We start from the raw sequence: 72,089 nt of genomic DNA, 5'->3' as shown, positions 1-72,089 counted from the left end.
GAGGGATGTACATAGGTTGGCTAGATTGGGGGTGAGATTAGATATTCTTCGAATGGTGGGTTCAGGGTCCATGATAACTCTGAGTCATCATTGGTGGTTGAGGTGAAGTCCAAGCAACACCTGGAAAAATCATTGATAGAGTTCAAGGAAATGGTCCTTGGAGAGCTTAATGAGGAATTTTCCCGGGGGGATGATATTTTAAGGTACCAATGGAGATTATGTGTTCCCAAGGTTGATGGGTTGAGGGACAGGATCCTAGAAAAAGCCCATGGGCCCCGCTACTCAATTTATCCAGGTTCGACAAAAATATACCATGACCTTAGGGAAATTTATTGGTGGGAAGATATAAAAAATGACATAGCGGAGTTTGTCAAATTGCCAACAAGTAAAAGCCGAACATCAAAAGCTGGGTGGCTTATTACAAGAGATCCAAATTCCTACTTGGAAGTGGGAAGACATCAATATGGACTTTGTAGTGGGTTTACCTTAGACTTAAAGGTCATATGATTCCATATGGGTGGTTGTGGATAGGTTGACTAAGTACGCTCATTTTATTCCCGTCAAGTCCACTTATTCGGCGGAAGATTATGTTAGGATGTCCATAGATGAGATTGTAGTCGCCATGGTATTCCGTTATCCATCATATCGGATCGGGGTGCACAATTCACATCTAGGTTTTGAAGATCATTCCAAAAAGGGTTGGGTACTAAGGTGAAGTTGAGTACCGCTTTTCATCCCCAAACGGATGGTCAAGCGGAACACACTATTCAAACCCTTAAGGATATTCTTAAGGCTTGCATTATTGATTTTAAAGGGAATTGGGATTAACATTTGCCTTTGTTGGAGTTTTCTTATAATAATAACTTTCATTCATCCATTTCCATGGCTCCATATGAAGCCTTTTATGGTAGTAGGTGTAGGTCTCCTATAGGGTGGTTTGAAGTGGGTGAGCCTTCGCTTCTTGGCCCCGATTTGATTTATAAGACCTTAGAGAAGTTTCATATCATAAGGAACTGGTTGGAAACGGCCTATAGTCGGCAAAAGTCTTATGCCGATCATAGGAGAATGTATTTGGTGTTTGAAAAGGGTGATACGGTGTTTGAAAATTTCACCAATGAAAGGGGTGGTTAGATTTGGCAAGAAGGGGAAATCGATGATCCCGAGTCCATTCTTCCGATTGAGGGTCTTGGTGTCAAGGATAACCTCTCTTATGAGGAAGTTCCGATTCAAATTCTTGATAGGCAAGTCAAGAAGTTAAGGAATAAAGATATGGCTTCCGTAAAGGTGTTATGGAAGATCATCGAGTTGAGGGTGCAACATGGGAGGCAGAGGCTGGCATGAAGTCCCGTTAACCTCATCTTTTTGAAAATAGAGGTTAGTCATTCTTTTTAATAATATAAATATGACTAATAATTGAAGTTTCTTGATTTTTGGGTGATGTTTTGTAAAGTATGCATTTTGAATACTTCACAGTGAAGTTACAATGAATAATACCTCTGGACTTCAAATTTTGCTTTTGCTTGTTTTGAGTTATGTTGTGCATTTTGATATGGTGAGTCTTTATGAAGTTATATGTAGCATGTTTATAAGTTGAACTTGTGCTAATTGACTCATGTAATGTATGTTGAGCTCGTGTGTGTTGTGAGAAGAAATACCTCATGATGAAGTGTTTTGAGCCTTATGTATGGTAATTGGAGTTTTAGAATTGCCTTGTTGAAATGATATGATTTATGTTTATTTGATATTGTTGATTGATTGAGCTTCTAGTAGAGAGTCTATTCCTCCCTTCAAAATAATTTAAGTGTCATTCGGGGACGAATGTTTCTAACGGGGGAAAATGTAACACTTTGAAAATCCAAGACGAGTCTTAGAGCCTAAAATAGGTGATATAGGGTCTAAACACTTTTTTAAGGCCTATGTTAATGTATATAGGTCATTTAGGAAGTTTAAGAACCAAAACATCCAAGAACGTTCATGATGACCGAAAGTTGATTCAAAGGGGTATTAGTGTGCCTTAGCCTATTTGGCTAGCTTTTAGGAGTCAGAAATTTATGAAAAGTGGTAAAAGGGTAGCTAATAGGTGCTTTAGTTGTTTCATGGTTGAAATGTCCAATTACGACTCCCCAAGGACCAACCAAGGTCCCTTCAGGAGGACCCCTACAAGTTAAGACAACACTGCCTAGGCAGTGTGAATCGACGGGACATACTAAGGTTCGTGTGTGGATTGACGGGGCATCGATGATAGAGTCATCCCACACTTAGACAATTTGAGGGAGCCCTCGCCTACATAAGTCTGTGAACTTACCTACGTAGTGCAGGACGGAGGGGCCGAGGGGTCAGCCCGTCGACTCACAGACGGCCCGTCGACGGGGTTCCTTTTATAAGGGTCTTGACTTTCCTACACGTTTAATGTTCACTTAATTATTTAAGTGGTTTAGTGGTTATTTAGTGATTAAGGGGAGACTAATAAACTAATTTAACTCCTATATAAAGGCCCCAACCCCAATTAATCTAATTACAACTCTCAATACAAACTCTCTTCCTACTCTCTCTACGTGAACTCACCGTTGAAGACTAGCAAGGAAAGGGGTTTGGAGGCTGGAAAGGACGAATTCACCATGAATTATTCATCAAACGTTAAGGTATGGGATCTAATTCACCTTTGAGACTCTTTCCTCAAAGGGTTCCTTTAAAATGGATTTCAAAAGTTGAGTTTTCATGTAAGTTTCATCTAATTACGAAATTGATGTTGAGAATTGAGTTGTTTATGGTTTCTTTAGGATATAATGGATAGATTAACATGTAATTGAACTAGATTATGATTAATTGTAATCTTTTGATTCAAATTGAAGAATGTGATCTTTAACTCGTAACCCTAAGTTTGATCTTGATTTAAATTGGGTTGTGATTGATTCAGTCGTGTTGCATATGGGTTATATCACTATTAAATGATGTAGTTACAACAATCCTTAACAATTGGAGTGAATTATAGTCTTTCATACTTAGTACATGTGGAGTAGTAACCCTATTTTCTTCCCTTTTCCCAAACATTTTAAGTTTCGATTATTGAAGACTCATTCTGGATGACTTGGAGAAGGCTTGGATATTCTCTATCATCCAAGTGGGTAGATCTTCACCTTCCGAGGGAAACACAAATATCTTGCCTATGAAGTTCCTTTGTCTTTCTAAGACTTTAATGTTCATTCCACTTTCATTGTGTACGACTTGTATAAGCCTATATGTGGCTTCTTTACATTTGATGTAAGGCTATGACCATATTGTGATGACCGTTTAGATAGTATGAGATGAGACAATCTTTGAGACTATGTTTCTATCTTATATATATGTATGTGCAATAAAAGTAGAAGGCTATATAACCTTCCTATACCAAGGGTCTATGTATACTCGATACGACTATATATATTATGTGTATGTAGAGGTATATGTAATGAAAATTTTTAATTTTTCCGCATTTTCAACCTATGAATGTAATGATATGAGACTAAGGGGCTAGTCTTAGTTCTCAAAGAGGACGATGACAGAGGTTACGTCTAGGGAGTAAACCCGGATGTGACATTACATAAGTTCACATTAGTGTTTAGTAGACACTCATGTCAACATCCTATTATAATAGCTCATATGTGTTCATAAGTGAGAATGATCTTTCACTTTAGAAACACTAGCAAGTGAGTACATTTTTCACTTTATCATTACATTATAATCATGAGAACTACCTTTCAATTATATAACAATCTTACCATAGCATGCATCTATACTTCATACTTTATTCATGTGTATAGGGTTTAGGATGATAAACCCTTGTCATCAATATCACAACAACACCTTAGATATGGAATCATCATTATCTAACCGGTTCACCTTTCTTACATAAGTTCCATGGTGAACTAACCTTTATACCTTTTTGGCCTTCAAGGGACTTGATACTTAAACCAACCCAAAAATGCATAATCAACACATAAAATAGGGTAATTCATGAGGTAATAACATATTTACCATCAAAATAAACAATTAATATATTCATCATCTTCAACCAATCCACAATATCAAATCCAAGATTTAAGAAATTGGGGAAGAACATGGGTCTAAGGGAATATAAAATTAACAACAACAATTAATCATCATTATGCATATAATAAACCCTAAATAATCATAATATATCATAATTAATCCATAAAATTTGTTTAAGAAGGAAACCCATGTGTAAAAATAAAACCCTAGTTTTTTGGGGAATTTTTGATAGCTTAATTTGAGGGGACCTCTTGGGAAAAGGATTCTTAGAGTGAAAAGTAACCATTCCTTGTTAATCTTCAGAATTATGGGAGAAACTTTAGTTCTTGAATCCCTAGGGAAATCTTGCTCTTCCTCTTCAATGGAGTCTTGAGTTGAGAGAGTTTATGTTTTAATTTTTGTGTGTTGAGTTAGAATGAGTTGGGGTAATGGGGTTGGGGTATTATAGTTAGGTAATTAACCCACTAAACACCCCATTAAACCCTAATAAAACAACCAACTAAAAATAAGACCCTTGATTTAAAACTAAAAGTCAAACACCTGGCACCATTGACGGCTACCACCTATGGGCCGTAGGTGGTGTGGCACCCCGTCCTACATGACGTTGTTTGATTTATAGAGGTTATTGTGGAGTATATGGTGAGGATACTAAGTCTCAACTCACAAAGCCAACCCATGCCCCATCAATCCATTGATCGCCCATCAATGGGTCTCGTGAATGGCTGCTACAAATTGCAGCTTTTTGCTCCATATTTGGGTCCTCCTCAACAACCCCTAGGGTGTTCCTTGGGGGGACATACTTGGAATTTTGAACCTAAGCATAGTTTTTTTACCTATTTAAAGTATTTATACAATATTTAACTATCATACGACACTCCCCAAGCCTTCACAAGACCCTAGAACACCCATTAAATAAATTTCACTATTTTTCGAATGTTATGGTTGTTTCTTGACGTTAAGGTACTAACACTTTGAAACCAAGTTAATCACATTAGGTTAGGTATAGAAACATTGTTTTAACAATTTTTAAGTCATTATTCATAATATGATGATCTAGCTTAGGTTATTGGATTTCTGGGTTGTTTCAAACCCGAGTCAACCAAAAGATATATACTCTAGAGTCTATTACCTGTTAATTCACCACCACAACCACACACATTTCTGAACATGACCATACACTCACACAGTTATATTTATTCACAATACACGTACATATTTTTTTATAAATCACCCGTAGTTTATCTAGACCCTTACACCTAACCCAGACAAGCATATTGTGCACATAATCATATCATAACATTTATGAGTCCTCAGATTGGACTCATTGCGGGCCTTATTTGAATGAAAATACTTTTCTAAAATTCTCATCTTTGAAAGAGAGGGTCTGGGTAAGGCGTAGGCTGCTCTTGATTAAACGAATGGTTGTTCGAGAGGAACACATTTGATATGGGGTAAGCTGACCGAGAGGGAATTTACATTCACTAAAACTTAGCCTAGTCATTATTATCATGCAAATTTCTTAGCAAAAGCATGTACCTAACAGTTTACTTCAGTATATATTGCGGTCACACCACAAGAAATTTTTGCCATACTTGATTCCCCTTCATTTTTACTGTGTTTAATACTTGTGACAAACCCTTTTTATATTTGACACTTCGGTGCCACAAACTAAATTTACTTTGTTTTGATTCGATAATTTATTAAACTACTACTAATTAGAATGTAAATTCTAGTTTAGATACTATTTTCACTACTGCTTCCTTGGGCTTGGTTGGGTTCGTACACACTAAGATTGTAGGCTAGTGTCGTTGATCACGATATCATAACAAGCATCAAAATGGATCCACTGTCAGGTAGTGGTCACATGAAAATGTAGTTCACTAGAGTTTTTATTCTTATTAGTGGTAGTCTACTTACTTAATTTTCATTTAGTGTTTGTGTTGTGAGAAGGAACTATGAGTGTAAATGGCAGAAATGGTAGCCAGTGGGCCACCAAAATGACATTGGTAACCTTAACGATGTCCAAGAGACAAATGTCAATGACCCCTATCTCATGGGAGGTTTTGGAGCCATCCGCTTAGTCCTGCTAAGGGGAATGCAATGCAATGTTGCATATAATGAGCACGATGTTGCAACTCTTGCAACTAAAAGGAATCTTCAGTGGATTGGCTTATAAGGATCCCCGTGATCATATTATAAACTTTGTAGATGTTTATGGGTTGTTCTCCTTCAAAAACATCTGTCAAGAGTAAGTCAGACTGCAAATATCCCATTTTCTCTAATGGGAGAGGCTTGTAAGTGGTTAGGTTAATTACCACGAAATTCAATCACTTCATGGAAAGAGCTGGTTACTGCATTCAATGTGTGTTTTTCCCTCCGTCAAAGATGATTATTATTCGGGATATCATTCAAATCTTTAAGCGCCTGAATGGAGAACCTCTACACGAAACTTGTCTATAGTACAAAAATATGGTGCTACAGTGCCTAATCCATGGTTTTTGAGATAATGTCCTCATTCAGTACTTTAACCAAAGTTTGGATTCAGTAAACTAAGGTGCCGCTGACCAACTCTCACCCGGAAGCCTAATACAACAACCATACACACTAGCAGCTCAACTTCCCGATGGCATGATAACCATCAACAGGGCATGGTACACTTGCGAGGATTAGGCCTCTCTTGTCACATTTCAACTATTAAAGGAGCAGATTGAAATGGACAATGAGAGAGACCAAAATATGGCCAAGATTATGACACATCTTGATATTCTATCAAAGAATGTTGTGGGGGCCGGTGCTCGTAGTGTCAATGTTGTTGGGGTTGGGAGCACTAGTACTAAGGAAGTAAAGCTTAAAGCTTTGTATAATGAGGAGGTGAACTTTCTATTCAACAAAGGCGGTGTCTACTGGTCAAATTATCCTAGACAAGGTAGAAGTCAAGGTTGGGGTATATATGAAGGATGGAAAGATAGATATCATGAATGTAGAGGATGTAATCCGAATTGGAAAAATGAGGAGAAGGATCAATACGTGCCTCCTCATGAGCGTCAAAAGCCCAAGGATTCGGAAGGTTAAAGGTCTGAGGACATGCTCTTGTGTATCATCAACAAAGTTGAGGGTTCAGACAAGATGCTTAAGGGCATGAAAGAAGAGGTATCCACCCTTAGCCAGACTATCACCTCTCATTCAATTTCAATCAAGAAGTTAGAGACCTAAACATGTCATTTGACATCTCATCTCAACCCGAGACAACTGGGGGAGGGGGTTTGCCTAGTGATACTATGGCCAAACCCAAGAATGAGGTTTGAAGGTTGACTTACGTTGTGCCATGACGTTAAATAAGGCATTATTTGAGAGGCAACCCAAAACCATTTACTAGATCTTTGTTACCTTGATAAAATAAGTGTGTGTTGATTGTGCAGGTTCAGGAAGAAATGTGCTTGAAAAAATGCGAAGTGATGGGGAATATGCCTTTTTGGTGTAATGTCGACAGATTCAGCATAATCAATCATCCGTGGCATTTGAATCAATGCACCTCTAAGGTTAAGTCTATCAAACTTGGTGGAGTGAAATTTGTGTCAGCGAATCTCCACCCTAATGAGCGATTAGCGAGATAAATTAATACGCTGAATGAGCAGAAGTTAGATGGTCAGATGCACCAAGTTTAGAAGTCCTTTCTCATGCATATCATTTCTTGTTGTAACTTGTCACAAACTCACACTCACACCCTAGTTGTTATATTTTTGGATTTTAGAATATTGTAAATGTCTAAATGTACTTGAATTTGGATCGCATTGCCGCCTAGCATCTCTAGTACATCCTACTCAACACAAAAGGTTGGTTCCCACACCCTAAGTTCCTTTTATTGAATTCTGTCCTCAAATGTAATAACATCGTGTTATTGATGTGTTCTAGATCTCTTTGGTAGGATTAAAATTGTTGCTTACCTTATTTATCGTTCAATTATTTTGATTGTAGTGAGTAAACCTTTGGTTCTTAAAAATTGTGCCTTATAATAGATAAAAAGCATGGGATGTGCATAATTAATCATGGGTCTAGGCTTAATTTGAGTAATGCATGATTTAATTTTGATTTTTAGGGTTACGGGGTTGAATTTGGGAAATTGGGTTAGAAATTAGCATGTTGAGATGTTTGGCAAGCTCAGTCGAGCTCACTGAAAAACTCGGCGATTCGCCTTATATCCCCATCTCGGCTTTAGTTGCATGATAAAGGAATTAAAGACTTTGTAAATTTCGGTCAAAAATCTGAAGTCATCGAGTGCGTTCGGCGCTTTGCAAAAATTACTCATGTTCGTCCTTTGTTTACACCTTTGTACCCTCTTAGAATTACATTCAGCACTTTGCCTAAGTAGTTCCGTGACTCACGAACTGTTATGGCGAAGCAATTTCTGCATCTAAACCTCCATGCTTTTGTTTTAACTATTTTCAAAGTTATTGAAGATACTGCTAGATCCAAAGAAGCCTAGAAGAATTATGTCACCCCAAAAAATTAGAGCAAAGAGCTTCAGGAGAAGTGAAAAGGTGAAAAATCCTCCCAAAACAGATAACGAGGGCCAAAAGACGAGTTCCATTAAGAGGGCAAAGCCGGAGGATCCTTCAATTTCCTCATGGAGACGTGATTTTTTTTAAAGTAATAGACTCCTTCTTGGTACCTAGTGACAGGGATTATTCCAGCAATAGACTCGCTCTTGGTAGCTAATGGAAGGGATTATTCCAGCAAGGCATCTGTCTCTAACCTGCTGAAGTGGCTCCAGGAGCCATCATCCCATACAAGGCCAACACATCGGGCACTGAAGCCCAAACAGATGAATCTACTGATTATATATGACCCCTCTCTACCTTCTTCTCTGTTTTCTCTAATATCTACTTTTGGATATTTTTATTCATATTTGAGGACAAATATTTTCCATTTGTGGAGAGGTGAAGCCCACCTTGTTTTGTATTGTTTTCTTATTCTGTAGTTGTGCTATTGTAATATGTATATTCTGGTCAACTGTTTAAATTGTTTTAATTATCTTTTTAAACAACTTTTGCGATTGTTTCAGCTTATAGCTCTCTTTTGTTTTAATTGCAAAATAATTTTGACCCTTCTGAAAAAAATTTCATTTTTCAAAACTTTTCACCACCTGTTGCGTTGAAAGTGGTTGTTCTTGTACAAATTCAAATCCCGATTTCGATCTATACTAATAAATTACATAGTGCTCTCAACCAAACCAAAAATGAATGTACGGCTACAACAAGGACAAATGAAGTTGTATATGTGAACTCTTTGTATCTCGTTGTGATTAGCCATTTATTAAATTGATTCTTCTGAAATAACCATTGCATACTAGCAAACGTGTGTAGTCTTGTTTTGCTTAACTATCAATGTATTGTGTGATGAGCTTACTTTGAACCTTGCGTGAATAGACCAATAATTGGCCTAGTTAGTTTGATTGATTTTGAAAGGAATCCTTTTGAGATGATCTTACGCAATTTTATACACTGTAAGACAACTTTGACATATACCTCTTTTATGGCCGTGAGTGTGTGAAACTCTTTTAAACACCCTTTTTGTGTTACCCGTCTTTGGAAGAACCTTGATAAACCCAAAACCTTACCTGATCCACCACCTATAATACAATTGATTTGTGGTTTAAAGTGAATAGCCAAGTTAGGCCAAAATCCTAAGTTGGGGGTGTGGCGAAAAGGAGAAGGAGGAGTCAAGAAGTACAAAAAAGTCTTCCTTAACCCATGGTGGTGCGGGAAAATGGAAACCCTCCATATAAAAAAAACAGAAAGGAGAAAGGAAAGAAAGAAAAGAAAACAAAATAATGAAAAATAAAAAGTTATGGAATAAAAGCACAAAAAAATTGGTTTTCCACGCAATCCATAAAGGAGAATAAAAGATGAATTAGAAGCACTTGAAAAAAAATTGATAGAAGGAGGATAACAAAATGTCTTGAGAATACCACATCTTAGAGAAAAAGTCAATAATCCTAACTGACGATACCTTTGCACTCAGCCCCATTACAAAGCGTTAGAAAGACCTTCGTATCTTAATTGAGCTGGACCAAAGATCGATCTGAAAAGAAGGGGAAACCTGTGGGTAAAAACATGCATTGTGTTCCTATTTGTGAGTGTGAGTGTTGCATCTGATTCCTAATATTTAAATTGATTAAACCTTGTGTGTGAATATGGAATCATTCTTTGTGTGAGGGCATGTATACTTTTGTTGAGCTTGAACTTGCATGAGCAGTAAGTGTTGCAAGCACAAGAATCTTTGGTAATGGTGTTTCACAACTTGAATCTTTGAGTATACTATCGATCTTTGCATAAGTAATTTGAATCTTGTTGTGTATGTTCATGATTAAGTCTTGTGTAGCGCTACTTGGGACATCCTATTTGAACTGCTGAACTTGAGTTTTACTTGAGAACAAACAAAAATCTATGTTATGGGTGTTGATTAGTCCTCAGGTTTGACTCATTTCGAGCCTTATTTAATGAAAATAGTGTCCTCAAATGCTCACTCTATCTCAATATATAATAAAAACTCCTAAGATTCAGGTATTTGAAGTTTTTTGTATGAACATGGACACTTAGGAACAAAACGGGAACAAAAAGAATGAATTAAGCCGAAGTTGAAGCATGATCATCGCCAAGTATACTTGCATATCAACCAAAAGGATGCATTTCACCCTTTGTCCCAGCAAGCGAAGCCCTGAGGGAAGTGGATCAAAAAGGGGACGAAAGGAGCAGTCAGGCGCTCCGTCTAGTAGCTTCGCGAAGTAGAATTATTCCGCCCAATGATCTAGAACACATAGACCACGAATGCAGAGCACAAAAGGCGATGATCTAGAAAGAAGGGTAAATCAACGAATCACTCAGCGTTCGCGACTAGTCTCGCTTGACGAATTCGGCATCACAAATTCTGATGTCTATAAATACTAAACTCTTTATTATAATTAGAGAGAGGAGAAAATAGAGACATATTTTTTTGTAATTTTGAGACTTAGTTCTTAAGTTTAATAATTTTCTCTCATGTTTGGAGAGGGTTTTGTGGGACCTTGAATAAAGGAGCTCTTCCTCGTCAAATCGGAAGTGGGTCTTGTTCATTCTTCTTCCTTTGTTCATATTACGGTTTAATTTCTTATACCCATTTGAGTTACTTATCATTTTTGGTGTATTTGGTTATTGCTTAATATGTGTCTAAACACCCATTCTTAGGATCTAATGTAGCAAATATGTGTTGATATTATTGTAGGGTCATGTTTGCTGATAGGTTAGATGCATTTTAGTGATGATTTCACCTCGTGGCTGTGGTTTAAGTTAATGGGTTTGTAGTTGCAAATACAAAACCACGCATATGTTTTTGGCTTGGTCGAGAGAGATGTCGCAAAACCAAGACCGCTAGACTGTTGTTTTAAGGAGTGGGGCGACATGAGGTTCAACCCAAGAGGGTGAACCCTAGTCCCGTATCCTAGCACCCATCAATAAAAGAGCAGGTGTGGGTAAGACGTAGGCTGGTATTCATTAGACTAGTGGGTGTCCAAGAGGAACCCATTTGATATGGGATAAGTTTCCTAAGAGGGAATTTACTTTCACCTAAAGCTTAGCATAGTCATTATTATCTTGCAAATTTCCTATCAAAAGCATGTACCCAATGGTTTACTTCAGCATATATTTCGTTCATACCCCAAGGACTTCTCCTTATACTTGATTCCAGTTTGTTTTTACTGTTTTTATTACTTGTGACAAACCCTTTTGATATTTGACACTTCGATGCCACAAAATAAATTTACTTTGTATTGATGCGATAATTTCTTAAACTACTACTAACTAGAACGAAAAATCTAGTTTAGCTATTATTTTCACTACCGCTCCCTTGGACACGACCCCAACCCTTGGTTAGGTAACTATACTCATTTCGATTCGTAAACACTCAGATTGTAGTCTAGTGTCGTTGATCACAATATCAGAAGAACCATCAAGCATCCAAGTACATATATATTTCCCTCCAACAACTATTTCAGACAAAAATATGCATACATTCACAGTTTCAAGCTATAACTCATAGACTAGTCATAATTCATTAATTAATTTGCTCCATGGATGACCATTATTGATCATCCATGAAATTTTATATAACCTCAAAGGACAAATACCGATAATATCCTTCTCAGTTTAAATTTACCTTGATTGTGTCCCTTCATTCGTGACATCGACGTCTAATTCACTTTGTTAAGATACTAATTGGAATCAAGAGATACCAATTGGACTCAACTCATGCCACAAGCGATGAATCGAATGAAAGGAGAGAAGAAATGGAAAGACTTTCTAGAATGCTTCATAGCTTCCTGAAGATTATATGTGGACGTCAACACACCATTTACAGTTCATTCATTAATGAGATATAAAAAGTAACACTACATGATAAACACATATATACACATAGATTATGATCTTAGGGATAATTCTTAATTCCACGTTATCACAACAAGTAGATGTGGAAATTCAATGTTCCTTTCATAGAATCTACACCCACACTATTAGTGCCTCAGAAGGTGACAGCCGATCCAATGCATGTTAGTATGTCAGAATCATGATGCCCAATCCATTGCATGTATATATGTCGATACATGAAACACAATCCAATATATGTTAGTGTGTCGGAACGTGACACCCGATCCAATGCGTGTATACATGGTGGAATTGTAAAACCCGATCCAGTCAGTAAAATCAGAATACCCATAATGAACATACTCATAATCATACAATCAGATGCTGAATATGGCATACATTTGTTCATTCATACTCATTTCATTAAGTTTTATCAACAAGGCTTCATTCACATACAATCTTGCATTATAATAAAGAAATTACCAACATACATCACGCAAAACATGAAACCAAACCATCACCTACTCCTACATTGTAATCCTGATGGAACAACCAAAATTACATGTATGACTACCGCTTTATCGGTGCACTAAAGCTTAAACTAAATTCTACAATCAATTATCAATAAACTACAAAGTGAATATTTACAAATACGCAGTAACAAACCTAGCCTACCTAAATGCCAAGCAGCTTCACGAGATTATAGCTCCAATTATGGGTTTTGGATGACAAGAGCAAGTTATTATACTACAAAACTCTCTCTCTCCTTCCTTCCATATCCTAGAGAAGCCCTTTTTGAGGGGTTTTTGGGCAATCCTCACCACTTTCTGGTGTTTGGGGAAAGGGAGAAAATAAGGTTACGCGTCATATAATTTCTTTTTTTGACTATCCCCTTTTGGTGCGAACAATCCCACCGGAGCGTCGTTGCCCTAGCAACATCTGGCCCACTCTGGCAGGATGATTGGCCCAAATGTTTCCCAATGTTTTGTCTTTCCTAATAAACGACGATTAAGATCGTTATAAATATTGATTAATTAGTTACATTACTTGTGTTATAATTCAATTTGAGATCATGACCGATGTTAAATGGTGGGATAGTAAAACTAACAAAGATAAAAATGGCGTGTACATACATGACAAAGTGTAACAAGTTGCGGTGAAACCAATGATGTATTATTTCCTAGATTTCAACGTCTCTACAATTCTTGAAAGAGTTGCCAGCGAAGAATGTCAGTAAGATTTAATTCTAATTGATCAAATATAAACAAAAAGATCAATGATCCCAACTATTAAAAATTTCACGCTAATTTTCTCGGCTCTCATGAAAAATCTTTTTAACGAAAAACTATCATAACATCGATAAGGAATGAGTGGTTGAATGAGCTAAAAGAATAAAGTTAAAATTACCAAATATTATTTAAAGTATAAAAATAATCGAATAGAGAGATAATTTATAATTCAAACTTTCCTAAGAAGCCTACACAATAAAAGTAAGTTCTAACTATTCAATATTTAGCTAAATTAGAAACATTCGCTTCAAATATATCATTACAATTGTATTCGATAAATATTTTTCTTTTTAAGTGTTTTTATAATTGTGGTCTCCTTATAAATACTACGAAATACTTCTTTTACTACTTAATAATTTTACGAATATAATTCATCATTTAATCAATTTTGTAAACTTGTGATATCACATGGCAGTAAAGACAAGTAGATTGATGGAGGTGGACTTGCGTGCAACTACATAAGAATAGAACCAAATGAAAAAGAATTTAGAGAGTTGTAACAATATATATATATATATATATATATATATATATAATTTATATTATTTTCTAAAGAAAACTTTGTTTATAACTTTTTTATTACAAATTATTTTAAAACTTGGTTGTATATTTTTATACAATTTTAAAAGTATTTATTGAAAAACTCTTAAGTTAGACTCAAAAATAAATCACTCCCATCATTTCAATCTATTTATACTAATTTTCTTTTTATTTTTATTTTAAAAAAATATTTTCCCCTTATTGACAACTCTTTAACTTCAACTTGTCAAATGAAATGTTGAAGATCAAAAGAGTAAGAAACATTTTGAATATTTGATATATTTTTTATTTCAGACCATAAATTTTAAAAGTCCTGTTTTATTTTTAAAGCCTATGTTAAATTAAAATAGATTAAACAAATTAAAATAGAAAAATAGATAAATTTATATATATACATATATATATATATATATATATATATATATATATATATATATATATATAACCTCTTCATCTCCTTTCTTCCCCCAACCTGATCCTCATCTCCTTTATTATCCCCAACATGATCTTTACCTCCTTCTATTAAATGTGGGATACTTTTTTCTTTATCTTTGAAGGACATAATTTGATCCATTCAAGAAGTTTTCTACATATAATATAGATTTTCCTCAGATCTAATTCAAAGGTCTCGATCTTTGCAAGTTCACTCAAATACCATGTCGCTTTGATGTCTTCATCATCTTTGTAGCTCCGGTAAGTTTTTATAGGAGCAGTATCGCACTTCAGGGAGAGACAAAAAGGTCCAATGTGTTACTCTAAATAGATTCCTATGATTTTTTAAATGAGTTCTCTAGAGGTTTTATTAATTTTTTCGTATGGTTAACACAAGTTACAAGATCCTGAATTTTGAGTTTCAGCTGAAGAAGGTGCATATTAATCCAATTTGTAAGACATCAATTTTATGTTTTTTTATGTCTTCAGTATTATTTTTTTTTTATAAAATAATTGTTGTACATTTATGTCCTTTCTGTGCAATTTTATATTCTAAAAATAATATGATATTCATTCCCTTTTCTTTGTGAAATTTTATTTTTTAAATATCGGATAAAAGTAGATATAAATGTTTGAGCTAAAAGAAAATTGATCACCCACTTCTTCACTTCCTAAGTTTTAGGGTTCTCATGTGCTTCCTCCACTTCTTCATAATCGTCCTCTAGAAAGCAAAAAAAAAAACCTTCTTTCAGCGCTTTTTTAGTTTTTGTCTCCAAAATAACTTCAGGACATCCACTATATATGTGAGAAAACAAACAAAAAAGTTTTATCTTTACAAAGTGAAGAAGAATTTCTGAATCTGAAAAAGAAGAGGAGGTATTTATCAATCCCCCTATTTTATGTCTGCACAAAATTAAATAGATAATTATATGCTGCAGAAGATTTGTTCATTGATTATTTGTGTCACATACATTGATATTGTTTTGCTATTGTGTCCGACAATCAATCACAAGGTAAAAATAGCCAGTTATAAGTTTATGAATTAGAAGCACTCTATTCATATGTATATTACAATTTATATAGTCAATTATAAGTTTATGAATTAGAAGCACTCTAATTACTATGTGAATTACATTTTATGTGGTTTACTGTTGTGTGTGACACATACTATTGAAGCATAACAATTTTAAAGGCATATACTGAAACAACTTCTCTATTTTAATCATATATTGATGTATTCACCCAATTTTTTAGGAAAGAGATGATGAATTGTAGTGAAAACATGGTATGGAAGTCTATCAAGTGAAACTTGCTTCTTGAACTTGGAATACAAAATTAGGATAGGAAAATGAAACTTTAGATTTGAATGAACTAAGTCAAAATCATTTTATATGAATATTGTGTGGGACAATTATTTTTTTTACCGAAACTAATAGACAATTCTTCACGGGGGTTGGTATTTACCAGATCTACAACTTGTTCTTAACACTTTATTTTATTATAAAAGTTTTCAGAAAAATTTATTGTGCCTCTAAATGTGGACATTTCCTGCAATGTCTATATTATATCTTTTATATGTTATACTAGTTCTTTAATCTGCTAGTTTTTTGATAATTTTTTTTATTTATTACCAAAAGGAATTACAAAATTTGAAAAGGAAATAAATCTACAATAACTCTGGTTCATCAACAACAATATCTTACTTCAGCCTAACTAAAGAACTCTATTATGTGCGAATTCACAGGGTAACAGATCAGAGTTCATAACCTTCTTCCACACTTGCATTTAGAGTCCCTTTTTGACAAACCTCTTGTATGATGATTTTGATTGCCAGTATTTCGCCTCTAGATCATATTTGGAATACCCTCAAGTTTATTTCCTTCCAAATGTGGTATACACATCTAACCGTTACCATTATAAATATTACTTCATTTGAGCTCTTTCTTTTCTTTGTAGTCATCCAAGAAAGTTCTTGTTGCAAGTCTTCAGAATTAAGGATAATTTATTTCCAGGTTAACACCATCATAGCAACAAAGTTATTCAAAATACAAAAGGCTTATGCTCTCCAAACTAGTAGCACATAAAGGACATTCCAAAGTTATGTGAATCCCCATCTATCAAGTTTGTCCCTTGTAGCCAATCTTCCTAATGCTGCTACTCTAAATATAAAGAGCCATTTTGGTGCTCCCAAGTTATTGCATACTCGTCTTATTCATTGAACTCTAGGAAAAGGTCTTGATATTTCTCTATATAGCTTTTGAATGAAAAGTTTTGCATAGAAAGATAGTGATCATAGTTATAGACTGCAGATCCAAAGTACTTTTTTCATTTATAAGCCAATGATGCTTCAATATGCTTCAATAGTTCAATTAATATTATAAATAACAATTAAATATTATTAATAAATGATGTGAGTGATACGTTGCATATTGATGATTTATGATATTTTTATTTTTTTCTTTAGTTCTCAACTGTTCATTCTTTTATATACATGTTTTTATTAAATAATGGATTCTATGTCTTTTTGACATTCTAAAATTACTTATTGTGTTTTAATGGTGTTCTGCCAATAAATGGCACCAGGTGGACGTGTCTTTAAGCAAACTACACTTACATGGGAAACTATTCAAGATACTCAATTATTGGATAAATCAATATAAGGTAATACATTTTATTATATTGATTAGTAATAAATTATTAGTTATTGGCCAAGTTGAACTTTTTACTAATGGATAGATATTGTGATCTACACCTTCGGAACTCAACGCTATTTATATAGTATGTGAAGCTTATAATAGACAAAGATGACATGAATGATTAAAAAAAACAAAAAGATGTATTAGTACCTCTTGTATATTCTCTTTGTTTTGATAATGATTTTTTTGACTTAATTTTTTGTTTCTATACAAAAAAATAAAGCAAATATTTTAGTTGTTTCAGTCTTCATACTTTTCTTCCATACGTGCAATATGATTTAGATAATAGGTGGAACTTTGAACTGACTTTAATTTTTTTTTTCCTTGGATGCTTCTACAAGAATGAAGAATGGTTGTGGCAATAGAGGTAAAGGTCATGAGAAAATGAAGAAGGCTATGAGAAGCAAGATGAAAATAGAGATCCCAACTGGTAAAGGAAGACCAACTAAACCAAATCAATCAGCAAAATTATACAATGAGTTGGGGATAATTGCTCAAAATTTTATTTTGCTTTCAAACAAGTGGAAGAAACTCTCAAGAGAGGACAAAGATTGGACACTAATTAGATGTCATGTAAGAATTCTATACTCTTTTAAACATCATGTTTGTAATTCTATTGAGTTCTTTTTATAGGATAATCCTATTATTCATCTATCTAATTTTGTTTTGCAAACTGCTAGATAATATCTAGTAGTAAGTTTTCTTATTGTCTCTTTCGATTTTGTAACAACTCAACCCGTCGTGATTGACACCCACACTAAGCATCCGTTGGGAGAACCACTACTACAACCCAAACTATGCAACTAAATTAAAACTAGACATTTAAAGATATAAAAACAGTTTTAACCAACTAAATTATTTATTAAAGAACTAGAAAATGAACTAAAACTAATGCGGTAATGCAACCCCTAGAACCTGAAAGTCATTGTACCAGAACTCTACTAACTACAAGTCCAAGAACAAGGGGTACATACAAAACTAAACAACACCTTAACAAATAGTCTGAGTCCAAAAAGAGTGGACTTAAACCCAAGAGAACTCAAGATAGCCCGGAAGAACTAGCTCACCATTGAATTCAAAACAGTCACTGAGCTTCTGAATGGGGTCTTTCTGTATCCACCGAAAGATGCCCTGTACTTAACAAGAATAAGAGCAAGTGCAGTATAAGTATAGAACCACATAGTACTAGTAGGATCACACAGCTACCCCCAATAAGTGAAACACCTACAAGTAACCACAATATTATAAAACATGCATATACTTAACATATACAATATTATCATCCCTCACATCAATAAACAATTTCACAATTCTCAACATTAGACAATTAAATAATTTTAGAGCAACACATAGATCATCATTAGATAAGAACGTAATCATTACAAGTAGATATACAATACAATTGAATCATCCTTTCACAGAACCCAATTCACTGGTCCTCTCATGGAACCCACATCTATACTATTAACTTGCTGGAACATGGAAATCGATCCATAGTTGTGCTGAAACGTGATGACTCGATCTAATATTTTTGCCAGAACGTGGGAATTTGATCCAAGTTATCTTGTCGAAACATGGAAATTTGATCCCTATTCATACACAAAAACCACAATCACAATTACATCATGAAGCTCATACAACAAGAGGTGATTCATGTCATATAATTATTCAATTATCCTCATTTACGATTACGGTGATCAATAATGCAACATTCATATATATATATATATATATATATATATATACATGTATTAAACATATCACACTAACATGAAATCACAACCATCACCAACGTCAAATCCAAGCTCGAATCTCCTAAGAAACTTAAATATTCCCTTTTCGAATTCTTCCCGCTTCTTCTAGGTATACAACAATTAATATACACAAGGATGAACAATCCAAGGTCCAATTATTTGGATTATAAAAACCAGAATAACCATTGATCAATCATAGATCCAAATACCCAAATTAGGACTTTTTCCACCATAATTCTCAGATCAAAACCCTTCCCCATCTATAATAACTCAAGAGAATAGGTATGTGGATTGAAACGGATTAGGGGTGTTAAAATCTTATCATTAGCCTCAAGAATAGTGAAAAGTTGTCAAGAACTCGTCTGGGGTAGCCTCCTTAGCTCTAAAAATAAAAAAAGTGACAAATAAGGTCGTACAGGGGTTTATTATCGACTTTAAGTCACGTCTACCCCGCTACAGTGGACCCATCTCGCTACAGCAGCCCTAATCCCGCTACAGCGGCCTGCCAAAGACAAAATGTTATCGTTCACGCTAAGATCATTTTCGGGAGTTCTACTTACCCGAATTCAATTCCATAAAGTTGTACAGGTTCCTTATTATATTTGTTATTCATTCATATAATAAAATTCATAATTAGATCTATCATTCATTATCAGATTTGCCTACACCTTTATGACTCCAATTTCGTTTAAATCTGGACTATGTTAGAAATTCTAAGTAACTACCAAAAATTTTTCTAGCCCCAATGGTTTCTTCATTGACTTTTCCATAATGACGGAATCAGGTTCTTACAATAGATACCTATTCATCCATCACTTGTCCCCGAGTAATCAATTAGGAAAGACATGTCTAAGATAAAGGTAGAGTAGTACCTAAATCACTGAGCAACACGAGATACTTGTCTCTCATCTCGTTATCTTCCGAACATGGGGATAGGAATTTCAACCGATTCCTTCTCATACAGTAGGTCTTGTTTAACAAAAATAAGTCTCACCTTGTGATATGATCTTTGTCCCTAAACCAACCAAATGAATACCTACACATCCATCTGTATATTATCTCAACGAATTCATCACAATACTCTAGTGATATTATTGTTGTATGTCAAGTTAACTAACAACAAGGCTATCCCACATAACCACCAAAATTGATCATACTCATGTATGCGACATGTTATCGATGAATCCCACACAACATCAAGACAAATCCTTTCTCACATCATAACCAGGATAATATTCTAACTCCCTACTCCCTACAATTAGAGGTAAACTTGAACCAACCAACACACACTCATAGTACTCAAACAATCATATTCCTTATCAACATCTCCATATCATAACACAAATTTCCATAAGCTTACGTTATAAAAAATGATCTTTACACAACAATTACTCGTCGAGGGATATGTCCAAGCATACAAAGTCATCCAACAACACCATTGAAATGTTAGATTTAATAATGGTAGATTTCCTCTTAAGAATAGTAGAATTGGACCCAATGATCCCCACATTCAACCAAGAGAACAACGCATGTCCAGTACACATGATCCTCCACTAGGGATCCACCAACAAAAGTAAAAAGTTACGTAATCATCGCTAGTGTATGACACTCACAACCAAGTTCAAAAAGAAATAGATTGTCACATAAGAATTTATCAAAAAGCACGCAAGGATTTCCTTGGAAGAGTCTATACCAACCATTTTCATTCACTTAACTCTACATACTCTTCACATCCTTCTGTGAAGTCAACATATTTAATACTAACACCCATCATGACTACTCTAACCATTTACTTTACTTAAACCAACACTTTTATAAATGAAAAAATTTATTAGGTACTTTAATCAATCAATAATAATAAACTTTACAACTCAACCATGTGCTTTCAATGCTCAATACCTAATATAATTGACCATGCCTCACCATGAAAATTCATACTTTGACAAAATATATCAAGAGATTTGCAGGTTTTTCAATGAAAATCTTAATTGTAAATTCAATCGTCTAACACCATCCCCTTATGTATTAACATTAGCTTATACATTTACTAATGACCTTAAGTCACTTTTGGTACGCCACAACGGTGCACATCCCACCACAGCGGCAGCGCCAGTGCGACTAGAATGCCCGCTAAAGTGGAATTATCGAACTAGTGGGCTACTCGTCTTTCATATAAAATTTTAAGTCCTATAGTGCGTGTCAGATTGACCACCTTCCCGCTGCAGTGGCCCTGCTAGAGCGACAATTATCTCGCTAAAGCGATCCAGACGGAACCAGAGAGCTGTTCCAAAAATCTCTAGAATCCCATTTCACAACACTCCCCAAACTAATGACACTATGAAAATTTTCTTCGCGCTAAGGTCGATTCCTGGAAATCTACTTACCTAATTCAAAACAAAAACAAAACAATTTTCATCACCTTTAAGCTAATGTATGTACACTTCTTTCTCAAGTCTTTCCCTATAGTTTATAACCAATCTGATGGACTTGTGACACAATTACAATAGTCACAATCATGCCTCTCTAAACCCAATCATATAGCCCTCTAAAAGTACCTCTTTATCCCTTGTAAGTAAATATAATATTCTTTCTCTCACCTCTCCCTAGAGGCTGCACTTCATCCCACTTTTTTCTTCATTATGACTCTAGTTCTTTGAAATTCCATACTAGTGGTGTCGCCCACCATCTCTTAAAACTTTAAAACTTTCCATACAACCACGTTACTCATCAAATTTTAGAAAGACATGTCCTTAGATACTCTCAAGTAATAATTACTACACAAAATTCGCTTAGCCACAATCTTATTATATCATTGCATCCCGTCACAATGCACTATGAACTCTTACTACCATTACGATCAGTCAGCCTTTACTATCACTATGAAGCCAATATTTCATCAACACGACACCTCAAACTTAGGTAAACTCATCAAATTCAAAGAACTAACCCAATCTTGGTACGCACTCTCTTACTAAAACCTTCAATTTTCTTCACCCAAGTATACTCAATGGAACTTTATTTATCCATAAACATATCATTCCCACTCTCTTATGGTTTAAGATAAAATCATCGGTCCTCGTAGTACCCTTCTTCTTTTAATCAAATAAAACAAGAGTACCCCACTTATAAACACTAGGACAGATGAAATTTTTTATCAAGACACTCTTAAAATTGAGTTTTAAGCTCTCTCAATTCTAAAAGTCTGGGAATAGACTCAATAAAGGAGAATCGGACCTCAACATCCCCTGTATGAGCCAATTACGTCACACAATCATGTCCTACCAGTTTCCTACCCCATACGAAAGATACAACTTTACTTGACATACGTGTATCCCCTTTCGACTCTAAACTTTGCTTACCCAGATATCTACAATTACTGACTTAGTGTTACAATTATGTCCGGTATAATCGGGGGACAACCAAGTCATGCCTAAGATTATATTAAGTCAGTCATATCCAACATAACTAAATCAACCAAGTTTAAAAATCCATAACCACAATAGGACAAAAATAATATACATGGGTAGCTACGACTGATTCTTCAACTGTGGTAGAAACATGGATGGGGACATCAAATATATCACAAACTACATCAAATCCCAATTCAATTGAATTGAAATGTATGGATAAGTATAATATGGATCAAACATCACATTAGCCATTCAGTCACAACAATTACAATACTTGTGATCACTATATCCGACCCTCATATGCCCAAGTTCTCCAGAAGTTTAACCCACCGTATAACTTATATTCGATTGTTGAACACTGAAGATAAAATTTGGGGTCCATAATTAAGACTAAGAATATAAAGGAGACATGGATGAGATTCAATCTCGCCATGTACTGCTCTGGCGGGAGAAATCCCTTTATAACGACATCGCTCTGGCGGGAATAAACCTACTCCAGCGGCCAAAATGAAAACAGAACCTAGACCAACTAATTTTCTGGGGTTCTTCTCTTTTCTAATTTTCCCAAAGGTTCCAGCTCTGCCCAAAGAATTTAGGATAATTCTCCAATCTAAGAAAAATCATGTCTATCCCAAATGAATTATATGATACACGAACCAATTCATTCTTGTTAATTCAACACCACAATCCACACATCCCAGGATACGCCCAGACACTTACACGATCCTTAGTTGATATCTTCCTTTTAACAATGAGTTTCACGATACTCAATTATTTACAACTTGCATAACTTCAACGAATAATCCAACATATTGCAAATATGAAAGTTTCGACATACCTTTATTGTGCACATAATCACCTCATCATATTCAAGCAATTACAACTTCACATTCACAATTAATTCAGACAACCAGCAACATGAATTCAAAGCTTACAAGATACAAAGCATGCATTCAAAGCTTATAAGATACAATTCACAAGCAAGTCCAAATTCTTAATAAATTATTTCGCTTCTTGGATGACCAATCCTGATCATCCATGCATTCATACCACCCCTAGGGCCAGATACCAATAGAAACCTTCTCAGTTCCAATTAGCTTCCTTGCGTACCTTTAGTCGATACTACGCCATTTAGTTCATTCGTTTGAGATACCAACTGGAATCAGGAATACCAATTGGACTCAACTCATACTAGAAGCGACAATAGTATTTTGTGAGCCCCACAAACTGCTAATTGCAATCATAGAACATGGTTGAACCCAATTCTTAACTGTCTCAATCTTTAACTGAGTGTAACAACACCTTAAAACAATCTTCGAGAAAATCTATGCACATTGCAATCGGTAAAAAATGTCATCTATCTAAGGCAATGGTTGTTTGTTCAGAATGATAACCCTTTTAATCTATCATCAATCTATACATATCCCCTCTTTCTAGCCTCTTTCTAGTGATGGTTTCCCTTTTGTTGCTCTAGTTCAAACCACAAAGTGGAGGAAATATACAAATTTGTATCACCCAGATACCAATTGGATTCAAGTTATAGCATGAAGGAGTAGAAAGAAGTGAGCTTTTTCCTAATGTCCTATAGCCTCTCGAAGAAAAGTACGGATTTCATTGTACCGTTTTACAAGACTCTAGTAGAATCATTTTTGTAGAATGAGATCAACGAACCTAGGCTCTGATACAAACTTTGTCACGATCCAACCCGTTGTGATTGGCACCTACACTAACCATTCAGTGGAAGAACCACTACTACAACCCAAACGAAACAAAATAAATCAAAATTAGGATTTTAAAGACACAAAAGCAGTTTTAAATAACTAAATTATTTATTAAGGAGATAAATAAATAAACTAAAACGAATGTGGAAATACCACTCCTAAAACCTGAAAGTCATTGCACAAAAACTCTACTAACGAAAAGTACACGAATAAGGGTTACAACTCGAAAACTAAACAACACCTTAGCAAATAGTCTGAGTCCGAAAACAGTGGACTTTAACGCAATAGAGCTCAAGGCATCCCAGAAGAACTAGCTTACCCTTGAATTCAAAATGGTCATTGAACTTCTAAACAAGGTTTGTCACTAGGAACACATTTGATAATTAAGATATGAATGATTATGATTTCGAACTTGGAACAAAAGGACTTACCGTAAGAGACATATTGATTAAAATTACGGCTTTCATCAAGTGAAAACAAAAGTATTCAAATATATTAAATCCATATTGTATCAATTTAGTAACATTTATCATCATTATTTAGACAAATATTGCAGGTAGTGTACCATTAATAATATTTTAGGTAGTGTACCATTAATAATATTTTGTAAATATATTATTGTTCTAATAATTTTATATTAGTTAACGTAATAAACACGTGCAAAACATACTCTAAATTGTTATATATTAAATGTACTATTGTAGTAAACATTTTATATGCCATAAATGATAATCAGTTAACAATTTAATTTATTTGTATCCTTTTTTCTACCAAAATCAAAGTATATGTTATGGATATAATGAATGTCAATTTGTTAGAGAGAATTTAGGAATCCTAACTTTGGGAGCAAGTCAACGTTTCCTTATAAATAGCGGGGTTCTCTTCATTGTAAGCTAGATCTAAGAATTCCTAATTTATCTCATAAGAGAAATAATAAGTCTTCTCTTTTTTTCCTACATTCTTCTTATTATTTTATAGAGTTTCATAACACGTTATCAATATGAATCTCTAACCAATTCACTTTGAGTTCATATATATGATTCACGTCAGTAGGAACGTTATAAAGGTTAGCAGATTTCATTTTTTTTTGTCTACTTACTTTTAGATTATCAAAACTAGCCAATTTTTTGTGAATAAGGTCCACTGATTAGACTATAATTAATTAACTATTGCATGTTGCAATTTATCATGATATTGAAGTAATTTACCTGCAACAATTGCAACATTAAGTTATGCAACAATTGATTTTACTTTTATACATTACAATGCCCATCCTTATAATTTGTTCCTTTAAGTTTAGCTCATAGCTTTTTTTATTGATATTGTTTGGTTTAATAAGTGGGTGAGATACTTTGCCTTCTAAGTGAGTTTTTCTCTTCGGCATTTCTCGATATAATGATGTTTTCAATTGCAACAAGTGAGTTGTAAGATGATTGTTTCATGTATAATCGCATCAAGGGAGTAAATGATGGATTCGTGTTTTGAATCACTAAGATATTGGACTAATGTCCTGGTGCACCATGATAAGAAGGTATTTGGTTCAAGTTTTATCAATTTATGGTCTATGACACTTTATAGCAAAATAATATGCTTAGTGAAAAACTGATGAAACCAGTTCATTAAATTTTCTCCATTGCCTAATATGAATATGGTAGTAGTGTCTAATATGTCTGAAAGAAGATAAGTGATTGAATAATGCATATCATGAATATGTAATGAGGTACTAAATTATCATGATTTGATATATTTAGATGATTGTGTTTTATTCATGATGGTAACTTTTGATAAATGCTAAAAGTATAGACCCATTCTTTGAAGTGAATGAGGTATAAGTCCACTATGCTAGGCATGGAAAAGGTCCTGACCACAAAGAATTTCTTTGGGAAGACATGTGTTATTTTTTGTTTGTATTGGACAAGAATTAGTCAATTGAGTTAAAACTCTATATTAAATCAAAAGTTTCCTAATTTCAATACTTTCATCCTTATACATGATCATTTGGGACATCATGAGTCTATAATGATGAGATGAATTATAGAAAATTCAAAGGGTCATCCATTGAAGAGCCTAAAAAAATTGTTTAAATATGAGTTTCTTGTACTACTTCGAATAAGATAAGTTAATTGTGAGACCAATACTAATGAAAATTTGGATTAAGTTTCATGCGTTCTTGAAACATATGCATAAGGATATTTATTGACCTATTCAACCACCTAGTAGGTTGTTTAGATACTTTATGATCTTTATAGATGTTCATTCTAGATGGTGTAATGTGTGTATATTGTCATCTTGTAACTTAGTATTTGTAACATTGTTATTACAAATAATATGATTATTGACACAGTTTTCTAATAATCATATTAAGTCCATATGTCTTGATAACAATGTAGGATTTTAATCCCAAGTATTTAATGATCAATTCATATCATTTGGGAATGAATAAACTCAACACTGAAGTGAATTTGATAGTGCAAAAAAATAATCTTATTAATACAAACGTGCACTTAGTCGTGATGGGTTCATGACTCACCTTCAAAAGGGTAAGAGAAATTGAGAAGAAACAAGAAAATTTCTCCAAAGTATAAAATTAATTTCACTCAAATAATAGTAAATTAGAAATTTACAAAAACAAAAAGCAGATGACATAGTATTATTAGATTTTGCTAGTACTAATAATTTTATTGGTTGTTTTGAATGATTGGTCATCCTAAATATGTGTATTTTGAGTAAAGGATATCCATTGAAGAACTAGATGATTCTTCAAGAATTCTTTTGTTCATTGTACTCATGTTTAAGTTGATTACATCAACTAATGTTGAGTAAATTACTAAATTCTAAAAAGAATAAATGGTGAATATGGGTCCGTTCACATATAACGTTATATGATAAAAAGATCCATATGTAAGAGAATCATATGTGTGTTTGTTGTCAGTCTATAGTTTGACATTTGCAAAATTATGTTTGCAAGATAATTGAGTTAAGGACACAATTTCAAAATGTGTAATCAAGACGATTCATCTTTATAATATTGATAAGTATCCAAGCTGATGAAATTAAATGCCTCAAATAAATAGTCAAGCTTTGCTTATGAAAGCAAATCTTCATGGTATGAAATATAATATATTGTATACATAATAATTATATACATCACATAGTAAATTATAATCAATTTTTTTCTTAATTGATTTATTTTTACGAATCAAATAGTTTTCATCTAATAATTTTGATGTGCAGTATATGATTAATGGATATATAATGATGCACAAAGACGAATTCTCCTTAATAGATTGAGATATATGTTAAGTTATCAAAAATAAGGGGGATAAGAAGTAATCAAGAATGCTCCTATTGAATGTACTTAAGGATAGGTTCTACTACATACGCGAATCTTGATAGGCCAATCGATTCTAAAAGAATTATTCTTGATAAAAGGAGAGGAGCAAAGGATCTCAATAATCATATAAGGAGGCAATGTGCTCTTGAAGAGTCGACGACATAACACTTCATGAAACCTTATGATAGGGATAGCTACTTGAAAATAATGAAGTCATGAGATCTCAATAAGTTATGTTGTATTGTGTACCAAGACAAAGTATATTTTGGCGGCATTATCTGTGATACAATATGACACAATATTTAATGTCATGCTTTTCATACTTGATGTTGTCACTTGATAAAATTGTTATGAAAATATCCTATAGATTCAAAATGCATGAAACATATGCAAATTTTTGGAAAACCTTTGTTGAATTCTCACGTGGATTAAATCAATCAAAAATCTTTTGTCTTGTTATACAAGTAGATAAAATAACATGAAGTGGAACCCTTGAAGAGTTTTCAAAAGGCAACATATTATTTGCTTAAAGAAGTTGAAGTGTGTAATAAATTCTTAAAATAAATATTTTCATTTGTGATATTGATTTATTGACAAGATTACCATGTAGTTAGTTATCTTTTTAATAGATGATTCCAATTTTATTTGATTGAAACTTTCTGGTTGTCATTTCTATATTACCATAATTATTTTTGTTAATGATAATTTGTGACAAATAATTATGTTATATTATTATGCTCTTATATAACGTAGTTCATTTTTTTCTTTACCTCATTGTTTAAAGTGTAGTTTTATGTATCAATACAACATAATTTTAACTTTTGAAGCAAATTGTCAAAAAAAAACGACAACCAGGTTGTGTTGAATGAAAAAATGGTACATGAAGAAGAATGTGTAGAATCAATTGATGTATCTTATTTGTTGGTAAGTAAGATACCAAACTTTCAATATAGATTTTAGAGTTAATCTAAAATTTGTCAAAGGATATTTATCTGAGTTGGGATAACTAACCTGCACTATTATGGATGTGCTCAATACTGATGCTTTTATAATAGTAATAGAAATATGAAAAACTCCTAATATGAGTTGATAACCCTGCGAGTTCAGCAACCCTCAGTGATAACCGCAGACCTAATATTAATATACATATGTTCGTTCAGTTCTAAAAATTAAGAGTTCAAAAATAGGGTTTAGCGAAGGAGTTTTAAGTTATTTGTAATGGTGGTTGAGTGTACCTTTCGAATTCTAGGATTTAGCTGGGGGATTTATGTGGTCCTTCTTTTCATGTGTATGCATAAGTTTCTCGAGATTATTGATTTTAAGATAACATATGTAAGACGGAATCAATTGCAGATGATGAAATGATAAAAAAAAGACCTTAAAAATTCCTGTTGCATTGTTGTAAGTATTCCGGTTCAACATTTCTATTTACTTCTTTTGTTGAATTTTGGCTAATTTTGAATAGCCTTTGCAGTGGAAAGACAAATATGTTAATGATGAAATTTTGTTCACTACATTTACTTTTGCTACTTAGTTGTTAATGTGATGTGAATTATTATGTTCCTTTTTGAGTAATTTATTTTTAATCTCAAAAAAGTTTTCTACTTAATAATATAAGAACATACAATAATTTATTTACATACATTTATTGTTCATTAAGGCAATACACACATGCAAAACAAGTACACTTAAGTATGTAATGATGGTGATGGTTAGCCATATATAATGTTGAAATGAAGATAATTATAAGTAGTGATGAGTGAATGTAATAATGATTGATGGTGATAATTGCAAGTGATGACTAATCGTAATAACAATTGATTTTGGTGATTGATGTAGTGATAATTGTGGTTGGGCTGATGATGAATATTTTGGATGGTGGATTATGATTATTGAGGTAGTACTAGTTGTGGTTGTAATACTGGTTGAGATGAGAAGATGAAGTAGTGGTGAATTGTCCTCTTTGTAGAAATTCTTAAATAGATATTTTAATAATATTAAGATTTTGTTATAGATTTTAATCATTTATACTCATTAAGTATTTGTTATGTTATCAAAAATAAATGCCCTTAATAATTAAGATATAAATGATTATGATTTGTACCTTGAAAACAAAAGGACGTAATGAAAAAGACCTAAAACAAAAGGACTTTTAGATTTCATGAAATTCTTTTTTTTTTCAAGGTCCAAAGAATAATAAATTTATATCTTAAGTATGAAGTGTGTTTATTTTTCTTATTTCACAACCACTTAATGACTCAAATGATAAAATCTATAACAAAGTCTTAATAATATTAAAATATCTTTTTAATAATTTCTACAAAGATGACAATTTACCGCTATTCCATCTTCTCATCTCAATCACTATTGCAACCACAACTACTACCACCATAATCACCATCACCTACCATCTGCAACATCCATAATCAACCCAAACACAATTCTCACACTATCAAAATCACCAAAATCAATTGTCATTACCATTAGCCATCACTTGCAATTATCACCATAAACCATTATTACATCCATTTATTACTATCAATAGTTATTTATGTTAATCAACATTTATATAACTAACCATCACTATTATCACCTAGTTAAGTGTATGTGCTTTGCATGCGTATATTGCGTTAATGAATAATAAATGTATATAAATAAACTATTATATGGATATTATATTATTACGTACATATATTTTTCAAAAAGTAATTTTTTTAATATAAAAAAAAGTTAACTAAAGAGGAACATAATCGATCAAATCAAACTAACAATTAAGTAGTGAAAGAAATGTGGTGAACGAAATTTTATCATGAAAGTACTTATCTTTCCACAACAAGGACAATTCAAAATCAGCGAAAAATCAACCGAAGAAATAAATAAAATGTTACCCCTGAATACTTACAACAATGCAATAGAAATTTGTAAGGCCTTTTTTATTATTATATCATCCATGATTAATTCCTTCATACAAATATTAGCTTAGAATCAGTATTCTCGAGATATTTATGCATACACATAGAAAGTACTGCCACATAAATCCCTTGGTTAAGGCTTAGAATTCGAAAGGTTCACTCAACCACTATTACAACTGACTTAAAACTCCTTTGCTAAACCTTATTTTTGAAATCTTAAATTTTAAAAGTGGACAGACAGGCATATGAATAATATGTTGGTTCGGGTTTTATCATCAACACAGATGTAACAAATATCAAACAGGATCAGGTCCGCTGCTATCACTGAGGGTTGTTTAAATCGCATGATTATCAAATAATATTAAGAGTTTCCCTTATTTCTATTACTAGTGTAAATGCATCTATGTTGAGCATGTTCCGAATAATTCAGGTAAGTTGTTTTAGCTCAAATAAAAAAAACAGAAAACATCATTTGACCAATCTTAAATTAACTTGAAAATCTACATGGAAAGTTTGGTATCTTTATTGCTTAAAAATAAATACATCATTGGTTCTGCACATTCTTCTACGAGTACCATTCTTTCATTTAACATAACCTAATTATTGTTTTGAAAATTCTCTTCAAAGGTAAAATTTTATTGGTATTGATTCATGAAAAAACACTTTAAACAACAAGGTAAAGATAAAAGAACTACTATATATAAGAGCATAATATATAGCATAACTATTTGCCACAAAATATCATTAGCGAACATAATTATGGTAAAATGAAATGATAACTGGAAAGTTTGAAAAGATAACATTGAAGTCATCTATTAAAAGGCTAACAACAAGTTATTGTAACATCTTACAAATTGAAGTAACTAGGATGAAGTTAAGATTTGGATATAGTAATTTTTGAAAAAAAATTAAAATCGGGAAATTTGTTTAAGTTAAGTTAAGAATGAGATTTTGGTAAACTTCAAAAGACTATAACTCCTAGATCAGGATAAGTTAGGTGTATTTTCAAAAACCTTAAAAAGCTCAATGAATTATCTTTCAAATGCCGCCAATTTTGCGTGATTTCGCATTCGTATGAGGGAGATATTCCCAATAGAAATTGGGTTGTTCGAATAAGGAAAATGCAAACCAGATTTTGGAAGGGTAGTTTGGTATTTTTCATAGAAAAATTAATTAATTAGCTTTTAGGAGTTTAATTGGGGTATAGTAGGAATTTGATCAATTTAGAAAAATTAAAATTCACACTAGGGCTTGGAGAAAAAAGAAAGAGGAGAAAAGAGAAGGATGTTCAAGATTCGTCAAGAACATTCAAGAATCGATTGTAAATTTTGTTTAGGGGTGATCCATCCGAGGTATGTGAGATCACATAACATTTGGTTAATTCACCCACGCGCCAATCATGATTCAATTTAGTGAAGTATGTTAGATTTGAAAGTAAATCCTTTGAGTTCTTGATGAAATTTGTTTGAATTTTTGTGGATTGTATTGTGGAAGTTTCTTGAGATTTTATTCATGTTTTTGGGTGTAATTTCTAGTTGAATTTGATATGATAGAGGTTATAAATGATACTAAATGTTTTAGGTAAGAGCTATGTGATATTAAAGGGTTTAGAGATGAAAATCAGAGAAGAAAAGTCGAGGAACACAGTGGGAGGATCTTGGGGTTTTATTCCCCTCAAAGCCCCAAAAAGGGGCTTATGAACTTGACCTCAGGGGTGCCGCACCAGCCAGAGCACCTCAGGGATACCACTTCCTCCCATTCTCCCCCCCTCTCCCCCCATCTTTCCTTACTAGTTCCTTAGCAATGTACCTATGTTTCTAGGTTATTCCAATACTCTTAGGTATATCTAAACATCATGAAATCATCCGTAAACATGATATCATGAACCTTAAATCTATCATTCAATTCAAGGAAAGTTAAGAGTCAAGTCTAGATGTTAAATAAGCACGTCAAGAGAAGTTTGTAAAGTTTTCAAAGGTCTTTCACAAATGTTTTGAGAGTTAAGTTATATTTAAACAAAGAGTAAAGAGTTGATTTCATTTCTCAAAAAGTTATAAGGGAACTAAGTATTCTCAAGAGTTTAAAATGTTTTCACATTTGATCAAGAAAAGGGAACATGGATCCCAAGAGAGATTTTTAGCTAAATTTTGAGTAATTATCTCAAATCGAAGAAAAGTTTTATTTGAAAAATATGTGAGCTAAGTACATTTTGGGAGTAAAATTGAGCACCGATATAAGGATGCGAGTTCAGATAACTCATGACTCTGTAACCATGTAGCCACCATGGGTAGTAAATGATCATACTTCATAGATGAATCCTTACGTGATTTTTAGCATAGACTAATGGATACACTTAGTTAAGGCGTCTTATATGACAACAAGTATAGAAAAGCTTTGACAGCGAGGTCTAGACGTTGTATCACCACTTAGTCTCATGGTGGGAATTGTCCGTTAGAGAAACTCTCACATAAACTATATTATTTTATTAGATGAGTAAAGTTGAGCTTCGTATTGCATTTTCTTCAAGGAACTAAGTTGCTTTGTACTGTTTTATAAAGATTTCCATATATTGCATGTGTTTTATTGCGTACATTGAGTTTAACTTATTCATGAGTTGAGTGAAGCCAAAGTAAGTGTTTCTTTTAGACTTTTCAAACCTATGTTATGCTTAGAGTTCCTACTCGCATACTCGTACATTCAATGTAGTGATGCTTGTTAGCCTGCATTATCTTATGATGTAGGCGCAGGCAACTAGGATCTACACCTAGCGCCTCGTTCATCCAGTTGAGCGCTCAGAGTCAGTTGGTGAGCCTCCTTGCATTCTGGAGGACATTTTTTACTTTGATTTTAGTATTTCAATGTTAGGATGATCAGGGGTCTTGTCCCGAAATCTTTCTTCATTTTTAGAGGTTACATAGACAAATAGTCATAGTTCCTTAGTGTTATTCATTTCAGTTGTAAATGTTTAAGACTTGAGCTGCCTTTTTGGTTAAGATATTATTTCTTTAAGTTATTTTATGAGTTCTATTTCTTATGAATTTCTTTTCCTTTGAGTAAGTAATCAAGGCCAAGGTTTTTTTTGAAGCAATAATGGTTCTCGAGTGTCAGTCTCGTCAAGGTATAGAGTCGGGATGTGACAAACTTCGTATCGGAGCCCAGAGTTCAAGAGTACTAGGGTATATATGAAGTCATTTCTTTAGAGTCCTAGTTTCGGTGAGTCGCTCCACATCTATAATTAGGAGGCTGCGACAGAAAATTCCTTGACTTCTTTACACTCATTTCATGCGATAGAGTTCATGTCTATACAGTTTCTTACTAAATCGTGTTTGTACGTAAACGATTGTGAGTTGGACTATTTTTGTTATTTCTTACATGGGGTGTTTCTTTCCCCGTGACCTAAGAAAAATCGATAGATGGTTGCTCACATGAGGAGTAGGATGAGTTTATTCATTTTTGGGTGGAATCCTTTATAAAGTAAGGAAAGTAAGGCAACCATGCTAATAGGTGACATGCGCAAAACAAGGCTGATGACCCATGTGCAAAAAGTTTAGAATGAAAAACTGAGGGATAGAGAAGAGTTCAAGAATAAGAGGTCAAAGACATCAGGGAATGATTGGGAAGCAAAAAAGAAATTCGAATGATCTTGTTTTGAACACAAGCAAAAGTGACATACTTCATCATTTTCTAGTGCACCTGTACCAAAGAAACAAATGAAAGTACAATAGTCATAATTCAAAACACTTCATAGCTAAAGCCGCACAATATCAAGGTACTGTTTCACAAGGAGGTAATGTGACTTCTATATTTTCTAAATGTGGTAGGAACCACTCAAGAATATGTCATGATGGATCTATTGGTTGCTTCAAGTGTTGCCAGAAGGGTTACTTAATGAAAGAGTGTCCTAAGAAGCAGCAAGTTAATGGGAATCAGAGCCCAATCTTCATCAGTTGCTCCACGAGACAGGGCTTCACCTAGAGAAACTACTTACAATACTTTCGTAGGAACAAACCATCTTTATGCGATCACTAGTCGCTGAGAGCAAGAGAACTTTCCAGACGTTGTTATTGGTATGATTAAAGTCTTTACTCTTAATTTTTATTCTTTGCTAGACCCAGGAGCAAGTTTATCTTTCATGAATCCTTATGTTGCAAATATCTTTGATGTTCTTCTTGAGAAACTATTTGAACCCTTTTGTGTTTCTATACATGTTGGGGAGTCTATTCTAGTTGAGCGAGTATATTGTGATTGTGTTATTTCCATCAATCACAAGGACACCATGGCTACTTTAATTGAGTAATACATGGTAGACTTTTATGTCATTCTAGGTTTTGATTGACTTTATGCCAATTATGCCTTCATTGATCATAGAATTCAAGTTGTCAAGTTTCAGCTTCCAAGTAAGCCAGTCTTAGAGTGGAAAAGTAAATCAGCAATGCCTAAGGGTCGTTTTATTTCGTACCTTAAGGCAATAAATTTAGTTTCCAAGGGGTGTGTCTATCACTTAGTCCGACTTAAGGACTCTAGTATTGGGATACCTTCTATTTAGTCAGTTCCAGTAGTAAAAGAGTTTCCAGAATTCTTTCTAGATGATCTACTCGGAGTCACTCCTGACACAAAAATAGACTTTCGCATAGACATTATTCTAGATACTTATCCTATCTCTATTCTGCCATGTATCATGGCACCAACATAGTTGAAAGATCTTAAAAAACAATCGAAAGATCTCCCAAATAAAGGTTTCATTCGACCAAGTGTCTCATTTTGAGGTGCTCCGATCTTATTTATGAGAAATAAAGAAGGTTCCCTTATGATGTGTATAGATTATCCCGGTTGAACAAGGTTACAATCAATAACAAGTATCCTCTTCCGAAGAATTGATAATCTTTTCAATATGCTTCAGGATTCTACTTGTTTATCTAAGATAAACCTAAGATCAGGCTACTATTAGATAAGAGTAAGGGAATGTGATATTCCAAAGACAGCTTTTAGATCACGTTATGATCAGTATGAGTTTCCAGTCATGTCCTTTGGTTTGACCAATGCGCTTGCAACATTCATGGATATTATGAATAGAGTACTCAAGCTTTATTTAACCATGTTTGTATCGTTTTCATTGATGACATACTAATATATCGAGGAATGAAGAATGTCATGCTAGCCATGTCAAAATAGTTCTTCGGCCATTGAAAGATAATGAATTTTATATGCTATGTTTTCGAAATGCAAGTTTTGGCTTGAGTTAGTAGAATTATTAGGACACATTATGTCTATAGAGGGAATTAAAGTTGAAACCCAAAAGATAGAGGCAGTGCAAAATTGGACTAGACTCACATCTCTAACTGATATTTAGGAGTTTCTTGGGTTTAGATGGATATTATAGAAGGTTTGTAGAGGGGTTCTCATATATTTCATTCCCTTTGACCAAGTTAACTTAGAAAATAGTGAAGTTTCAAAGCTCTGAAGCTTTTGAGAAAAGCTTTAAGGAATTTAAAAAGAAGTTGACTACTGCTCCAGTGTTGACCTTACTAGAACGTACTCAAGGTTTTGTTGTGTATTGTGATGCATCTATAGCTGGTTTGGGTTTCATATTAATGTAGAATGGAAAGGTTATAACTTATACCTCCAGACACTTGAAACTTCATTAGAAGAATTACCGAAACCATGACACAGAGTTGGTTGCTACAGTATTTGCTTTTAAAAATATGGTGTCATTAGTTATATGGTGTTTATGTGGATGTATTAACCGATCACAAGAGTCTTCAATATGTGTTTACTTAGAAAGAACCTAATCTCAGACAAATGAGGTTGTTAGAATTACTCAAGGATTGTGACATAAGTATTCTTTACCACCCAGGTAAGGCTAATGTTGTTGTTGATCCTTGAGCAGGTTGTCTATGAGTAGTACCTCCCACTTTGAGGGAGTTAAGAAAGAAATAGCAAAGGATGTGCACGGACTTGCAGGCCCAGGATTTCGCCTAATGAATTCCACAGAAGGAGGAGTAGTGGTGACGAATAGGGATGAATCATCATTAGTGTCAAAAGTAAAAGTGAAGCTATATCAAGACCTAATTTTTCTTGAGTTGAAGGAAAATGTTCATAAGCAAAAAGTAATGGCTTTTGAACAAGGGTGAGATGGTTTATTGAGATATCAAGATAGATTGTGTGTACCAAGGGTGAATGAACTCCAATAAAGAATCATGGAGGAAGCTCATACCTCTAGATATTCTGTTCATCTAGTTCCATAAAGATGTATGGTGACTTGAGAGAGGTGCATTGGTGGAGTATCATGATGTAGGGTATTGCAGAGTTTGTAGCCAAGTGTTCAAATTGCCAACAAGTTAAAGTAGAGCACCAAAGGCCTAGTGGTTTAATATAGAACTTCTGGAATGGAAGTGAGAGATGATTAATATGGATTTCATCACAAGTTTATCTAGGTCTCGCAGGGAACTTGATTTTATTTGGGCGATTGTCAATAGAATGATATAATCAACGCACTTTTTGACGGTAAAGACTATCATTTATCAAAGGATTATGCCAGGTTATATATTAAAGATGGTTAGACATCATGGGGTTTCGATCTCCAAAGGTGCGCAATTTACTGCACAATTTTGGAAGTCATTCCAAAAAGGCTTGGGATCAAAAGTGAACTTAAGTATTGCCTTTCATCCTCAGACAGATGGACAAGCAGAGCGCACTATTCAGAACTTAGAGGATATGTTGAGAGCTTGTGTGATTGATTTCAAAGGTAATTGGGATGATCACTAACCTCTTTTCGAGTTCACCTACAATAATAGTTACCATTCCAACATCAAAATGGATCCTTATGAATCTTTTATGGTAGAAGATGCACATTTCCTAATGGATGGTTTGAAGTTGGTGAACCAGGGTTTATAGGACCATATTTAGTTCATCAATCTATGGAGAAAGTTAAAGTGATTCAAAAGAGGTTGAAAATGGTGCAGAGTTGTTTGAAATCCCACACTAATGTTAGGAGAAGGGAATGAGAGGTTGGGTGTATTTAAAGGTTTCACCCATTAAGGGTGTTAAGAGATTCTTCAAGAAGGGGAGGCTAAGTCCCAAGTATATTGACCCTTACAGAATATCTAAGAGGGTTGGTAAGGTAGCTTATGAGTTAGAGCTACCACAAGAGTTAGCTACGGTTCAACCAATATTTTACATCTCCATGCTGAAGAAGTGCATAGGTGATCCTTTATTGATCATACAAACGAAAGACATTGGGATCAAGGATAGCTTATGTTAGAAGATTTCCCAGTTCAGATTTTAGATTTCCAAGTTTGCAAGTTGAGGAAAAAAGAGGTAGCATCAATCAAAGTCCTTTGGATGAACCAATTTGTTGAGGAAGCTACTTAGGAAAGCGATAAAGATATGAAGAAGAGATATCCACACTTCTTTGAATTCGGAGAAGTTCCAAATTAAGGTACTAAACATTTACTTGGTATTTATTATAAGTTGGTATGTTGTTCTTTCATTTGCTTGTTGGGTGTTTGAACTGAATGATTGATGTTACACCCTTAGCCTAGTAAGAGTAATCTCATTCGAGGACAAATGTTCTCAAGGACGAGATATTATAACATCTGACAAATTGAAGTACCTAGGAAGAAGTTAAGAATTGGATATAGTGATTTTTGGAAATAATGAAAATCTAAAAATTTATTTAAGTTAAGTTAAGAATGAGTTTTTGGTCAACTCCAAATGACGATAACTCCTAAATAAAGATGAGTTTGGTGTTTTTCCAGAAACCATAGGAAATATCGTTGAATTATCTTTGTAACACCGTCGAGTCTGCGCAATTTTGAGTTTGTATGAGGTAGATATTCCCATTAGAAGTTGGGTAATTGAATAAGGAAAGTCCAATATGAATTTTGGAAGAGTATTTTGGTCTTTTTCCATACTCAACTTAATTAATTTGTTTTTAGGAGTTTAATTGGAGTATATTGATCTGTCCTCAATTTGGACTCATTTTGGGCTTTATTTTAATAGATTTAGTGTCCTCAAATACATATTTTGTGCCAACAACTAATGTAAGTCCTTGATTTTCAAGTATTTAGATTTAGGAACAAAACATGGAGACTAATGAGAAAAATTGAACAAGACAGCTGAAAGAATGAAGAAAAGAAGGTCTGAGGATCACCAAAATCATTGGGTGTGTTGCTGAATGGATATCGTCTCGCTTAATGTTTCAGTGTGCCAAGCCCCTAAGGATAAAATCAAGTTAGCAAAGGAGCAGTCGGCTAGTCGTCGAGCGGCTCTGTGATGCAGTAATATATCTCCCAAAGTTACAAAATCTGAAGATGCTGAATGACAAAAGCAAAAAGGCAATGGAATGGATCAAAGGGTGGATCACCGAATGGATTGGTGATAATGACTTATTGCATCGAGTGGACATTCGCAGAACACTTTTTGAAAACTATAATTACATTTTAAAATTCTTAGTTTAGGATCTATCATTCAATATCAGAGTTTTTAGAAGATAAGTTTCGATTTTCAATTAAGAGTATTCAGATAATAGTTCCTTAGCTTTGAATATTTTAAGATTTCCATTTTTGAGAAATTAAAAGTGGGTATTGAAGATTCTTCATCTTGGACCTTTGCAAAGAAAGTGAAAGAGAGATGTATTTGAAAGGGATGATTTTATGATGAGGGAGAACCCTCTATTTATACAAGAAAACTTGACACCCTTTGGCCAAATGACCGACACTCCTACTTTACACCTGGCATTTTTATATTCGACCGACACAAGAAAACAAATGACCGATACTCCTACTTTACACCTGGACTTTTTATATTCGACCGACACAAGAAAACAAAAGACCTACTATTACTTCTTTACATAATGGCCTCTTCTTATATTTGTGGCCGACACACTCACTATTTACTTTACGACTTTTTACATAATTGGCCTTTTATGGCCGACGCAAAACGAAAAAATACAATATTATTACAATAATACTATTATTACATAAAGTATCTTATTTTTGCAAGTTATCTTATTCTAGTTGTACCTCAGGGATTATGCCATCACCTTGATTACATTTAGAACATATATGGTCTGGGTATTTGTGACCAATTAACTTGCAATATCTTGTCATTAGTTCTTCAGAGATGAATCCTTGTTTTATTGCTCTAGTTGTTGGAGTAGCTTCTGGTTTTAACAAAGAGAAAATCCATTTCTGGACTTCTTCCATATCTGCTTGCATTATCTCTCGCGAATTGGCATATATCATTAAATGATCTCTTGAATAGTAGCTCCATATGGTATTTCCTTGTAGATAGTTATTAGCTAACTCCTGTATGATAGTTGATAACCCGATTATTCTTTTATTAGCATAAAAACTGGGTATCTCAACTTTTGGTATCTCTGGCTGTTGCCCTATGTCTTCCGGTATTATCATCTCTCGTGTTAATCCAATTTTCACTATATAGATCATTGGTTTTATTTCATCATAAAGTATCTCAGCTGGTGCAGTATAGAATCTTATGAAAAATAAGTTTCCTTTTGTTATTTTTTTGTATATCAAAAATGCTTTGTGGACCTCCGGAATTCCATTTATCTCTTCTCCTGTATATGTGTAAACTGTATTTAATAATCCATAATTATAACAAGTTTTAACTAGGTTTGGATTTGTTTTTGGTTGTGCGATTAACTTGTTATAACCTTGTAATTTTTGGGTTAGATAGTCCTGGGTTTTTTCTGTGGTTGTGGTAGATTTGGGTTTATGGTTCAAAAAGTTTTGTATTTTGTACAGGTTTTCAATATATGCTTGGGATATGTGGTTATATGTTTTCTTTTCCTTATGCAGGTTGACTGCATATGTAGATGTTTGTGGTGCTGGAGTATCTACTATCTGTACCTTTGGAATAAATGGTTTCGTAAATAAGCTGTTTAGGTTTGTATTTTTTGATGTAGCTTTTTTCCATAGCTCCCGTGCTTGTACCTGCAACATTAGCAATGTTGTGGGTTTTAGGGAGTTTCCCAACATCTCCTTTTAGCTCGGGAATTTTTGCGTCTTCCGATCGACGTAGCTCCGCATGTTTATAGTCATGCTGCTGACTTATATTTTTCATCTTTTGAAACTCTTTATCCATACTGTCCACTTTCGCAGAAAGTGTAGTAATGGCTTTGAGTATTTCTTCCATCGTATCTTTTTCTGATTCAGTTTGGGTTCCTTTTTCTTGATAGATAGTCTGCAACAAGATTCTTGTTAGTTTTAATTACTTCAATTGTAAATGTAAAATTTAATATATTTAATATTAATCTCCTTATTTCTTTCGTTGTAACTGAATCTTCTAACTTTTTTGTTATCCACCATTTTACCTGTGTATTATCTGTTCTTACAATAAATTTATTGTAAACAATATATGGTTCAAATGCTAATAAACATTTATATAATGCGAATAACAAATGGTAAAACATTCCATTCATAGAAACCTTGCGGTACTGTGAATGTTGTTAGCTGTTTAGATTCTTCTTCTAGTTTTATGTGGTAAAATCATGATTTATAGTCAAATTTACTAAAATAATTATATCCTTGTATTTTGTCTTATTTTTAGTATTTTGTTTGGTATTTGATAATTGTATGTTTTAGTTTTAGCATTTAGATTACGATAATCTATGATCATTCTACTTTTACCTCTTTTTTGTTCACTATGTTTTATAATTATAAATGTTGGACTTGTATGTTTGCTATTGCTTTCTTGTATATAATTATTTTCTAATAGTTCATCTATATGAATTTTGAATTCCTTTAAATCATCAAAGTTATATTTTAGTGGTTTCTGTGTTATTATACTATTTTCATCTATTAGTTCAATTTTTACTTTTGTCTTATGTTTTTCTCATCCTTGTAATGGATCTTCGTTATATAGTTGTTCTAGTTGTTCATTTATTATTTTAACTTTATCTATTTTAAATATAATAATTTCTAATTGTGATATTTGTTTCTTACTTATATTTTCCATTTCTTGGTTTATTTTTTCACTTTCTTTTATCCATTCTATAGGTTTTCGTTGTTTATTATTTACTCTTTTTGCTCCTATTTTGTTTCGCATGGTGTAGTAAACCACCAATGTGTTTTTGTTATTATATGTGGATAAAATCTATCTAAAAATGGCATTCCTAATAACATATCTTTTGTGGTAAATTCAAGATTATACATTTCTTCTATTGTTAATATTTTATCCCATATTTGTATTCTTATATTTTTTGCTTTATATTTAATCATACTTCCTTCATTATTAAATCTTGTTACTACCATAGGTGTTTTTAACTTTTCCCATTTATCTTTTGGTAAGCAATTATATTTACATATATTCGCTTCTGCTCCTGTATCTATCATAGGGGTATAATATCTGTTGTGATATCCTTCTTCAATAATTTTTGCAAGTATAAATATTTTCATTAATCATTTTGTTCTTTTTATAATTATTTTCTTATTTTGACAAGTTATTGTTAATTGTTCATTTTCTATGTTGTATGGTTTAAATTTTTCTAACCATTTTATTCCTAATGTAATATTATGGTTTCCTTGATATATTTTAAATGGTATTACTAAGGGTATTCCTCCTATAATTATTTCTTTATTCGTTGTTTTTTCATTTGTGTTTACTATCTCACTAGGTAATCCAGGGCATATGTGTCCTGTTTTTATAATTTCTTCTTCTAATACTAACATTCTTGTTATGTAATTTTCTTCTTGTCCTGTATTTATTAAAATTTTATATTTTCTTTGGTCTATTATTCCTGTTATGAAATAATGATATGGTGTTATTTCTTCCGTATCTAATAAGTTTTGTGGAATTTCATAGTTTCTTTTAGATGTACTCATTCTTGATGAGGTAGCTCTTGTTAACGTATTTGGTACGCTTGAAGTGCTTAATCTTTCTTTTACAATTTCTAAATCTTCTTCTGTATCAATTTATTTATAACTATAGTCATTATTGTCTATTATAGTAATTATTTTTTCGAAAGGATTTTCTATTTTTATTTTATCGATTTTATTTCTTGCTGTTATTTTATGTTTTGCTGTTAATATATATAAGTTTTTGCATCTTGCTGTAAATATTTACTGCCTGGTGCTAACTCTATTCCAGATATTTTCCAATATAATACTAATGATTTATCTATATTCCTATCTGTTAATGTTACTGTATAATTGGCACTTATTATAAATTTAAATTTTCGGTATATTAGGTTTCCTTTTACTGCACTGATTACGCTTTTTTCTATAGGGTGTATAATTCTATCATCTGCTAAGTATATTTCAATAGGTGTATCTATTCCTTCTCTAAAACAAGCTTTTATTAATATTTCTGTTCCTCCTAAATGTACATATTTTATAGGTGTTTTAGATTTTATATCTTGTATTTCTTTATTTATTATTCGTTTACTTAGTATAGGTATATATGCTTTTCCTCTTGCATATTTACAATCTATAATATGTTCTTTCTGACTAACTACATAATATTCTTCCTTTTGTCTTTTAAACCAATTTCTTAAAGTAGGTATTTCAAGTACTTTTTCAACACTTAAGTCTAATTCTTTTCCTTTTATTTGTTCAAAAATTGTATTATCAAATATAATTTTTTGGTCTGATAACTCTTCATTTTGATAATCTTCTTTGGATATTATTTTTATATCGTCTTCAGACATTATATTTCTTCGTCTATTATATCATTATTTAGGTTAATATATTCTTCTTCATTTTCTGTTTCTATGTCTGATACTTCGTATATACTATCATTTTCACTTAGTTCATAGTCTATATATTCTATTTGCATATATTTGTCACTATCTATAATTATTTCTGCAATTTGCTTCTTTTTTGGGTCTTTTGGTAACTTACAATCTCTAGCTATGTGTCCTATCTTTCCGCAATTATAACATGTACATTGGGATATTTTCCTTTTTGGTCTATATGGTCTTTTCATTTTATAATTTTTTACATAATATCTTTGTCTTGGTTTTTTGTATTTATACATAGTTTTAGTTTTTCTATAATTTTTATATTGCCTTGGTTTTTTCTTTTTATAATTTTTTGTTATACATCCGAACTGTGGTGCTGTTTTATTTTTACAACAGGTTAAATTTTTGTTTAGTACTTTTTCCATTTTTAATTTTTCTTTTTGGTTTTCACATAGTTGTATGAACCATTGATGTAAGAATTTTATTCTTGCTCCTAAAGTATCTACTAATCCTTCATCATTCCAATCTTTTATTACTTTTGTACTAAATGGTTCTGGTAATTTCGTAAAATATTATTTTCTTATTTCTTTTGCTTCATCAAAATTGTATTTTGCTTTGTAATAATATTCATTAAATGCACAAGTGTATTCTTCTACATAACACATTTTACATATAGCTAATTTTGTCATAAGTTGTCTATTTATTATTTTTTCTCTGTTTTGTTCTCTTATATCTGTGGTCATACCTCCAAATTCACTTCTTATTGCTGATTCATATTTATCTAGTATATCTATATTTGTTGATGATGGAGATCCATCCATTTTCTTGTCACTTCCAAGTACTTCTAAACTTTCTAAGGGTAGATTTTCTATCCATAATCTTGTTGTTCCTACAAATGTTCTTTCTATATACCTTGGTGTTTCTGTCGTTTTTATTTTATTATCTATTAGTTGCTTAGATATATTTCCTATCCATAGTAATATTGCTTTATTTGTATCTGTAACACAATCTAGATCTAAGAAATTATATTGTTTGTTTATTGGTCTTGGTGTCCAATTTTTATTTAATCTACTATTCCATATTGCGTTAGTTCTATCTGATTGCTGATAACTTTCTGTATCATAAGTTGGTGGTGTCCATCTGGGACTAATTCTAGGACTATTTCTGGGACTATTGTCTGGAGTTTTAACTCTTGACGTACTAGGTCTATTCATATCTCCTGTGTTTATTTCTAATTTTTTTTGGTTTATTTACCTGTTCTAAAATTTTTGTATATGTCTCACTTATATCACTTATTTCTGATTTTCGATCATTTATTGTATCTGATTCATTTTCGTTTATTTCATTTACTTCAAGATCTTCATTTAGTTTTTGTTCCATCTCTTTTATTTCATTAGTTAATTCAAGCTCTTTATCTTTTTCCTTTTGTTTTTGTTTAGTTTCATATAATAATTTTAACCTAGCTAATTCTTTTTCTAATTCACTTATTCTTGTATTTTTTATTTCATCTAAATGTTGTATTTCTTGTTTTGCTTGTATTTTTATTTTTTCAATTTCTTTTGATTTGTTTATTTCTTCATTTTCTTTTGTTATTCTTATTATAGCTGTTAACCTATCTTCTAATTTTGTTGTTTTTTTTCTAACATTAAATATAGGTTATTTCCTATTTTCTTATATCTTCTTCCTAAATTTGAAAATATTATTTTTATTATCATTCCGTCTTGATTTTCATATGTCTTTTCGTCTACTGCAAATTCTTCTTTGTTCATTATAATTTATGTATTATATTATGTTGTAGCCTATATTCAAGACAATCTATTTCTAGTTCTAACATAAATATAACTTTTCTTTGTGCTAATATTGATTTATTACATACTCCTGCTAAAATATTTTCTTCTAATATTCTTTTTCTATGTTGTAATTCTTGTCCTTTTTCAGCTATTTTTTCTATCAATTGTTGTTTATATTTTTCTTTGTTCATACTGTTTTTTTAAATAACAAACATATCTGTATTCTGTTTTTGAAATTATATTTATCAAATGATCTTTTTTATCGTTACTTGTTTTGATGAGTTGTGATAGTTCATATTCTATATATAAAGGTTTTAATTTTTTCCATATCTTTCGTATTTTTTTTATCTATCTTGGTTTTTGTTGTTTTAGTTTCTTTGCTTGGTGTTATATTATTTTTCATAAAATGTCTTTCTATAATATTCCCTTTTAAGTAGATCTAATCGTTGTATTTCATTAGCATTGTTCATAATATATTCTAGATGTTCAACTTCTCGAGTTCTTAAATAATAGAATAAATTTTCAATTAGTAATTTTTCAAGTAGATCTATGTTTTCTATGGTTTTTACCCAATATTGTAAGTATTCGTAATTTATCATTGGTCTCTGAATATATCTATATCATCATATAAATCATTTATGTCATAGTAAAATTCATGATAAATATTATCTTGTATATCTAATTCTGTCCAACCTTGAGTTGTTACTTCTATTACTTCATATGTTACTAATAAATCATAAATTGCTCTTTTTATATCTGTATTAAGATCTTTTAAGATATAGAGTATTAATATCTTATAGTTAACATCATCGTCTAGTAGGTAAGTATTCATTTTTATTATTTTCCACTTTCGCTAAAATTTTATTCCTTCCAACCTCTTAATGGATTATACTTATTTATTATGTAATAATAATAGTTTAATAATCATCTCGTCTGATCACTACTACAGTTTTCTTCTTTGATCAGTTGTCCTAACAGCGCCTCAACTTTGTTTACTCCCCTAAACGGTCTTCTTTGCCTATCGGTTTCAACCTTAGGATGGCATACTCTGGGCATACTTATTCGCAGAATATTTCTGTAGAAAACTTTCTAAAGATGGTTATTATAACGTTATTAAGGCATGATAAACAATTATAATCAACAAGAGATTATCAGGAATAAATTAATTTAGCTACTCATGAAGGTAAAAATGTATACCTGCTTTTGTAGATTTGTTATCTCTGATGTGTTTTCCATATCTTCTCTTTTGATTATCTAGCTCTGATATCAATGTGGGGTGGAAGCGGAATTAAGAGTGAAAGAGAGATGTATTTGAAAGGGATGATTTTATTATGAGGGAGAACCCTCTATTTATACAAGAAAACTTGACACCCTTTGGCCAAATGACCGACACTCCTACTTTACACCTGGCCTTTTTATATTCGGCCGACACAAGAAAACAAATGACCGACACCTAGTTGATGGAAACAGAATTTGGTACTTATTTCTACCTTTTTATGATGTTAAGCTAAAACCTAAATTGTTGGGATGTGATTATGGGTTGATTTAGCTATTGGGTATTGCTAATTGATTTCATTCAGCATTTGTGGCTCAATCTAAAAGGTTGTAGTTGCAAATGCAACTCTACCTTTGCATTTTTGGCTTGCTCGAGATAGAGGTTTTAAAACCAAGATTATTGATTTGATGGTCTATCGGTATTGGGTTGTCGTGGGTTCATCTCGAGAGATTAAATCCTAAACACTTTTCCACACATTCAGCTCGAGAGACTAAATGAACTAAACCGAAGGCGGTTCTTAATTGCTAGTTATTGGTGTTTGAGAAAACCAATTTGATTTGGGGTAAATTGTTTGAGAGAAAGTTTACCCCACTAAAGTGTAGCTTATTCGCATATTTATAATTATTTACTATTAATTTTAATTACCTTGTTTTCTAACTTTTCTCATAATACAATCACGTCCCAGGAACCTATCTCTATATTAACTAATTTTGTGTTATTTGTTGTTGTAGATGTTAATTACAACCAAACACCCTGATAATTGACACATATATCACCCAAAACTTGAACAATTCATTTTAATCATGAATGTTATTACCTATGATTGACCTGATCATATTCATGTTTATCTATTGATTGTCAAATACATACAACTACATGTAGGATTCGACCTCAATTCACTTAGTTGGGTTATATTACTAACTAACGATCGTTGACACATAGTATTAGATTAAATGTCCTGATTCGTGATATCATATAGTTAGAATTAGATCAATATAGAGAAGTTATAATTAGCGCTAGGGCTTGGAGAAACGAAAAAAAAGGAGAAAAGAGAAAGACATTTAAGATTCATCAAGAACATTCTATAATCGCATGTGGATTTAGTCAAGGGATGATCCCTACGAGGTATGTGAATCACATACGTTGGGTTTCTTCACCCACACACCAATCATGATTCAATTAAGCAAAGTATGTTAAATATGAAAGTAAATTCTTTGAGTTCTTGATGAAATTCGTTTGAATTTTTGTGAATTGTTTTGTTGAAGTTTCCTTAGATTTATTTTATGTTTTCGGGTGTAATTTTTAGTTGAATATGATATATATTGATGGTATAAATGAGATATATTGAGGGTATAAATGATTCTAAGTGTTTAGGGAAAGAACTATGTGAAATTAAAGGGTTTAAAGATGAAAATAAGGAGAAGAAAAGTCGGGGAACACCAGAGGAGGGTCTTTCGGTGTCGCGCCCCTCATAGACCCTAAGAGGGTCTTCTAAACTTTGACCTATGGGGTGCCACTCCATAAAGAACACCCCAAGTCAGTTTCTTAACTTCAAGGGTTGGCACCCCGCGCCTCGCAGAGTGCCTGGGACACTAGTTCTTCCCAATCATTCTGTAATAGTTCCTTATCCGTGTACCTATATTTTTTAGTTGATTCCAACACTTTTCGATATATCTAAAGATCATTAGATCATCCATAAACATGAGAGAATGAACCTTGAATCCATAATCCAATTAAAGGAAAGTTAATAGTCAAGCTTAGAAGTTAAAGAAGCAAGTCAATAGAAGTTTGTAAAGTTTTCTAAGGTTTTTCACAAATGGTTTAAGTTTTTTAAGAATTATGTTTCAAGTTCAGCAAAGAGTAAAGAGTCGAGTCCATTTCTCAAAAATTTATAAGGGAACTAAGTATTTCCAAAAGTTTAAAATGATTTCACATTTGATCAAGAAAAGGGAACATCAATTCTAATAGAGCTTTTAAGATAAGATTTGAGTAATAGATAAAGTTTTCTTTTAAAAACATATTAGCTAAGTACAGCTTGGGAGTAGTATTGAGCACGGATATTGGAAAACGAGTTTAGATAACGCAAGTGTCTGTAAATCACGTAGCCATCATGGGTATTAAAGTTCATACTTTTTAGAGGAATCCTTAAATTCTTTTTAGTATAGACTAGTGGATCCACTTAGTTAAGGCGACCGATATGAAGGCAAAGTATAAGACACTTATAGCAGCGTAGGCAAGACGATGTATCACCAGTTAGGCTTATAATGGTGATTATCGGTTAGAGAAACTTCATACCCTTACTTCTTCCACATCACCACTCGACCCTTGATTCCCTAGTCATCTCTATCAAGACCCATTAACCGCTCAATACGAATCCCTTTCCTAGGTACAACCCAGCTACCTTACATTTACGACACCAACACCTCCCTGCTTCTTGCTTTTAAGAGCTCAGACAACATCTCTAAGACAATACACAATAATACCTTGACCCTCGATAATACAAATTTCACTGCATCCTTAATTTTCTCACCAACATATAAAATCTTATTAAAGAAAAATGATCATAACATCAATAAGGGATGAATGGTTGAATGAGCTCAAAAAATAAAGTCAAAACTACCCAATATTTAGCTAAATTATAAAAACAATCGAATAGAGCGATAATTTTATAATAAAACTTGCATAAGAATCCAAAACAATAAAAATAAGTCAAAACTATTCAATATTTAGCTAAACTAGAAACATTCGATTCAAATATATCATTACAATTGTATTCCATAAATATTTATCTTTCTAAGTGTTTTTATTTTGTGGTCTCCTTAGAAATACAACGAAATACTTCTCTTACTTCTTAACAATTTTACGAATATAATTCAACATCGAATCAATTTTGTAAACTTGTGATATCACACACCAGTAAGGACAAGTGGACCGATGGAGGTGGACTTGCGTGCAACTAAATAAGAGTAGAACCAAATGAAAAAAAGTTTAGAGAGTTCTAAAATATATATATATATATATATATATATATATATATATATATATATATATATATATATATAATATATATATATATATATATATTAATTTCTAAAGAAAACTCTGTTTATAACTTTTTTATTACAAATTATTTTAAAATTTGGTTATTTATTTTTACATAATTTTAAAAGTATTAATTAAAAAACTCTTAAATTAGACTCAAAAAGAAATTACTCTCCTCATTTAAATTTTATTATGCCAATTTTCTTTTTATTTAGTTTAAAAAATAATACTTTTCCCCTTGTTAATAACACTTTAACTTCAACTTGTCAAATGATATGTTTAAGAATAAAAAATTAAAAAATATTTTGAATAGTTGATATATTTTTAATTTCGGACCCTAAATTTTAAGTCTTATTTTATTTTCAAAACCCTATGTTAAATTAAAATAGAATAAACAAAATAAAATAGAAAAATATATTAAAATAATCCATATATGTGTGTGTATATATATATATATATAACTAATAATTATATAGGTTTATCAAATATAGGCTCAAAAGTACAAAAATGCACCATTAGGTTAGTGCAAGAACCTCTTCATCTTCTCCACCAAACCTCTTCATCTCCTTCCCCCCCCCCCCCCCCCCCCCACAACCAGATCTTCATCTCCTTTTTTCCCCACAATCAGATCTAATTTTAAAGTTCTCGATCTTTGCAAGTCAACTCAAATACCATGTCGCGTTGATGTCTTCATCGTCTCTGTAGCTCTGATAATTAAGCTTTTATAGCAGCAATATCGCAGTTTGGGGAGATACAAAAAGATACAATGTGTTACTCAAAATATATTCCTATGATTTTTGAAATGAGTTCTCTTGATATTTTATTAATTTTTCGTATGGTTAACACAAGTTACAAGATTCTAGATTTTGAGTTTCAGCTGAAGAAGGTGCAACAATTAATAAAATTTGTAAGACACCAATTTTGTGTTTCTTTATGTCTTCATTATTATTATTTTTTCTAAGTAAAATCTTTGTACATTTATGTCCTATATGTGCAATTTTATTTTCTAAAATAATATTAAATTTATGCCTTTTTGTTTGTGAAATTTTATATTTTAAATATCATATAAAAGTAGAGATAAATATTATATTTAAAATAAAAATGATTACCAACTTCTTCACTTCCTAAGTTTCTGGGTTCACAGGTAGCACTACTTCCTCCACTTCATCATAATTGTTCTCCAGAAAGCAAAAAAATAGAAAAAGAAACTGTCTTATTTAGACCCTCTACCAAAAGTTATCTTTAGACCCACCTAAGTAAGATATGAAGCGGCCATCCATACAACCCCTTCACACATACATAGTTGATCCTCAAGATTCCATATTCAATATAATAATTTTCTTCATTTATACACTCTACCTAAGGTTACTCTAAGACCCACCTAAGTAAGATATGAAGAGACCATCCAAACACCCTCTTCAAGAACACCTAAGTGTTCCTTAAAGCCACCATAGATAAGGAAATTTCTATTCAATATACTATTATTAGGAGAACATACATTACATAAGTCGTTTAGAAGTCACTTATACAATTAGGGGACTTCACATAATTGTCTTGGAAGACCTAGGGAACTCACTTTAGTATTTTCAAAGCCTACTCGTGCCATGTGTATATAGCATACCATTCCACTACCCACACATTGTAGAACCTATCTAATAACTAGAGTGCACATCTCATGTGATGAAAATATACATTAACCAACATAGACCATACTAGCTAGGTATGAAATTTGGTGTCATCGAAAACCCACACCATGGAAGGTGTTCTACTTGCCAAGGGTAGAATTAGGACAAATCCCATGTAGGCACATGGTTTAAGGGATATCAAAAGATTTATTTGTACTCTAGCCTCATACTCAACTAGAGCTACTCCCTTAAGCATATACACTTAGTGCTTTGCCTTGGTTCTCGTAGAGTAAGTTCATTCACATAAGTGTATTAGAGAAGGTACCATCACTAAGCTCTACCAACTCATAATACCATTTCTAAGAAGGTATCCACAAGGGTCTATCGATCAAAGTTCATTAAAATAACTCTTGCGACTTCCATTGAGATGGTTTCATGCCGTTCCAGCTAACCTACCTCTAATTCCATCATTCCATTCAAAAAGGGAACCATTACGGTCTTACAACTTCAAGGCTTCTAAATTAACTATCTTTTCATGTTTAACGTTTCACATACTAAACCTTATTTTCATATTCAAGGTTCCATATTATTCTTTCATAGAAGGGTACCACTTTATGTCTACCGATCCTAGACTTTCATTCATTCGAACATGACGAGGGTGCCTAAGACTACCAAGTCAAGAGATCACGTTCACATAACTGTCATACATTAAAGAGAAGGCACCTAAGTCTACCAAATCCAAGAGTTCATAATCTAGAAGCTTTCATGTATCAAGAAGATGGACCTAATTCTACCAATCAAGACAGAACATCATTATTTAAGACTCTTCACAGTCCATCATCATTACACATCAACATTAGAAGAGAATATACTTTCATCATATCTCATCTACATTATACAAGATCACAGATACATCACATCATATAAACTTATGTATGCCATAACACCTTTCACATAGTCACATTACAAACATAACAAAATTCACAAAATGCCTTCATATATACCCTAACATGATACTACTACAATTCACATAATAATGCCGACAAGGCCATGATCACTATAAAAACAACAAGTAAACACCAACATGATAAGTGGACCGTACCACATAATAGCAATTTTATTTCAATTCTACATTATGAGGGAATTAGGTCAATTTACCCTCTTGCAATAGCTAAGATCTATCACGACTGGAATATAAACCCCAGACGAGACCAGCATTATTGACCTCTCAGAGGTCGCAGACAAGCCTACATACGTCATTCTTACTTCATCTAGGTTGATTTAGCATAAAATTTAAACTTTTTATTTTCTTATTTCATGCTAAACATTTTAAACTTAATAGGCGTTCACAAATCAACCATCTAATATTGAGATAATCAAATGAAATAAACAGTTCATAATTGCATTAAACGTACTTTTGCCAAAACGGCACCAATACAAAGTCTGAAACGAAAGTGGAAAGAAACACTAGTGTAACATTCTCCACAATCTAAAGCCTACATCTAAGCTAGATAATAACGGTAGATATCCTCGAAAGCATGAGGGCCTACCAAGTCCAGATGAAAGCTCTACGTCCGGATAGATGCAACGTCAACCTGTAAGCTCTAGCATCCACCAGTGCCTGAACCTAAAAATATAATGTATTATGGGATTAGTAAACACTTGTTCTATGTATGGGTACATGCAAGCACACACCAACGACATGCATGAGTAAGAATTACTCTTTCCTAACAACATGACAATGGAAAGTCAAGTCAGTGGACTTGCTAGATTTGGTTTAGGAAAGTCAGTGGACTTGCCAAATTTGGATTAGGAACGTCATGCCATGAGAGTAACATGTATCATCATACTTATCATATTGCACACAACACATAACATCTTACACATGGCACATAACATATTGCATATAACACATAACATCATTCATATCATTCATTCATACGCCATTAGACTTTGGGATCATGGACTTGACATCAGGACTTCCCAAAAATGAAGGCTCAACATATGGGACCTCGACTAGGGAACCTTCTTTAGCAAACACAGAGTCTCCTTCATTCAATTATATGTACTTCATTTCATTTCATTCATATGCTGGTGTGAACACCAGCTATACCTAGGATGTAGTTTAAGACTTTAATCCGGTTCGCTGTGCAATGATCAAGAATGACCTAGTGTCATTACTTGAGTCTGGCTCACCACCTGATTATCCTATCCTAATACCTTCGGTATCATTCATTTCATTATGTGCATCATTTGAGGCTAGACTCATTCATTTATTGGGAACTTTAACTTTAACCGACATAGATCATGTGAGCATCATGAAATCCAGTGTCTCCCCCACACCAAAAAGAAGTGGAATCACCGGCCAAAATGACCAAAAACATGGTAGCGTATATTGGAATTGAACCCCGCTAGATCCCTATATTGGCACTATAGGTTCGAATACTAGGAGATATAAGGAGACCCATGCCGGCATGCCAAACAGTCTCATCTCATGAGAATTATGTGAACCTTCATCCTTCCTGAAAGAAGGCATCACCGCTTATAGCCAGTATATCGGTTCTCAGTATAAAGTTTCATTACATTTAACTCATACGTCATGGAAGTGACTTCTGGTATGACGACATCATAGCTCAATAGATAATTTCTCATCTCATCATTAGTATTAAGTATGTTAATCTCAATACATTCATTAGAGTGTTCATATAGATTGGTCTCTTCATTATGTTTACACTCTCATAGGTGAGTACGTTTTGGTAACATTTACTTAGGCTCATTTGAAATTGCTCTCATCTTTTACATTAGCCTCATATCATGTTGTCACCCCATTCATTAACACTAGCAAATTTTCTGTTCATAATTATTCACCCCTTTTTACATGAATGTTCATTTCATCATATTCAAATGCACTTGGCCATTTAGTGTGTTTCACACTCTTACTTAACCCTTCTAGGGTTTCGTCATTTCATTGTTGATTTCATCATTTCATTGTTCATTTCATTATTTCATTGTTCGTTTCATCATTTCATTGTTTATACATCTTAGATTCACTTATTTTTACACGTATGCTAGACTTATGGGTCTATACATACATGTCATGAGACTTCGTTCATAGTTCGTTTAAAGTGATTTATATCTTCCTAAGATTAAATCTTGTATGTATGCCAAGATCTCGATTTCGATCTAAGTATGCATCATTATTCTTGAATATATTATTCAGGTATAACTTATGTATCAATATGGAATTTGGGCAAGGTAACCCGGTTTCAAATCCCTTGGATAACACTTACATTTATTTTATTTTGGTCCATACGGCTTGGTGACCAAAGATCAATCCCCAACGCCTTCATTTTCTTTTAATTTCTTTTCTTTACATCTTCTCTTCCTTGGTCGAGGGGTTGTGGGATCGAACCCCCACATCCCCTTTTTATTTTAATCTCTTTTTCCATGGCTTCTCTGAGTTGACCATGAGGTTGTGGTATAGAACCCCAACAACCTCACATTGTTTTTCATTTAACTCTCCTTTTCCACCTAGAGGTCGTGGGTTTGATTCCCACGCCTCACACTTATTTTCTTTTCATTTTTCCTTAAGCTTGACTGAGTGGTTGTGGGTTCAAATCCCACTCCTCGCATTTTTTTATTTTCATACTTTATTTTCCAGCCAAGACCATGGTTCGAATCTCCTTCCCCACATTCCTTTTTACTTCTTTATTTTTCATTGTTTTTAAACATGGTGAGGTCACGGGTTCACTTCTCCATGACCTCACTTGTTTTAATTCATTTTTTCACAACATCTTGAACCCTCTTAACTTGACCGAAACTCAACATTTGAAACTGGAAATTTTGTAGTTTCTCTTCCGCATCTTTTCATCAAGTTACACATTAGTTGTTAGGGAATTTCATAGTTCATTTAAAACGTTTTAGGTGCATTTTCATTGATTCGATTAGTCAAGAGTTTCTCACTCGATTTAGCCACATTACACTTCATATGACTTTGCCTAAGTGTGGTGAGAATTACACTATGTATTGTCATGCATATAGGGTTGGTTTGGGTTGTGTTTTTATGCAGGGTGATAAGGTGATAGCTTATGCGTCCAGACAACTCAAGGTCCATGAAAAGAATTATCCCACTCATGACCTGGAGTTGGCAGTTGTGGTGTTTGCACTGAAGCTGTGGAGGCACTACTTGTATGGGTTGCGTGTGGATGTGTTCACAGACCACAAGAGTCTTCATTACGTGTTCACATAGAGAGAGTTGAATCTACGTCTGGAGATGGTTGGAACTATTGAAGGACTATGACATGAATGTCCACTACCATCAAGGTAAGTATAATGTTGTAGTTGATGCTTTGAGTAGGATGAGCATGGGAAGTACAATCCACGTTGAGGATGAGAAAAAGGAGTTGGTGAAAGATATACATAGACAGGCCAGACTGTATGTGCGTTTAGTTGACTCTACTAGTGGAGGTGTTTCAGTTCATCCTAGTTCTGAATCATCCTTAGTAGTTGAAGTCAAAGAGGTTCAGCATCTTGATCCTGTGTTGATGGAGCTTAAGGTTTCAGTGTTGGTTAGATGAATGAGTCTTTTTCTTTGGGAGATGATGGCATACTTAGGTACCAGGACAGGCTCTGTGTACCAGATGTAGATGATTTGCGGACCAGGATCATTGTAGAGGCTCATGGTTCAAGATATTCCATACATACAGGTTCCACCAAGATGTATCATGATCTTAAGCAATTCTATTTGTGGGATGGCATGAAGAAGGACATTGCAAAATATGTGGCCAAATGTCCTAATTGTCAACAGGTTAAGGAGAACATCTTAAGCCTGGTGGTCTTACTCAGATGATCAAGCTTCTGACATGGAAGTGGGAGGCCATTCATGTAGACTTCGTGGTTGGTCTTCCGAAGTGTAGGAAACATCATGACTTCATATGGGTTATTGTGGACAAGATGACTAAGTCTGCCAACTTTATCCCTGTGAAGTCTACTTATAGAGCCGAAGATTATGTGAAACTCTACATTGATGAGATTGTGAGATGGAATGGGATTCCTTTGTATATCATTTCAGATAGAGGAGCTTAGTTCACTTCACATTTCTGGAGATCCTTCTAGAATAGCTTAGGCACACAGGTGAAGCTTAGTACTGTCTTTCATCCTCAGACTGATGGGCAGGCAGAGCGCACCATTCAGACATTGGAGGACATATTGAGGGCGTGCGTGATTGACTTCAGGGGTACTTGGGACGATCATCTACCTTTGACAGAATTCCTGTATAATAACAGTTATCACTCCAGCATTGGGATGGCACTGTTAGAGGCACTGTATGGTAGGAGATGTAGGTCTCCAGTTGGGTGGTTCGAGATTGGAGAGTCATCCATCTTGGGTCCATAGATCATTCATGCATCACGATTTACATAAGCTTGTGCACATAAGATCACAATCAAAACATTATCAATTTTTTAGCCTTAACCCGAGAAAACATAGTCACAGTCAAATTTTTGGACACACATGCACATACTTACGGAACAGATAGGTTGTCATTCATATGATTTCAAACACACATACATGTACATATTCATCATGAAAATGGAATACATGCCTAATATCTACCAACAAACATACCCAACCAATGAATCATTGGGAGCTAGTGACAGGGACATGCAATGGGGAAACAACCTTAGTTTTCGGAAGAAATATACTTAACCGTAAGGGGTATCTTAGGAAAGGGACCAAGAGATAAGAGAAACCATACCTTTTATGACGTGTAAACCTTGAATTTTCTGCCCAAACCTTCTCCAACACTCATGTCCAAAACCAAGTTCCAACACCAAACTTTCGACAGAAAACCCTCCCTTTGCCTAACCTTTTTTGCTTAGCTTTTGATTTTAGTTTTTGTTGTGAGCTCTTCAAGTGTAAAGAACTTTGGCAAATTTTCTGTTCTAATACATTATTTTGGCAGAAATAACGTGAAAGAGAATGATAGAGATGTGAGAGAAAGATGAGCGTGAGAGATGAGAGTTTTCTTAGGCTTAGGAGTCTAGTTTAGGACTTAGTCAAATAAGGTTTTATTAAATGGTAAAAATACGATTTCCCTTTTATTTTAAATCAGACAATAAATATTAAATATTAATTAATTACATTAATTCACTAATTTAAATAAAAAACAATTTAAATCATCGCTTCCACCTAGGTTCGAACCCGGGTGGAGCAAGACTTCACTCTAAGAGCCAATTTTTGGCTCTCTCTGCCCAAAATGCCCCCCCACCTTATTAATTAAATAATTAGTTATATATTTAGGATAATTATGATACTATCCTTAGTCTAGAAAAAGACCATACCCCTAGTCCCTCCAAACCTAATATTTTCCCTTTTTAAGTCCGGTAAAGACTCATTCGAGTAAATCTTCGTATTCGAGATCCCTACATGGTTGGACCCAACCTTTTCTAGCTTAAATAACTCCCCAAGTTATTTGGCTTGGCTGTCATAAGGGTTAAAGGTCTGGTTCTATGTGCATCAATCCGTGTGAACCCGGTTTAATTGTAGGCATTCTGACGTATTAAGCATAATTTAGCATAGCCATTATCAGGATTATTACATTATCCCCCATTAGGAACATTCGTCCCCGAATGACACCACCAATTCTCTTGTGTAATGCTAGTCAAATCATAGCATAGATACTATTTACAACCAAGCAATATTAACAAAGAGCGGAGAGATAAGGAAACTTAGACTTAAGAATAGGAAGTCTAACCTCAAGGGCTTAAAAGATGAGGGTAGCGGGGGCCTCGTTCTCCCATATAACACCCTCAACAAGGTGATTCCTCCACAATACCTTCACTGTGGTAATCTCCATGTTCCTTAGCCGCTTGACATGTCTGTCTAAAATCTCAACAAGTACCTCCTCAAAGGATAAATTTTCATCAACCCCTAAACCTTTAACAAGTAGAATCGATTATGGATCACCTAGGCACTTCTTTAACATAGAGACATGAAAGGCTGGGTGAACAAATCTAGCTCCGCAGGCAATGAAAACTCGTAGGCCACCTCACCCATATGCTGTTGGATCTCACATGGCCCAACATACCTCAGAATCAACTTCCCTTTCCTGCCAAACCTCATCACCCCCTTCATAGGTGATATCTTCAAATAGACCTGGTCACCAATATCAAACTCTAAGGGCCGTTTTCTGTTGTTTGCATAAGACTTCTGCCAACTGTAAGCAGTATCTGACTTATGGTCATATCTTGTGGATTATTTGGGTATTGTCTTATATGTCAATGTTTACTTGTGTTATGTCTCTTAAACTCTTATGATGAAGGTTTTTATCAAAATGTCATGAAAGCATGTTTCTTTACTAAATGTCGCTTTTGCATGATTTTGCATGGCTTCCATATTTAGTGCTTAAATGTGCTAACCCCTTCTTTTCCTTTTTTGACTAAAGTGTAGGGATTGGAGGTTTGGTATGCTATTGATGATGGATAGGTTTCTAAGGGTTCAAGATAAAGCTTTGGTGAGTCCCCGTAGATTCAAGGACAAGACCCACATATACCTTTTATGTCTTCTTAGTCTTTGTTTTAAGTTGTGTATGGGCTTACTCCCAAATGTTGTACTCTAAAGTATTAGATGGTTTATGAGACACGCATGTTGTAAAGTTAAATGTTTTAGAAGTCTTCCGCTTTCTTGTTAGTGAAATTATTCTTCATGTGTGAAGAAAGTTTTAAATTCTTACTTATTTTGAGTATCATATGCAATAAATTATCTATATAGATTGTATGAGACCTCCAAGAGGTCGAATATGGTGGTAACGTCTACGGGTACTGTTGGATCGTTACATTTTGAGTGCCGTTTATATTACTATATTGAACTTTCCTGAGTTTCTCCACGTTGAGAACCACGTTAAGGGATAGATATGAAGATAAGTGGCATGGATACTCATTTTTGGGATTCTTGAAACCCTCACCTAATGTGTGTAGTGAAGATTTAGCAAGAACTAGTTTCATCCTTAAAGTGGAACGAGATGATGCTTAGAAGGTTTGCATAAACTTTGCCCCAAAAGGGGGATGTTCTGCTTTATTAGTAAGGTTGATAAGTTAGAGTTCTTTTGCATGAGATAAGGTTCTCTTTGATGGGTTTACCCCAAGTGGGGAATAATGGGTTGAATAGCAAGGTGGTTGATATCCCTATCTTTTCCTTATATTCTTACTCAACCTTGTGACCAAAGAATTCCTAGTAGCTTGTATATGTTTGGAGTCGTTCATATGAGTATAAGTTGCATGTTCTCCATATATTATGCATGTCCTAGATGACACTATTTTATGTATGTCTTGAAGGATTCTTGCTGCATTAAAAGGGAATTCTAGCAAATTACATGTTTCTCATGTGGTCATGCATCGTAATATGATGAATTCACATTTGACTTCAAGAGAAAGGGAGTATTATCATGCTTTGGTTAGAAGTTTAAAGTTTATCCTTAAATAAATTGACCTTTTACTGCTTGCATATGATCTTGATGATGCTATGTGTGTATGTTTTGACTAGGTGAAGGTAGTCCCTCTTTGAACATAACTAAACACGGTAATGTCATGTAGGTAAGACCCCAAAATGAGTTAGGGTATCTAGATACTAACATGGTTGTATTAAGTTTATAAGTTCCTAAAATGAATTATAATATGGTTTAGAGGCAGTGTGTAAAGTTTGAGGAGATTTGGAAGTTGAAAGTCAAGGGACGACCATTGGTTAGGTATCATCAATGTACACTTATCTTGGCCAGGTCTCAACCCCAGAAGTAAAAGAATGGCCAGTTTATTGACCAACAGCCAGTCGATGGGTTCTATTGATGGTGGTCTAAGCTACTGCATTGTGACTGTTTTATTTGAGAGGTGAATGGGAAATTCATTCCATGTAATCAACTGATTCTAATTGATTAATTTACCTATATTTGGGTGTATATAAGGGATCAAACACGTGTAGAACCCACCAAATCCTTTCCTACGAAACTGAACATTTTAATCTATCGATTGATAATACTATGATCTGATTAATCCATATTTTTAGATTATGTGAAGCATGATTTCTTTGAATAATGATCTAATTAGATGCTGCCTAACATTTACATTATTGTTAAAATATGGTTTATGATCAAGGCCTTAGAGAATCAATAGTATTATCTAATTCCTCTATATCCTAGTGAATTAATAAGCCTAATGCCTATGTTGGAAGCTTGATCTTGAAGTGATTTAAGCATGATTTAGTTATTATAGATGAAAGAGTAGTAATGTTCAATAATTACCAAAGGCTAAAGGATTGGTAAGAATTGCCCTACTCTTCTACTTCTCTACTTCTTTACAGCAATGTTAATGAAGCCCTGTACGACATTGTGTGGTATGGTCCACTTATGGTGGAGGTGTTTACTTTATTGTCATTATATATGGGTTTATTAAGTCCTTGAAGGAAAATTGATGAATATATGAGCATGTACTTATGATGATACTATGAGAAGATTATGCCTACTTTCCTAATCTAGTTGTGATTTAGGTTGTATGGCTATTGTATAAGCATGTGTATATCCTTGTTAGGGTAAATCATAGGTGCTTCCATTGATGAGTTAAAAAGGTTAATAATCCCTTACTATGTACCCCTATGTCAATGCATGAATAGCACAAGTTAAGAGTCTTATGTGTAATATGAAGTTGACTTATCTCCTATGCTATTGTGTGTTGTGTGGTTTAAGCTTGATAGAGTATTATGACCTAAGAGGGTGGTTGCATCAATTTTTTGTGGATATCCATTATGTGATCATGTTGACCAACGTACACACACACAGAGACTCTACATGCATGTTAAAAGTAGTATAGGTCATGGTGTCTAAATTGAAGGTAGTTCTCATATTCACTAGTGCCTATTACTATGCATGTTAAGATGATATTTATGAAAGTATGGTATGTGTTTCCTTATCTAGGATGACTTGATAGGTGTACTAGTATAGGGAAGGTGTGGGACTTTGCCTATGCATTACACATGTGTACCTTGATAGGATAGTTCTAGTTTTGGTTTCTATATGTATGAACATGTGTGACTTATGGTGTTATATGAAACGTTTTCTCACATATATGTATACACACACACATGAATGATGATATACTCAATACAGGATCCTTGAAAGGTGTGCTCAAGTGTATCCTAAACTAGATAGTGCTAATACATATGCTATGTCCATGTGAAAGGATCTTTTCACATGATTTAGGTGGATGAACTTTCATCTATGACCTATGAGCTAAGAATATAAGGGGATGACTCTCCTAAGACTATATTTTATAAAGGTAATGTAATAATGGCTTTTCAATAAACGGAACTTAGCTTAGCATCGAGTGAACTTGAATATGAATGTGTGTCCCTTCCCAATGTGAGAAGGTAGGTCACCATAAATCCATAAGATGGATAACCACAATGCCTCAATAGGCATAAATAGGGTTTAGATAAGTGAATAACCATAATTCCCCATCTTTGCATAAAGAGGGTTTTCACATGTTCCTCCAAATTCCAAAACTATGGTTGCCAAGTAGGATCTAGCAATGTGCTATCACTTAGTATTCTAGCATGTGTTAATGTTCTATCTTGGCTAGGTAAGAGCACCTTTGATTGGTGTAAGGCTCTACAGCACCAAATTCCAAGTTTAGCACCCATGGTCTTAGTGTCGATTAAGGCTATGGTTTCCCTAAAGTAAATGGAAAATAGAAGTAAATGAATAGGATCCTAACTAGAGGACTTAAGGTAAGTTACTTAGGATAAATGGAAGTAATGAACCCATCTAGACATTGCACAAGTACCTCCTTTGGAAGTCCTAGTAAAGTGACCTAATATGTATGATTATGTTTATGTCCATATGCATGACTTTGTAGTATTGGTCTAGTTGTTATGATGATAAGCATGGTATGAATCTATATGATGTGGTACTATCTTTATATGCACTATATTGGTCTAAATGACTATATGATGAAGGTCTTGTATTGACACGAATGAAGTTGCTTTCACTTACTTGTTGAGGTATGAATTGAATGTTAAGGTTTGTGGTCTCATGAAGGTTTTCACATGTACCTCCAAGTTCCATAACTACGCTTGCCATATAGGATCTAGCAATGTGATATCACTTAGTATGCTAGCATGTGCTAATGTTCTACCTTGGCTAGGTAAGAACACCTTCCATTGGTATAAGGCTCTACAACACCAAATTCAATGTTTAGCACCCATGGTCTTAGTGTCGTTAAGGATATGGTTTCCCTAAAGTAAAATGGACAATGGAAGTAAATTAATAGGATCCTAACTAGGAGGACTTAAGGTTTGTGGTCTCATGAAGGGTTTACTAAGAATGTATGGGGTTATGGGGCTCCATATGTTTATTCCACTAGTATAATAAGATTTGGGTAATGAACAAGTTATTATAATGAGGAATATGAAAGAAGTAAAAGTGTATGTGCAAGTTAGATGTATCTTACTGTAATTGTCCTATGGTATTGTCTTAAATATGTATAAGTTGTATTATACTCCTACGATGGTATGTGTTGTCTTGTGTAGATGATATGTATATTTCCTTGTGGCATTAAGGTGATGCATTGCACCTAGTATCACTAGAGGATTACTTGGGAGATTAATGAATAAAAGGGAAGATAGATCACTATTAAAGGAAAACAAGTTCACTATAATGTGACTTAAGAATGTAACAAATTCAATAAGGATCTTATGAAATGGTTGGCCTTCGAATATGTTTATATGAATTATGTGAATGATGTAAATTCTATTGAATAAGGGTTTTATGAAGATTTACTCAAAAAGGCATGAAGTATGATTTCAAGAAAATGTCCCTTTTAAATGCATGGTTGTCATACTTAGTGCATTCTTGTACAAACTCCATTCTTTCTGCTTTTTACACAAAGTGTAGGTTATGGATGCCTAAAGGATGTATTGAATGGTGAAGAGCTTGATAGATGATTCCCAAGCTCAACAAAAGGAATCTTTAAGTTCAAGGATCTCCTGCTTATGACTTTACTGTAAAGTTTATTAATATTGTATAGTTATGTCTTATGTTTTAAGGGCCGTGTCCCTAATGTATAATAATGTTGTTGAGTATAAGATGGCAAAGAGACTTAGAGTCAATGTATGTATTATGTTGTTGAGTTTGTAGCATATAATGTGCTATGAAAAGTTCTAAATTTTCCGCTAAATTTACTATGTCAATGAGATGAATGATAACTATGGGCTTGTATAAGACCTCTGAGAGGTCAAGTATGCCATGTTACTTCTAAGGGGTGCTCCGCGGATGTGACAAACGTGGCATCAGAGCACGAGGTTTTTAAAAGTGGATTAGGGTCCAAGAAGTCTCATATTGTAACGTCTAGTAGAGTCTTGTATCATTGGTGGTGAGTCGCGACACATTAAATGGTACGAGAGGCTATAAGACGATAGATTTTCCCTTTTTTATCATTCACATATCGTGCCATAGAACTTAACTCTATAAGATCTCTCTCTTATGTTTTCTTGTTCGGTGGTCTTTTAGATGTGATTGCTTAGATGAGATGCTTCTCTTATCTTGGTTTTATGTTTTTAATGAGTATGGGTGAAGGTGAATTTTGGTATGTTTAGATGATATGATGCCATTTATGGCTATATATGAAAACTTATGTGAAATAGTACGTTATATTGAGAAATGTATGTCATGATATAGTTAAAGCATGTTAGAAGTTATTATGGTTAAAATTAGTTATTTTGGAATGATGTGTTCCTATACGGTTTTACATGATGGTAGCCTAATACTATGATTTGAACTTCAAATGCTTAGTGACTACCTATGGAAGCATGCTACCCTAAGAATATGTACTTAAAGGTCCTCAATGTTTCCCTTTTTATCTATGTGGTCTATGATAAGTTGCTTAGTCTGGATTCGAGTTCTTTGTATAGACATTGATCCTAGATGAGATGATAGTATGATTGTCTTGGTAAAGTTTTGTATATCATATGGTCATGCTTTTCCCATTGATTGCCTAAATGTTGCATTTTTGGAGTTTTAAAGCATGTTCACTGTAATGATAGGCAGCTTGATGTGAGATATTTGGGAAATTAACTAAATTGTTCTTTGATTGAAAGTTGTTGAAATGTGTATATAATTCATGCATATGAACATGATAATGAATTTAAAAAAGAGATTTGCTATTTGTAATAAATACTGAGAGTCTTATGGCATGATGAGTCGTGGATCCGTTTCTAACTTCTTATTTCATATTGAATCCCTTGATGTTGTGGAATTTGTGTTACCCTAGAATTGAGGGTAGTACTCTCATCTTTGTAGAGTGATGATGTGGGTTTGTTTGACCTAGAAGTTACCTTACTTTAATGTTGAAGGAAAATAAAGAGTCCTTAAGGCTAAGTCTCCCATTGTATTGTATGAAAACTTTATGTGATTAAATGGTATGACCTAACTTGATAATTAGAGGATAATTTATCTAAAATAATAGGTTTAGAATACCTTAGTGTGCCTATGTTAACTTACTATAAATTCCTTATAAAGTTGTAATCACTTTTAAGTGATGAAATGAAGGTTGTTTATTAAAGATCCTCTTGAAGTTGGATTAGGTTGCTTTTAAATAGGGTTTACCCTAAGTGGGGGATGGTGATTCAGTAGTAAGGTTGTAGAAGTTGTCTACCATGTCCTTCTATTCTTTCTTGAACTTGAATCTATTGAATTTTAGTAAGCTTGTTCATGAATAAGAGTTTTGCATAAAAAATGAATTGCATGACCATATATGTTTGGTATGCATTGATTGACATCACCTTCAAGATATTCTAAAGATTCCAAAGTGCATGAAAGAAAAAATTTAACAAAATCCATGTTTTCTCATGTTAAATTGCATCTTGATATTCTAGTTGTGCATTTGACTTCATGAGATAAGATAAGAAACATGGTAATAGTCACTTGTGAGGTGAAGTGTTAAGCCATATAATGGAAAGTTGAGTCTCTTTAAAATGAAAAGTGTAGAGTCTCTTGAAAATGATGTGACTTGTATGGTTTGGGAAGCCTAATTGTAGGTTCGTCTTTGAAAAGTGATATCATGTTTAGCTAAGTGTTAATGTGTGTGCCTATGATGTGTGTTACTCTTCTCAAAGTAATACTTAATGTGAAGGTTAGCACTATGTTACAAAATGATATTTTGTGAAATGGATTCCTATTTGTTGTGATGTATTTGGTGTAACTTGCAATTTAGACTTCACTAGGAAGAAAACATGCTCATACCTTGGTTCAGAAGTTCAGAATTTCTCATTTTAAAAGGAATTGACCTTGTACTTTGCTAAGGTGTGAATTCATGATACATGTAAGTTTGTTGAGGAGAAGGGAATTCCTCCATGGACACCACTAAGCATGGTATGGTTGAGTATGACCTTTATGGCACTAGGTCTAACTAATAATGATCTTTGTTGATTCAATTAACTCAAGTAAATGTACATTGAAGTATGAGTGCCTAAATTGTTTCTTGAGTGTTGTTTAAATCTGCCTAAGTGAGACTTAAAGAATAGTTGTAAAATGAGCTCTTCATGAATAAAGTGTAATGACCATGTTATGATCAGGAGAAGGATGTTCCTCCTATGAACATGATAAGAGCCTTTGTGTTTGATGCATTAAAGAGTGAGTGAATGGGAGTTTTTATTGCTTGTGTACATTGAGTGTTAAAATGATTTGATGATGTTATAAATGTTATGAACTGCTCTATGATGCATCGAAATCCTTGTTGTGATTAAAGAGCCCTAAGTGTCATTCGAGGACGAATGTTCCCAAGTGGGGGATATTGTAAGATCCCAAAATGATTTAGGGTGTATAGAGACAAACATGGTTGTATTAAGGTTCTAAGGTCCTAAAATTACTTATAATATCGTTTAATGGCAGTGTGTAAAGTTTGAGGTGATTTGGAAGTCGAACATCAAGGGACAACCAAAACGTTCCACAACTAGTCACCTATGTGCCTCATGTGTCTATAAGTGTTTATATATTGTATTTCATGATATTATTAAGTTTTAAAAAGAGTTATAATGGTTTTTAAATATGGTATATGGAGTTTCGAGAAGTTTGGAGGTCAAACGACCAAGAACGTCAAAGGCATTCGAAAGATAGCTCTTAAGATACTCAATGTGTGTCTTAATGGGGCCTAGCCTGTTTGGACAATTTTCAGGTGTTTGTTTTTGGTGAAACTTATGTGTAATGTCTAAAACTTGTTAAGGTTCGTATTTACATTAAAAACGTCCGGGTACGACTTCTAAAGGGCCCCGCAAAAGTCCCCACAAAAAGGACCCAGGACTGGTCGAGACACGGCCTTGGCAGTGTTAATCGACGGGCCAAACGACGGCTAGTTGTTCAACCAAAGGCCTGTTGGTGAGGTCGCATCGATTGAAACTTATCTTGTCCAGGTATCAACCCAAAATTTGGCTAAGGACCAATCGAAGAAAACCAAAGGACGGCTAGTCCATTGACCAACGGCCAGTCGATGGGTTCCGTCGATGGTGGCCTGTAGCTACTGCATTGTGAATTTTTTACGTAAGGGGTGAATGGGAAATTCACCCCATGTCGTAAAATGATTCTACTTGATTAATTTACCTATATTTGGGTGTATATAAGGGATCAAACACGTGAAGAACCCATTCCAAATCCATTCCTACAAAGTTGAATTGTTCCCTCCAAAAATATTATCCCTATAAACCATTATTGTTAGTGAATCTCAAGAACAACTTGGAGGTTCAATTTACATGGATGAATTATTAATTTTTATAGGTTTTCAACTAGAAAAAGGTATGGTGATCCTTCATCTCTAAGTAACCTTTCACTTGTAGAGTTCTTCACAATGTTTTCAAAGAAGATTTTATGATCAATCTTTCAATTTAGCCATGGGTTCTTTCTTAAAACTATTTAAATGGTTGAATTATGATGAATTGATGTTAATATATATTGTTTGAACGTGATTTTACTCCAATTGCATGATGAACCCATGCTCCTTCCTTAAATCAATCTAGCCCTTGCATGGGCTTTGTGATCACGGCTTGTTAATAGTTGAATTGTGATTTTCTTACGTTGAATTGTCTACATCTACTGTAATTTATGTTAATTGATTGTGTATTTATGATGAAGTATCCATGAGGATCAATGTATAAAGAATTCAATATGACCAGTATATGATCTATGTATTCATTGTAAGGTTGGCTTTTTGTCAATTGTTGTAAGACCTTAGATTATGTTAAGTTACTTGTAGCCACTGTTTTAGGTTACATAATGATTGAATTATGGATAGGAATCTGGTATGATCAAAGTATAGAATGATTGGCATGAATTGGTCTGGTTCTTTTTAATCTATCGATTGATAATACTATGTAAGTGATATGATCCATATTTTTAGATTATGTGAAACATGATTTCTTTGAGTAATGATCTAATTAGATATTTCCTAACATGTACATTATTGTTTAAATATAATTGATGATCAAAGCTTTAGAGTATCAATAGTAATGGTTAATTCCTCTATATTCTAGTCAATTAATAAGCCTAATGCCTATGTTGGAAGCTTGATCTTGAAGTGCATTAAGCATGATTTCGTTATGACTAAGTGTATGATTAGTTACTGCCTTCGATTGATATTATTGATTAAATATGATCTATAGTCCATGTAAGTGAAATTGGTTGATGATCTATGTCCTTCTACATTCTAGTATGTTAATGATATGTTGTACTAGTTTGTAGCATGGCCTTGTAGTAGCTTATGAATGACTTCGTATGTCATTATTATGTTTTAGATACTGTCCTATACTTGAAGTATTGATGAAATAGTAGTAATGGTCAATAATTACCAAAAGCTAAAGGATTGGTAAGAATTGTCTTACTCTTCTACTTCTCTACTTCTTTATAGTAGTGTTGATGAAGCCTTGTACGGCATTGTGTGGTATGGTCCACTTATGGTGGCGGTGTTTACTTTATTGCCATTATATATGTGTTGATTAAGTCCTTGAATTCAAATTGATGAATATATGAATATGTGCTTATGATGATAATATGAGAAGATTATGCCTACTTTCCTATTCTAATTGTGATCTAGATTGTATGGCTATTGTATAAGCATGTGTTTATCCTTGTTAGGGTAAAGCATAGGTTCTTCCATTGATGAGTTAAAAAGGTTAATAATCCCTTACTATGTACCCCTATGTGAATGCATGAATAGCACAAGTTAGGAGTCTTAAGTGTAATATGAAGTTGACTTATCTCCTATGCTATTGTGTGTTGTGTGGTTTATGCTTGATAGAGTATTATGGTCTAAAAGGGTGGCTGCCTCAATGTGTTTTGGATAGTCATTATGTGATCATGTTGACCAACGTACACACACACTCACTCTAATTGCATGTTACAAGTAGTATAGGTCATGGTGTCCAAATGAACTGTAGTTCTCATATTCACTAGTGTCTACTACTATTCATGTTAAGATGATGTTTATGAAGGTATTATATGTGTTTTCTTAGCTAGTATGACTTGATACATGTAGTAGTATGGGCAAGGGTATGGGACTTTGCCTATGCATTGCATATGTGTACCTTGATTGGATAATTCTAGTTTTGGTTTCTATATGTAAGAATGTAAATGTATGAACATGTGTGACTTAAGGTTTTATGTGAAAGGTTTGCTCACATATATGTATACACACACATATGAATTATGATCTAGTCAATAGAGGAGCCTTGAAAGGTGTGCTCCAGTGTATCCTAAACTAGATAGTGCTAATACATATGCTATGTCCATGTGAAAGGATCTTCTCACATGATTTAGGTTGATGAACTTTGATCTATGACCTATGAGCTAAGCATATCAGGGGATGACTCTCCTAAGCCTATATTTTATAAAATTAATGTAATAATGGCTTTTCAAGAAAAAAACTTAGCTTAGCACCGATTGAAGTTAAATATGAGTGTGTGGCCCTTCCCAATGTGGGAAGGTAAGTCACCATAAATCTCATGAGATGGATAACCACAATGACTCAATAGGAATAAATAGGATTTCCATAAGTGAACATCTTGACATAAAGAGGGTTTTCACATGTACCTCCAAGTTTCATAACTACGCTTGCCATATAGGATCTAGCAATGTGATATCACTTAGTATGCTAGCATGTGCTAATGTTCTACCTTGGCTAGGTAAGAACACCTTCCATTGGTATAAGGCTCTACAACACCAAATTCAATGTTTACCACCCATGGTCTTAGTGTCGGTTAAGGATATGGTTTCCCTAAAGTAAATGGAAGTAAATGAAGAGGATCCTAACTAGGAGGACTTAAGGTTTGTGGTCTCATGAAGGGTTTACTATGAATGTATGGGGTTATGGGGCTCCATATATTCATTGCACTAGTAGACTTAGATTGGGGTAATGAAGAAGGTCTTATAATGAGGAATATGAAAGAATTAAAAGTATGTGTGGAAGTTAGATGTATCTTACTGTAATTGTCCTATGGTATTGGCTTAAATATGTCTAAGTTGTATTATACTCCTATGATAATATGTGTTGCCTCGTATAGATGACATGTATGTTTCCTTGTGGCTTTAAGGTGATGCATTGCACCAAGTATCACTAGAGGGTTACTTTGGAGATTAATGAATAAAAGGGAAGATAGCTCAGTGTTAAGGGAAAACTAGTTCACTGTAATCTGGCTTAAAAATATAACAAATTCTACGAGTAATATTATGAAATGTTTGGCATTTGAATATGTTTATGAAGTATGTGAATGATGTAAATGCTATTGAATAAGGGTTTTATGAAGATTTACTCAAAAAGTCATGGGGTATGATTTCAAGAAAATGTCCATCTTAAATGCATGTTTTTGCATGGTTGTCATACTTAGTGCATTCTTGTACTAGCTCCATTCTTCTCTACTTTTTACACAAAGTTTAGATTATGGATGCTTAAAGGATATCTTGAATGGTGAAGAGCTTTATAGATGATTCCCAAGCTCAATGAAAGGAACCTTTAAGTTCAAGGATCTCCTACTTATGACTTTACTGTAAAGTTTATTAATGTTGTATAGTTATGTCTTATGTTTTAAGGGTCGTGTCCCTAATGTATGCTAATGTTGTTGATTCTAAGATGTCAAAGAGTCTTAGGGTCTAATTATGTATTATGACTTATATTTTATATATACGAAGTTAAGTTTCTAGCATATGATGTGCTATGAAAAGTTCTAAATTTTCCGCTAAATTTACTATGTCAATGCGATGAATGATAACTGGCTTGTATAAGACCTCTGAGAGGTCAAATACGCCATGTTACTTTTAAGGGTGCTCCCCTGATGTTACAACGTATGTCTTTGATGGTATGATGATTAAATGACAAGACTAGTAAATGATATATATTTCTCATGTTAGGGTGCATCTAGTATGAATTGCTTAAATTGCCCCCATGAGTTAAAATGTTGATCATGCCTATGTGTGCATTAAAAGCTATTGCATATTAGACATCATTATGAAATGATGAGCATGCCTAAAGTGGAGAAGGTAGTTCCTTCAAATGGCAAAAAGTATAATGAAGATTTGTGCATTATGAGTTATGGAGATAGTCTGTACTTGCTTAAGTTGCATTGAGTGCATTATGATATAAAGGTGGTGTTCCTTGTAAGTTCGGTGCATTGAGTATTATATTGTATTAATTTGGTATGGTTGTGAGTTGCTAGTCTTGAGTCTCTATACCTTGAAATTGTTTTAAGTGTTTGAGTGACATTCGAGGACGAATGTTCCCAAGTAGGGGATATTGTAATGACTTCAAAATGAACTACGATGAACTAGAGCATCACATTATTTTTATGAGATAATAACTTGTTAAAATAATGAAGAATAACTTTTAAAGTCAGTTTTAAAGAGTTAGGAAGTCAAACGTCATGAGACGACCTAGACGTTCGAAAGCTAGCATGTTATGTTGGTGTGTTCTAGTATGTTGTTCATTTTTTATATGTTGTTTGGAGTGAAAAATCAGTAGAGGTGACCCTAGCGTCTTAATAATTGTGTTTATGGTTAAAATGTTCGGGTACGAATCCCCAAGGACCAACCTAAGGGTCCTTGAGGAGGACTCAAGCATTAAGAGAAGAAGCTGGCAAGGCATATTATGGGTAGCACCTACTGGGAGTGTCTCAACGTCACGGACCTGCTCCAGCAAGGGCCAAAAAGTGTCTCCTCATCGCGAAGACCATTGCGGACCCTTCTGTCCCAAACTTTAATTCCTCAAAACACCATTGGAGGTCAAGCTCAAGATCAAGACAAAAGATGGGTTTCAATTAATTTTTTCTTCAATTCTTATGGGTATTCAATCAATAAGGTATGGTTAGTCTTGATTGTTGAATAATCTTTCATTAAAGGAGTTCTATCATACATTTTCAAAAGTGATTCAAAGACCAAAATTCCCAATTTTCAATCTAAGCATGAGTTCCTTGTCAAACGATTTTCTAAGTGATAATAATGATGAATACAGGTCAAATTAGTGTTTTTATGATGATTTCCCAAGGAATTTCTTAAAGAACCCATGATACCCTAATTCTCAAAAATTGGTTGATAATGTATGTCTTGATGAATATGATTTCATGTTAATGAATTATACTTGAATTGGATTGCATTGATAGATTTGATTATTATCTTTATATATATTGATTATGAATTGTTGATGATTGATCTATGATGATCATATCTTGGAGATTTGGTAAGTTGACCTAACTTCTAGTCTATAATATGTAAATTGGTGTTGTATGATTCGATCTACTTATGGTGGTGGTGTTTACTTTTTGTCTATCTATACATGTTGTGATAATGGCCTTGAAGGCAATCATTGTAAAGTCAATTGTTGATTATGATGAATATGTTCATAAAGGTGTGCCATGAAGGTTATGCATGGAGTTCTCAATGTTAGTTTCATGATTAAGGTGTATTGATAATGTGAAGTATAATGTGTATAAGAATGTTAGGGTAAGCTAAGGTCTACATGCTTGATTGTGATAAGTTCTAGTGTGGAATGACCCCTACTTATATGATCCCATATGAATGTGTGATGTTATAAATGTTAGGAGTTTTCTATTCAAATGTTGAATGT

At 33.5% G+C, this 72,089-nt stretch overlaps 1 long non-coding RNA gene and 1 pseudogene across 4 annotated transcripts; one reads left to right on the top strand and one right to left on the bottom strand.

The window, feature by feature from the left end:
- Nucleotides 1–14,707: 14,707 nt before the first annotated feature.
- On the top strand, nucleotides 14,708–38,591 carry LOC101264874 (uncharacterized). 4 transcript variants are annotated; one of them, XR_003245161.2, is made up of 4 exons: nucleotides 14,708–15,139; nucleotides 17,270–17,347; nucleotides 17,724–17,955; nucleotides 38,576–38,591. It is a non-coding gene; the product is annotated as an uncharacterized lncRNA (long non-coding RNA). The 4 variants fall into 4 exon arrangements; XR_739402.4 differs by lacking the exon at nucleotides 38,576–38,591 and adding an exon at nucleotides 29,441–29,622; XR_739399.4 differs by lacking the exon at nucleotides 38,576–38,591 and adding an exon at nucleotides 27,700–29,115.
- Nucleotides 38,592–38,877: 286 nt separating this feature from the next.
- Nucleotides 38,878–40,671, bottom strand: LOC138342030 (uncharacterized; annotated as a pseudogene).
- Nucleotides 40,672–72,089: the final 31,418 nt, after the last annotated feature.

Source organism: Solanum lycopersicum, chromosome 2 (assembly GCF_036512215.1).
Source record: "Solanum lycopersicum chromosome 2, SLM_r2.1".
Classification (NCBI taxonomy): domain Eukaryota; kingdom Viridiplantae; phylum Streptophyta; class Magnoliopsida; order Solanales; family Solanaceae; genus Solanum; species Solanum lycopersicum.
The sequence above is the reverse complement of the archived record's forward strand: the minus strand, read 5'-3'. Positions and strand labels throughout refer to the sequence as shown.